The sequence below is a fragment of the Lactuca serriola genome, chromosome 8 (assembly GCF_051521515.1).
Source record: "Lactuca serriola cultivar US96UC23 chromosome 8, Lser_US96UC23_V15, whole genome shotgun sequence".
Classification (NCBI taxonomy): domain Eukaryota; kingdom Viridiplantae; phylum Streptophyta; class Magnoliopsida; order Asterales; family Asteraceae; genus Lactuca; species Lactuca serriola.
Genome location: NC_136415.1, coordinates 156,044,137 through 156,116,225, shown reverse-complemented (window position 1 = coordinate 156,116,225; position 72,089 = coordinate 156,044,137). Strand labels below are relative to the sequence as shown.

Below are 72,089 nucleotides of genomic sequence, written 5' to 3'. Positions count from 1 at the left end.
ATGGAGCTTGGTATAGATCATTTATTGAGCATGGCGATCGTTATAGTGAGTTGTATGTTCGCCAGAGATAGTTGTTTGCAGATTCCTTCGGCAAAGTTTCAATGAGTTGCAACTTCTCAGGAGAGTGCCATCGCTAATTGTCGGTGTGTGTGTGTGTGTGTGTGAGAGAGAGAGAGAGAGTGGTTGCTGGAGATGGTGACTGGGAAAGAGAGGGGAAGATAGTAGACGGTTGCAGGGTTTCGACTTTTGAGTGAGAGGGGCGGAGGTTTAGTGGTGGCGGGATGAGGGAGGCGATATTTTAGAGGATATTGGCGCCGGAGATGGTGACCGGAGGTGGAAGAGTAGTTCAAAAAAAAAGGGAGGTGGAAGAATTCGGCTTATTTGTGTCTGTAACATACTCTAAATGAGATGAGGGTATTCTTGTCCATATATTAGTGTTTCAATGGACGAATAAAAATCCTTTCTAAACAAAAGCATTTTGCCACTTGTCCATTCCAAAACACTCATTTCATGCAAAGTTAAATTCCAGATTTACCCTTCTACTCCTTTAAATTAAATCCGGACTATTCAATACTCTTAACTCAATCTTGATTTTGTTCCTGATTTTCAGCAATTTCTTCGATTTACTTCACGGTAGAATCACATTCATGTATAAAAGTCTCGCTATATCAGCTATTGATTACCGAGATTTATGCGTTTATTGTCGAGGCTAATTTTAAGTTCGATAAGCAATAACTATTGGAGGAAGAATAAGGTCGATTACCACTATCATTGTCACCACAGCATTAAGGCATTGCCATCGATCTCCACTATTGGGTTTAAGACTTTGGTTGCTTGTGGTATCGATGTTGATTCTTCTACTAAAAAGGTAACATAATATCTCTTTGTTTTAAGTTACAACTATTTCATAAGACACGCCAATTGTTCGATGATTTGACCAAATGAAAACTTTGATGTGTATGTTATCACAAAATGTTATCTTTGCCTCCTTTGGTGTTTGGTTTTAACCTAGAATACCATAGTAGTTTGGGATGGCAATTAATTTTGTATTTAAGTTTGGTTTATTTGTCTTTTTACAGGAAGAGAAGGTTTGGCCATTACCGATGTTTCAACTTTTAAGAGTGTGATGTAAGTGATAGTATTATTATTATTATATATGTGATAAAAAAAACAATGAATTCATGGTGATTGGTCCTTTTTAATCCCTTACTTACTTGAAATTTACATCCACTGACATTAATCTATCGTATTTATTGTGTTAATTATAGTGGTTGTTTTAGTCGAGATCTCCTCCATGATTTTCCAATGATCGCACTATTAAAGAATATGACAAACGACATGGTTCTTGATATTACGGATGGTAAGTATTCTATCTTTTGGGTGACACAACTCCTTCCATGTATTCTTATCTCCTTTTTCTATAAAAAAAATTAAGAAAGTATGTGATGATAAAATTGGATTTCTGGTTTTCTTATTTGTGGCTTTTCTTATTTATGTAATTATTATTATTAAACTATTTGGACATGTGTTATATTACTCACATTCATTTTTAATGAAATTAAGGTTTAGTAACTTGTGAGTTGTAATTATCTAAAGTTAAAATTATATGTGGTGGATACAATGTAATTAAGTGGCTATAAATTTGTATCATATTAACCTGGGTCATCATTTTTCTAAGATCGAATACTTAATGGTTTTTAAACTTGAGTGACCAAATTAGAGAAAATAACAAAGTTGTCTGTCTTTCTTTTTTTTTCTTTTTTTTTCATTTTGATGGATCAAGCTTCCAACCCACTATGTCATCTATAAATTCAATGTTTCCCATATGGACATCTAATGCATTTCATTTAACAGATGGTTTCCCTGTTGATACACACAATCTACATGGGACCATTGGCTTTTCTTTAAGAAATAAAAAGGTATTGAAGTATACCAACTTAAATCTGCTATATGGGTTGTTTTTTATTGTGTATTTGAGATTGTGAAACCTTTTAGGTTTCATTGCCAATTTAGTTAACAGCGGAAATAATTTTTAAATACCAGTCTACTTTCACTTATAGCATTGTACTATGTAATAGTCACAATTTTGACATATTTGATCATATTCTCTAAAAATTACCATTTATAAGTTTGCTTTTAGCATTATAATATTTATAAGTCACAATTACGACATAATTAGCCAAGTTCTGGAAAATTGATATTTTTTAAATTCATTTATAGCATTGTACTATTTAAAAGTCATAATTTTGATGTGTTTGGTCAGATTCTTCAAAAATGATAATTTTAAGTTCATTAATAGCATCCTACTACGTAAAAGTCAAAATGTTGAGATATTTGGTCAGGTTCTTTTTAATTTGTAAATTTGCTTATTTAAGTATTGTACTTTGAAAGTACATTGCTATAATGCAAGAAATGTTCTCTATGTGTTAGTCATTTCAATCAAGTAAAACAGGAGAAACAAAAGTGTTTTCATTGTTTTAAACACGGCATTACAGGTACAAAAGAACTTAGCTGGACACTTTTGATCATTTTGACAAGAAAAAACATCATAAATGGTCTCTGTGGTTTCTCAAAATCTGAAGTTTAGTCCCCGTGGTTTAAAAACGTAATAGATGGTCCCTGTTTTTTCAAAACTTTTGACAATTGGTCCTTATTGCTAACACCGTTAACTTTTGTCCGTTAACTGAAGGGAATTTTCGTCATTTCACTACCACAGAGACCATTTATGATGTTTTCACTTATTTAAAAAAATAAAATAATATACAAATGGGCCCCTCTCTCTCTCCTTATCAACAAGGCTAGTCTTCCCTCACTTGTACTGCTCTCCTTGTATGATACAAAGAGATAAAACATCTGTCTTCTGTGGGTTTTAAGATTCACTCTTAAGTTATTGGATTTCGACTTTCATCAAACATCAACAAAAGAACAATAATTTGCCTTCTTCAATTTACAATTTGATTAGGGTTTTTCGTTTTCTTCTTCATCGATCCTTTCTTTCTCTCCTGAGCTTTTGTTCTGTAGGGTTTTTCTTGAGCAAGAGTGGTGAAAGATTACATGGGCCAAATGAGATAGAACAATAGTAGCAATAATATGGGCACACAATCTACTAGACTACTACTCTCTTATACGGGTCGGGTGGAGGATCGGTTCTTTCCCTAGATACCACAAATACTTCTTTGTATAGGAGAGGACGAGGCAGTACTATCGAAAGTGGAGGTACCCAGAAATTTCGTAGTTACCCTTCTGTAATGAGCTATCATAACGAAGATAAATCTCTTAAAGCTAAGATCATTTCCCACCCTCACAATTCCAACCTTCTTCAAGCGTATATGGATTGTAAAAAGGTGACCTAAATTCATATAATTCTCAAACTCAGAATAATTACAGGTTATATACACAATATTACGAGGAATGACAATTGGCTAATTTACCTGATAGAAGTTGCAGAGAGATTCTTCAGGTTGCAAGATATGCTTGGGTTCGATAAGGCCAACAATATTGCCGACTGGCTGCTCGTGAAATCAAAACCCGTTATTCAAGATCCACTCCCCCAGCAATTAGACCGCACTTGCAATCTCATTAGTCTATCAAACAACGGATCTTCTGCATCAGAATATGAAGTTATGTCTGGAACTGATGATCAATCCATGGAGAAAATTAGGGAAGATGGGGTGCTTGTAGTAGGTAATGTAAAATCGACTTCCTCTAGCTGTAACAAAGAGAAGAAAAAGCTTGATAGAGGAGTTAGGAAAAGTGTGTATATTCATCACTCTCTTGTTAAAGAAACTAGGGAACAAGCAATAGCAGGGGTAAGGAAGAGGTCAATTGAAAAGAGAAATAACAAGATTGGAAGGAGTGATGTTGGTGGTTCTGGCTCTGATAAGGTGATGAATCAAAATGTAAATCGATTAGGGTCTTGGATTCCCTTTGGAGAAAAAACAACTGATCAAGCCCTTGCTGGTGATAACTCGTTAGCGATTAGAGAGAGAGAGAGAGAGAGAGAGAAGGGCCCATTTGTATATTATTTTATTTTTTTAATAAGTGAAAACATCATAAATGGTCCCTATGGTAGTGAAATGACGAAAATCCCTTCAGTTAACGGACAAAAGTTAACGGTGTTAGCAATAAGGACCAATCGTCAAAAGTTTTGAAAACACAAGGACCATCTATGACGTTTTTAAACCATGGGGACTAAACTTTAGATTTTGAGAAACCACAGGGACCATTTATGATGTTTTTTCTTTTGACAATTTAAGTATATTTTGATCATTTTGCTCAAAATGACCATTTTGCTCATTTCAATTAGTTAAAACATAAAAAAAACTTAGTATTTTCATCATTTTAAACTTTGCATTACATGAACAAAAAAACACAATAGGATCGTTTTGGTCATTTTGACCATAAGTCTATTTTTGTCATTTTGGTATAATGCTAATTTTTTTCATTTCAATTGGGTATAAAAGGTTAGTATTCGAGTCATTTTTTAACTTGTCATTACAAATACAAAAGAACACATTTTAACCGATTTGATCATTTTGACCATTTAAGTTTGGTTTTTTTGTTTGGTCAAAATGGTAATTTTGGTCGTTTTTCTCAATTTCAAAACAGAAAAAAAAAATATTTTGGTCATGTAAATTGGCATTACAAATAAAAAATCAATATAAAAGTCTAAACAAAATTTATTATTAGTTTAATAAAATTTTATAAATCTCTTATCCGTGGTTTCCACGGGTTGTAACCTAGTAAGATATTATAGTTATTTTCTTCATTTTTTTATACATTGGACAATGCCAAAAAATCCCTTAAGTTTTCAGGTTTTTATTGGTTTTGCCGAGCGTTGAATTTATGTTCGTTTTTGCCACTAACTTCTGATTTCTTTTTCAGATTTGTCATTTTTACATGTTAAGTCGGTTACTTGTACATGTGGCAGTCACGTGGACGCTGAGTATGATACTTCTGTTGGCGTGTCGTTGTTGGGCCTAAAATTATGGTTTATACTTTGCTTTTCTAGGAAAATATATTTTTATGTCTAGGACAGTAAACAGCTCGGTGTTTACGGCTATATATGTTTTTACGGTTGTGTATACGGTCGTACACGGGTTTACGACCATACACCCGTGTACGGCCAACTATCCCCTATATATAGGGTGAAGCGTAGAGATGAATGTACAGCCAAGAGGAGCTTAAGTGTGTATTCTAAGGTGTGATGGATAAAGAAAATGAATCTTGTGTAAGGAACTTCATTCATACCATCAATACATTCAAGATTCATCTGATTCTTCTTCTTCATCTCTTCTATTTTGATCTGGCATCAACCAATTGATTGGGATTCCGCACCATCAAATGAATCTGATTGATACACAAGCAGATTGGGGACATACAAGTGGTATCAGAGCTTAGATTGTTTCAATCAATTTTTTCAGATATGGAGCATATTTGATCTTATTTTTGAAGGATTTTTGTGTTTTAGGATAGATCTCTGAAAATTAGGGGGGTTTGTTCTTTGCATTTTTTATAAAAACGAGTTTTGGATCGAGTTTTGGAGCAAAAAGGGGCAAAAATCACTGTTTTTTTATCGTATCTGCGAAGTGTTCTCGGCCTTTGAAGGGTGTACGGCTAGGGTTTCTCGGAGTGTACGGCCCGAAGTTCACGGCCCATAGGCATGTATGGCCAAGAGTTTGTGGCCCAACACGTGTTCGCCCCATTTTCGTTTAGCGTTTAGCAGCCTCCTTCTCGTTCAGCAACAACCTCTTGCTCGTTCAACGTCCATTAAAAAAGAGGGATTTTTGTAGCGGCCAAGATTCGAACCCTGGTCTCTCGCCCCATCCCTTCACGCACCTTACAAGTTGAACTACCAAGCCATACACTTCATTACTTCGAAACTTAATTCATAAGGAGTCCTTTCTCGGTTCCTAATTTCGCATTTTAACACTTTCAGCCCAAAAAAATCAATTTCTTTTATTTTTAAATTTCATTTTCAAACCAAAATTTTAGTTTTTAATTTTTAACTTTTAATTTTGACTTTTGACCTAAAATTTTGACTTTGACTTCCAAGTTTGACCTTTGACTTTCTCGTTTAACTTTCAAAATTTCAAATTTAGCTTTCCGGTTTGACTTTTAAGTTTGACCTTTTAAATTTGACTTTTAAAGTTGATTTTTGAGTTTTTAGTCAAAGGGCATTTTTGGAAAACAATGAGTTTCTCAAACATTCCGGTCAATGAAGTTTCATGCTCTCAAACTTGCATTAAGACTATCAAGTTTTTACGTAATCAAATCGAGTTGATTAAAGGTGAAAATGAGGATCTAAAATATGAGAGATATACTATTAGGAATGAACAAAAACCATTAAAAGAAAAATTAGAGGCCAAAACTAAGGACTTTAGGAAATTGCAAGAAGATTACAGCAACAAGTGTGTAAACTATGATCACATTAAAAGCAAACTTGCTGTTGTAACTGCAGAACTTGACACATTAAAAACCCGTTTTCAAAATGCTGATTTTAACTTCAAAAAATTTGATGTGTCAAGTGAAAGGGTTGCAACTATTATTGAAAAACAAATGAAATGGAAGGACCAGAAGCAAGTAGGTATAGGATATGAGAGTGTCCCTCCTCCATTTAATCACAACTATATTTCTACTCCTATGACTAAGGAAGAGATTGATAGAGAACCATATATGGTATATGGTAAACCAGTTGTTAAACAGTCGACAGAAAATAGTGCTAGGAAATTAGATACTAACGTTTCTACTTCCCATACAGATACATCTTTAAGCCAAGGAAAGCAGGCGTCTTGAGAGAATTGTGCTAATAATAATTCTGTTTTGAAAAATGATGTTTCTGTTTCAGATAATATTGTTTCTAAAACTGATGATTTGATTGGTGATGATTCTGTGTCTAATTTTAATGCTTCAAAAGTTGCTTGCAGTGATGTGTCTAATAATTCTAATGTTTCTGTTACTAGCACACCCACTGCACCTACACCTGTCACACAACCTGAATCATGCACTTGCTCATGTGGAAAGAGAAAGGGAGTTGCTAAGAATAATAAATCTGAAAAAGGCAAAGGCACGCCACCATGGGCAGGAAGAAACAACTTCCTAGTGAAGAAAAAGACATGTTTTCACTGTGGAACACCTGGACACATTGCCCGAAACTGTCCAAATCGCGCATATGTTTCCTACTACACACAAGGCTGGCAGAACGGACCAAGAGGGAGATACTTTAAAAGAAACCCATCAAGGTCACGTTCAGACAATGGCGACTGGAACGCGCAAAAGGCGAAAAATCAAAATCCCAAGGACAAGAAGGGAAAGTCGGCCAAAAAACCAAATCCAAGAGATGCTCCAGTGAAGCCAAGACCTAATAGGTCAAAGCCATCTCAACGGCCAACATCAAGCTCAAAAGCAAGTACCGAGCCACCTATCATATCGAAAAAGAAATGGGTTAAACTCAACTACAAATGGGTTCCGAAGGCTCAATCCTCCAAATCACCTAATGACTCTAATATTTCTACATATTCTGTTTGTGATAAACAGGATATGTCATGGGAGAGAGTACCGTGCAAGGATGACAAAGGTCAACCCAGTTTCAAAATGGATTGGGTTCCAAAAACCAACTGATCCCGCTCTGTGTCGGAGTAGCTATGGAGGCATATCATCAGACTTCGGTTTGTTGGTAGTGGTTGTTCCAGGCACATGATAGGAGGCATCTCTCAACTGTACAACACTCAGAACATTGTTTGAGAGTATGTGTCCTTTGCGGGAAGGGAAGAAAGGAAGGGATCACTCATGGGTTTTGTGCTTAACGATGTGAGGAATTTTCATATCTGTTCTGAGATTATACGTGTTGTTCTCAGACCTTCTGGATGTAAATTCAATCGGTGACTTATGGTTTGAGTTTTCTTCTCGATACTCCTAAGTTTATCTTAAACTGATTCATTTTAAAGACAATTTTTATATTTTCTTATAGGTTTTCATTAGTAGGTGTCTGTTCAGAAGTGATATGAAGTCTAGCGCTAAAGGGCAATATAAAAGTCGTGTAATGCACTAAAGTCGAATTGTCTAGACTCTATGTTCAATGTGATGGTAGGCACAAAGGATTCAAAAGGACTAGAATTAGATTGACAAATGAAAGGACTAGACATTATGGACTTAGATAGTTTCATCTGGACTGACAATACAATGCTCGGGTAGATTGAGCAGTGAGATAAACATGGGAGCCTGCGAGATACGCTAAAAGTTAATTATCTAAAACTGTGGTTTAACTTTTCCTCGATGTATGGACTCTGTCCTTAATTCTGATATTGACGAGACGGCCGAGGAAATTCCGATAAATCAGGTATGCAAAAGGTTATTTTCTTGCTTTCTTTATGTTACTCATATGTTGCCTCCTCTGCGTGATCGGAAGATCCAACCTGGTCTGCAACATATACAACTCTGTCTCCCTGCATATCCCCCTATGTTATTCTTTCTACCTGTTAGCCTTATGTGTCTCCTTTGCGTGACTGATAATCCGACCTGGTACACAGCATTTGCACCATTCTACTTCTCAATCCCTCTGAACCTGGTCAGTCATATGTTTCACCCTCTGCGAGATCGGAAGATTCGACCTAGGTGTACAACATACGCACTCTAAATCTGTCTTCTCCCATAATAATTAGCTGCTCACCTAAAGTAAGGAGTATCTCGGATGTTTTTGATTGTTGGGTATATCAGGAAGCGGGAAACATGTCTAGTACATCTAAAATCAATCAATTATTGGGTTGTCTGTAGATCTCGCTACCTAATTTAAGTGGACAACAATATCCTTGGTCGTCGTCGGCTAAATGTCCATTTAAGAATATAGATCTCACTGTCTTGTCACTTATAACTTGTCCAATTTGTCAACATCCTTTGTGTTTAAGTGGATCACAATACCGGTGATTGACCAGATCTAAACATGCAGGTGTGTGCAGATAAACGATATTGGATTGCCTGACAACTTTGATCCCAAAATAGTCTTAAATTTAGCTTCGGTTTTTCATTTTATTAAATTTGTTCATAGTTTTTCTCTATGCACAAATTTAGGAGGAGAATTAAAAATTAAAAATCAAAAATCAAACAAAAATAAAAAAAAAAATTAAAAATCCAAAAATAGTGTTATTTCTATTTTATTTCATGTTTAGAAAAATCTAAAATCCAAAAATATTTTTGTTTATGTTTTATTTTTTTCAGAAAATATGAAAAATCCAATAATATTGTGTGCTAACTTTATTTTGACTTTTGTTTTTATCTTTTAGTTTTGTTTTGTCTTAAAAAGTGAATTCAGATATAGATGAGACTCATGGAGACTGTATTGAGATTTTCTGAGCCAAGGCTTTGTCCTTGAGCATCGAAGAATTCTCATTTGAAGGAGACAGAAATGAAGATAATTCTTTAAACATTCAATCCTTCAACCCCAGAAGCAAGGTGAAGTTGCAATTGAAGATTATGTGACGGATTACATTGAAGTCTCCTCAATAAGTCTGCTGCTATCTATGAACCTGTTGAAGTGATCCAGAAGATTAGCTCTCTCTATTATTCTCTCTGAAGGTTCTCAAGCTGAAAGTGTTATCTTTCAAGAATCTTACCAAAAAGCCTCCTCACCCAATGTGCGTTCATAGTCAAATTCTGAATAAAATCCTAATTGCTCGAGATGAAGTCATTTATTGAAGATTCATATGTTCATCTTGAAGTCGTGAAGATATCGAAGATTAAAGCTGAAGCCAAACTCCAAATGAAGATTGACAAGAAAAGCCAGCTATCTTTTTAGGGGGAGTTTGATGGGTCAATTAGAAAAGAAAGCTATAAACCAAAGGGGAGATTTTTGGGTCTAAAATTATGGTTTATACTTTGTTTTTCTAGGAAAATGTATTTTTCTGTCTAGGACCGTAAACACCTCAGCGTTTACGGCTATATATGAGTTTACGGTTGGTTATACGGCCGTACACGGGTTTACGACCGTAAACCCATGTACAGCCAACTATCCCCTATATATACGGTGAGGAGTAGAGATAAGTGTACGGCCAAGAGGAGCTTAAGTGTGTGTATTCTAAGGTATGGTAGATAGAGAAAGTTAATCTTGTGTAAGGAACGTCATTCATATTATCAATACATTCAAGATTCATCTGATTCTTCTTCGTCTTCTCTTTTATTTTGATCTGGCATCATCCAATTGATTGGGATTTCACACCATCAAAAGGATCTGATTGATACACAAGTAGATTAGGGACTTACAGTCATACACACATATGTTGACTGTGTTTACATGGAAGGGTTCAAAAAACTCAACAGGAGGGAAATGAGGTGGGTAGGAATCGAATTTGTCACCTTCAACTCAAAAATGCAACCGTTTACCAATGAGCTATATTGATTTTTGTGATTTATCACCTAAACATAATGTATATCACTGAAAAAATTTAAATAAATTTTTTATTTTGATTTTAATTATTATTATTATTATTATTATTATTATTATTATTATTAAAAATAATTATTTTTTTGAATTATGAATATAAATATTTTTTTCCAAATTTTCGGTATAAATATATATATTTTTTCATATCACCATAAGTATATTTTTTATTTTCAATATAAATCGTTAAATACATGCATTTTTTATTTTCAATATAACTTTTTTTTGAACAGTGAGGTTAGTGGTTAGTAATTAATATCACAAAATTGTTCATGTCACGGTTAGAACTCGAGACCTCCAATCTAAGAGGCGAAGCTTCTACCAAATGGGCTAGTCTCACGTTGGCCAATATATATATATATATATATATATATATATATATATATATATATATATATATATATATATATATATATATATATAATTACTTTTTCAAATATAAAGACCTATATTTAGGTATTTACATGTATAAAATATAAAAATACTATATAAAATAAGTTTACAAATGTATATACGTTTTACATGTGTTAAAAATGTTTTTATATGTATAAAAACGTTTTTATAAATATAAATAACATCATAATACATATATAAACATATAAATATGTTTTTTATAAATAAAAAATTAAATATATACTAATGTGTGGAAATTCACAACAATATATGTATGTAATTCCCACACATTGTAAATATATACAAAAAACAACTAAGAACGGTCTCTCACAAATCCATTGTAGCTAAAAGTATAATTTGTAATGCGTAGGGTACAATTATCCTCCGTAGCTAAAAGTATAATTTGTAATGCGTAGTGTACAATTACCCTCCATATTTAGAATGCACATATTACTGTTCAAATATAGGTTGCGCTTTCACTAAGGTGTATATTAATTGTTTTGAATTTAACTTAGCCCACACGTTTTATTATAACAACTTAAATCCCTTTTTCTTTCTTTTAACCTTTTACCCTTACAATTTAATTAACTTGCAACTTGCAAATGAAACATTTATCTTTTTTCTTTTTTGCTATCTACCCTTATAATGCATATGTTCTTACAATCCATATGTTTTTACGGTCTTCACAATAGATACATTTTTCTTACTTACCATTTGGGGCTCTTTAACTTTTTATTTTTATTTTTTATCCTAAAAAAATATATTTTTGTAAATACATGTTGCAAGGTCGGTATATATAATGCTACTAACCTTATATATTTTTCTACCAACAAATGCAACGGTACCTACCTTTTATCAATACAATTGTTAAATTCAATTAAAAAACAGATTCGACCTGTCGCAACGCATGATTGACAAAAAACTATATATAAATTATAATTTACAATGCCTCTCAAAAGATTTTATAAAATCACTGTGGATAAAAGTGTTGCTTAAAATGCACAATATACAACTTCTTTTTATAGTTATGGCCCTATATTTTTATGGATTATTCAAAATGATCGAACTTACAAAAATAGTCTTTAAACTCTTCTCAATTTTATTTATAACTAGATTATGACCCCGCGTAAAACGCGGGTGAACATATAAAAATGTACATTTAAATGTATAAAAAAGTTGGCACTATAAAAAAAAATAAAGTAACATAAACAGACTTAGCATTACTACTAACATTTAAATGTTTGAAAAAAAAACAAAGAAACACTTGAATATCTATAATAGCTGAAGGACCTCTTTGTAAACATAACTTTTTTTATTAGTTAGACAATTTTCCTCATAATATATGAGTATCTTCAATCCCTTTTCACTTGTAACGCAAGAAACAAAAAATATATAACTGAAAATGAGTGAAGACAAGCTTATGCAAGTATAATCCAACATTTGATAATTATTGTCATTGACTTTTGTTAGTGGCCATAACAAAATAAACTACTATAGGGAATTGCCTCCGCTGAAAACATAATGAGATTCTTTCATTAGACGGAGTTAAATTCATGCAAGGTATATAAGTAGTCTCCATAAAGAATCTATCAAATATGATTCAGGCTTCAATGACGTTTCTTCCAAGCCTAACAATCTATAATCTAGTACAATTGCATAGTCCTTTGGTTTGGTCGATATTACAAAGTAATATGACCGGAACACGTATTTTTAGTGTAAGTTTATGGTTGGAAATTGTAGATGCCTTAAAATCATTCAACACAACTGAAGAGTAAATTGATTCCTCAAAAAAACCTGGTAACTATGTATTACGTTAAGAATTTGAACTCATATGTTTTCCCTTCATCTTTCATCAATCCTAAAATGTAGTCATTGTTAGCATCAAATTCTTCGTTTGTAGGGACCAAAATAGCTTTATCTTGAAAATATGATTGATCATCAAGATGATTTTCAAAGGATAGATAAATGATGGATACAATTGAATGAATATGGTCACCTATAGAGCGAACAATCAACGTCTTCTGAAAATTCAATTTCAGCTTCACCATCATTAGGGCCACCAATATTACCATCATCAGTTTTAACAATCCACTCATTAAATGCTTTTGTCTCATCCAAATCTTAGTTATACAACCAAAATAAATCTCATGTTTACGGTTAAACGTAAAATTGTACATCACGCCGTAATTTGGATGAATATGATGCATGCACAGTATCCGAACAATTGCCTCTTTGTATTGCTGGAAGAATTTGTCTAAATCAATCTCCATATAAAATGGTCTTACCTCCAAATGATACTTAAAGATAAATACCTACAGAGCAATGATATCCTCTTTGTTGACCATATTTGATGTAAAAACTTCATTGTGGTTGAATTGTTCGTCAGAGTTCACTAATACTTTTGTATTGGCACGCGATATCCCTCTAGACAATGCCACATAAAGTTGGCCATGCGTGAAACCGATTCGGGGAGATAAATACCTACATTTGGAATTGTTTCTCTGTAAGCTTTATTGATTGCCATCGCGAAACATAATTTGATTAGAAATTGTTTTCTTATCAGCTTGAATGGTAACATGTCATCTTCATGCGGCCATAGGGGAAACCTTGGACCAAATCTCTAGATAGTTTATTTTGACTATTAGTGATGCAACGATACCAAATAGTTTCTTTTGATGATAAGTTTCAGACGACTATTTAGGGGCTTAAGGTTTACAGGGAGGGTGTGATGCAATAAATATTAGCAAATTGGTTAAAAAAATGAGACTTATTTATGAATGCAAATTCTCATATGTTCTTAGCAAGAACATGCTATACCTTAAAGAACATGTAATATATTGTTCTTGTATCATCTCTTATTCATATATAAGTATACATTAATCCTAAAAAAATAGTTATTTTGTCAAAATATTTGTTTAAAAACTAAAATAATATGTGAAATTTATTTTAAAACGGGTAGATGCTAACACTCTTTTTCGTAATACGATTTTCATATATGAAAAACATAAACCATGATTACTTTTATAATTTGAAAATTTAAAACATGATTACTTTTATATATCAGACAAAATTTTCGTATAACAAAACTTTAGAACATAATTAATCGTTTAAAGATAATAATGAAATATTGAAATAAAGAATCAATTAATTGGTTGTTATCTTATTTTTATTTTTATAAGGTGATAATCACGTTATGTCTTATTTATAAACTTATATTATAATATAACTTATATATATATATATAATAAATTAATATATTGTTATCATTCTACTTTTTTTTTGCAAATTTCAATACTAAAAACAAATTTTCCCTATTATTGACCTACTACTTAACAATTAAATTTATATATTACATAAATGGTTCACATGTGAACAAAAATACACAAATGGTCCATATTTGAAATGTTTTTCTTACATAAATGGTTTATTACGCGAAAGAAAATGAAAATGTATTTTCCATTAATAAAATGTTTTCAAAAAAATCATATTAATTAGCTCTAATGTAGAAAAAAAATTTGTCTAGATTAGCCAAAAAGAAAACGAAAAAGTCATTTTTTGAAACTACGATGCTATTAATGAACTTTTTTGCAAAGTTTAATGCTATTAATGTTTTTTTTTTCAGAAAACAATCGTTTAAATGAGCTTCAATATAAAAAAAAATATAACTTTCCATATCAACTAAAAATAATCCTAAAAAGTCATTTTTTAAGAGTATGATGCTATATATAAACTTTTTTTTTCAAAGTTTAATATTAAAAGCAATTTTTTTTCCAAAAAAGGTCCTAATATAAGGTTAAAAGAACATATTGTAAAATATTTATCGATCTACATGAGCAAGAATTAAACGTTTCCATCAATACCCAATAAGGTATATAAATCATGCCTTCTTCTTTAATGAATTCCAACGCCCCACAATGTGGAATCCCTTCAGTCGCAGCATTCCATAACTCAAACCACATCCGATAATCAATATGAAGAGAAGCTGCAATAAAAAATAATAATTTTCACCATCTTATACAAATATTAGAGATTATTGGTGTATTAGATAGTGTAATAACTTGTAATTAAATATAATTTTCAAATAAAACTTAGTATGAGAAACTAACCAATGTGATCAAGGGTCAAAGAAGGCATTATAACTAAAACATAAACAAAGAACTATTAGCGATGAAACATGAAACTTTAAAGAGAAACATACAAATTTAAACCCTGAAGGATAACAAAAATCGACAAGTATATTTTTAAAGTAATTTAAACCAATATATTTTTAAAGTAATTTAAACCGGGACGCAAGTTTATCTCAATATTGTTCCCTTAAGCATTTTATCGAACAGGTAGTAGACTGGTAGACCAAACAAAATTTCCAAGTATCCAAATCAAGGTCTCAAATCCTAACACATCAAAAAAAAAAACAAATTTGTGATTTTAACAACCAAAAGCAAAGGATATGACATACATTGTGTATAAGTCTATCGTTTATAATTTGATTGCTCATCTTATTGAGCAATTCGTCAAATGTATGAAAAAAATGGGGAATCTCATAGAAAGATCCGATTCAAATTTCTAAATAACACAACTGTGACAATTAATTTTCAAACCACAAAATTTGACATCCTCATAACATAAAAATCAAAAGATATTTTACTTACGTTCACAAGAACCCAGATGAATTCGACCATTTCTGTTGTTTGTCAACTCCAATTTCGACCTACAAGAAATCTAAAAAAAATCAAGCAACTTGAGTAACAATCATTTTAATGTTGTCACAACTTTAGCATAAATATTGATAAAAAGTACAAAAATTAGTTATCAAGAAATAAACATATATGAGATGACTAAAAAGTTAAGTGGAATTTGAGTTACTTGTTTTCTTACCTTTATCTGATGTATTTATAATTTCAGTCGTTCGACTACAAATCTAAATCGTTAAGTAAAAATCAAAACAACATGTTTTCATCCATTTTCTTCTCCACTACAAAACTTAGGATAGATATATTATGTAAAGAATTGAGGGAGGCGGGGTATTTTTGTATTTTATTTTTTGTGAGATTTAATTGTCATTAATAGAATTTCTAATTTAATTCATTTTATTTTTGGTGATATTTAATTGTCATTAATAGAATTCCTAATTTAATTAATTTTATTTTTGGTGAGATTTAAGTGTCATTAATGGAATTCTAATTTAAAACGTAATATACGTTTTATAAAATCTATTGACAAAAATAAATTGGTTGACAAAGATGATGTCATCAAATAATCCAAATGTGGAAAATATATTATTGAAATGCAATCAATCGTCATGATTTCTTAAGTTTAGAATTAAAGGTTCTCTTGTAATAATATTTAGAGATGCGCATTATACTACTTCTTTTTACAGTTATGGCCCATATATTCTTATGGATTATTTAAAAACATCAAACTTACAAAAATAATCACTAAATTCTTCTCAACTTTCATAAATTTCCCAACGCTCATTTCTTTTAAACATTTACTTTTTTTTGAAATTGTAATATATACAAAAAAAACACACACATAAAAACCTGCGGCAAAGCGCGGGCTAAAATACTAGTTAGTATATATTAACCAACACATTACCTACACGTCTACTAAATTACCTATACATAAAAATACATTTATTCACTCATATTTTATGACATATATCACCGACACTTTATTAATACATGCCACATAACTTGACATGTCATCTATGTAATCCATGTTATTGACCACGTCAGTATCTATGTCATCAGTCATTTCATCAACCAAGTCATCAGTTATTGAAAAAAATTATAGTACTTTTTATCAACACTTATTTGTAGTTTTAGCCACACATGTATGTGTAGATATAGTTTACCATATACCCACACATAAGTGATATGTAGGTAATGATCTATATCTAAGTCAACACATAGTGACACTTAAATTATTCGTTGGTAATGACAACTACCAACACATAACAATCTTCTACCCAACACATAGTGACACTTAAATTTCTTGTATTAATCTAAAACTAAAAATAAATAACTAAGGGTAATTAAGTAATTAGATAAATAACTTCCATAAATACTCTCTATAATCATGGTAAGTAATTGGTTCTCCCCTTATATAACTATTCCACTATACGACACCATCGGCAACGATTTCCATCTCCTGTATGTTTTTCAACACCGGATCAGTTTCCACCGAGCTTCCATCTTTGTCCAACACCATCAGCCACCACTATTTTTATAGTCGCCACCACAATAAAACATGTTTCAATTTCACAATCTTAGAAAAAAAACAATCTTCTTGTTGTCGATGTTCGATTCCTCATAGTGGAACCATGCCCTAAGAAATCATAAGTGGAACGATGCCTTCTTATGCACCTTTCAGGTTTAATTGACTAATCACTTTTTACCATTAAATTTTTTTTTTAACTTTTGTGTGTTCTTGAGTACATTTTATATTTATATATATATATATATATATATATATATATATATATATATATATATATATATATATATATATATATATATATATATATATATATATTGTATCGAGGCTTTCTTTTTTTAAATGATATTTGTTAATCTTAAGCCAAATACAATAATGAGTTCTATCAATTAGGTATAGGATATTGAACCTTGAGATTAACTTATTTTGAATTATCTAGTGGTCGTCATCTTTTTTTTAATAAAGGGAATACAAAAAGGATACTAGATCATAGTAAAATAAAATTAGGTTTTGAAACTATAATCATTAGATATAGGTCCACATAAAGAATCAGTCAACTTAAATAAAAAAATCATGTCTGATCTCTTGGTCATTACATGCTTTTTCCTATATTTATAGATTTCATTGTTAATTACTAGTAACAAATTTAAATGTATCACTCATGGGAAGTTTCTTCTTTCTACCATTTATTAATCCCTTTTTTTCTTTAAAAACAATTATACATATGGTTGTGTATAATATGTAGGTGTGTGTTGAACAATATAATTTGAGCATAAAGAGAACATTTGCTTAACTACAATAGGAATATTTTCATGTCTAGAATTTGATTTGACAACATCATTCTTACAGAATGTGTGTGCCTAAAAGTTGATTTTATGGCAGCATTCTCCCAGAATAATTAGGCTCATTCTCATGAATAAAATTCTTTAATTTTAAAAAAAATATACTTGATCCTAGCTGAATTGTGTATTAGATTAAAATTATGAAAGAATAGAAGTTGATGATAATTTTTAGGGAAAATGTATTTTCTTAACTACTAATACTAACATCATGCATTTGTTATTTCTTCATAATACCTTGAAGAAAGAATCAAAGACTGATTATACAAGAGAAATACTTGGAATCAAGTTCAATAACAAGTCGGTTATTTGGACCATTGAAGATGATCAAATATATTTGTTTATTAATTGTATATTTAAGAATGCTATTTTTAAGAATTTTATTCATTTTTTATAACATTTTGTTAGAATATTTATAATTATATTAAAATTTATAAGGTTATTAATCTGTAAAAATATGTATGGATTTTTATTAAAGTTCGGTTGTCTATGAATATATAAGATTGTTGTTATTATTCAACTGCATGTTTAAGAATTTTATTATTCTTCAATAATATGCTAATAGAATAATATTCTGACATAACGTTCTCACATAATATTATTCTAATAAAATAATATTATTCTAATAAAATAACATTATAACAAAATTAAAATTGAATTGATTAAAAAAATTAGAATTCAAAATTAAGATAATCAAATAATCCTTAAAATTCAAAAATTTCCTTTTTAAACTTATGTTTCCTAATCTGAAAGTAATTCAAATGTACAATTTCACCCTTCTTTTAATTAAATGGTATTATTCTATTTTTTAAAAATTTAATAATATGGATAAATCACTTTATTAAAATAATTAAAATGATTGGTCAACATTCATCCCTACATCCACATAATATATACCATCCACACTATAATCTAGCCCCATATATATATATATATATATATATATATATATATATATATATATATATATATATATATATATATAGGGTTAGGTTATTTTGTTTTCACTATCTATTGTGTGCCCGTATGACTGATTCTGGACCAATCATTTTAGTTATTTTAAGAAAGTAATTAATGCATATTACATGTTAAAGATATAATAGGTATTAATTACATCTTCAGCATTTAATATGCATTAATTACTTTCTTAAAATAACTAAAATGATTGGTCCAGAATCAATCATACGGGCACACAATAGATAGTGAAAACATTTGAACCTATATATATATATATATATATATATATATATATATATATATATATATATATAGAGAGAGAGAGAGAGAGGTTCAAATGTTTCAAACAATTATTGTGTGCATAAATGCACTAATCACAAATTATCAAAACATTACATAATTTTTTTAAATCAATAAACGTAATTTGATAAATGGCTTATAAATCAATTAATTAAATTTAATATACAATCCTATAATCGTGGTAACTTTGTTTGATATTGATCTTATATTTACGTTAATATATTTATTCAACTTTACGCCTTTAATTTCCTTTTAAATTTGTGAAATTAGTTTTAGAAACAACAAACCATCGACGCGTTCATTATTTCGTCGTTGCCTCTTCTTCCTCCACCCCCTCCAGTGTCGGTTCGATAACCCATTGTCGAAATAGCTCCAAAGCCATCGTCGTACACTAACATCTTGGCCATGGTACGTTTTGAACTCAATTTTCGATTTTTCAGTCGAATTTCTTTTAAGAATAACATGTTAATCGATTTCCGATTCTTCACTTTTGATGTTTCTGAATATGATGTTTGATGTGTTAATTTGCAATTATTATTAGATGAATCTTATGGCAATGATATTTGGTGCATAATTATGTGCTTGAAAATGGTTCTTATTTTGAGGAAGTGATAAAAAGTCACACATATTTCCAGATGAATATATATCTTATCTTTTTGGTATTAAGTGATTGTGGTAATTGGGTATTAACTTGTTGGTTCAATCATAGTCTAGTTGTTTGTTGTATGTGGGTCCCCAATAATTTCAACTGTCTTTTGCAATATTCATTAGTGATCTTTGTGTAACGTCCCAAAAATACGAGCCAAAAATTTCATTTTTAAAACATATACTTAGCAAAACATTGGAAATAAAACGTTCATCGATCATATCATTTCATAAAAGATATCGCATGTCGGGAAAACATTTTATAAAACATAATAATGTCAGAGTACAAATCCCCAAGAAGATCTCATAGTGCGGAATGCAAGGCATGTGTGTGATGTGCCGCTACCGCGCCAGCTCCTTCCCCTTCGAAGAAGAGGTACCTGAAACCAAAACTGAAAATTGTAAGCACGAAGCTTAGTGAGTTCCCCCATCATACCACATACCATACAATCACATATCATACATACTACCGGGCAATTCTAGGGTGCCCGACCAACCCGGTACGGCCATTCTGGGGTGCCGACCTACCCGTGTCAAGCCGTTTTGGGGTGCTGACTACCCATGTCAAGCCATTCTGGGGTGCTGACTACCCATCGGTCCTAACAACCGATCCTCGGGGACTATTTCACCCCTACTGCTACTATCACATATATCATAACATAACATACTATCAGACATATCTGGGGCGTCCGATCTACCCTTCGGTCCTAACGACCGAACTTGGGGATAAATCCCCTCCTACTACCACTATCACATATAACATATCATGCCAGCATATAAACATATCTTCACATACTGTCAGACATATCTGGGGTGTCTGACTGATATGTGTATTTTTATATATATTTTTATGCACTTTATCTTAATATTTTGGCCTTATTTATTCTATTTTAGAACTAAAGAGTACTCATAATACTTTGAATTATGTTTTGCAGCTATTTGTTGTCGATAAAGCACAAAAGAAAAGACTGAAGCGGAAACCGGGCTTAGAAGCTAAAAGAAAGAAAAGAATGCTGAGGTAGCGAGTACGCCCCGCGTACACCTTTGCACCGGATAGACTTGATCGCGTGATTATATTGAGTACGCGCTGCGTAATCCTAAGTACGCCCAGCGTACTTAGGTCGGCCACAAAGATTATAAATGTCGATTTTTAGCTAACCAGGAGAGGGGGATTCGACTTCTAACCTAATTTAGTCGACAATTAACTTCTGTTAAGCCGTTTTGAGGGTCTAGAAGGCGGTCGGAAGGCCATTAAGCTAACGGGAGCGGAGATCGGAAGGATTGGAGAGCGGATACATGTCGGTTATCATATGGATTGCTGACGTGACCATGTTTAGCATTCCATTGTGGTACTTTTCTGTATTTAGTTCCTGATTTAGGTGTAAAAACCTTTTACTTTGTGTTTATGATTGAATGAAGCTTTGATTATTAGACTAATTGCTATATTAAATAGTTTATTTGTGTTTAATTTATCTTGCCAAGCTTGTTAAGAGATCCTTACGTATTAATGATAATTATTTGCTGTTAATTATTAAGTAAATTAAGTGGTATGAACATCTGCTTGATTTGCTTGTCTCTTATGATTTTTGATGACCATCGAGATTATAAGACTAGAAATAATGAATGTGAAACTAGGATTAATTTGAGAATAAGTAAGTTAATGTGTGAGCCTTGTTTGATGACCATCAACAAGAGGTTAATTAAATGTCTAAATTGATTAACTATATTTACAAGTCTTGCTTGATACGAACTGAACACTAGGAAGCATGTTAGTTTAATCAACTGATCACTGTTTGAATTGACTTGTTTGCTAAAGGATTAGTTATAGTGAACGTGAATCTAATCATTTTAGGAATCGGTGAACATGAATAAATGAATTTGTGTATGCAATTGTCTATGTTTTCAAGGTGTAATTTATCTAAACCAAAGTACCTGAAGAGATTTGCTTTCCTGTTAGTTTATTGAGAGTAGTTAATTAATTGTTAGCTTGATATTTATTTCTTTATTCTTTTCGTGTAACCTGTAACTTATAATCAAATATATTAAATTAATCCATCGTTCCCTGTGATCGACACCCGACTTACCTAAGCTATACTGTAATCTGACTAGGTACACTGCCTATAAGTGCATAGATAGTCTAAGTTTGTTAGGTTATAAACATTAAAATTAGTGGGTACTTTTGTGCACATCACTGACCTACCCTTCGGTCCTAAATACCGAACTGTACTACTATCACATATAACATATCATGCCAGCATATAACATATCAGGTAGTAGCAAACCTAGATGATATCACAAAGACAATCATCTAACATACAACTCCTACTGGTGGGCCGGCATTGTGGCCGTAGACCCACCGCTACTGGAAGGTAACTCACCTCAAAGTAGCTGCTGATCTGTGTGGGAACTGACTGTCTTCTATTGCTGCTGCCCCGGAAATCCTCCGACTATAATTCCCAAAAACACTCAGTCAAATACTGCTAACCGACCTCAGGGTAAAATGACCATTTACCCCTAACCAAAACAAGAGTCAAAGTCAAAGTGAACTTCCAGTTGACCCGACTCCCCGAGTCCCTATCCATTCGATTGACCATAATCCCGTCTCTACTCGTCGAGTTAGGTATTGACTCGACGAGTTTTCCTTCTAAACCAAGGTCTAATAGTCCTTCATCCTACTCTCCGAGTTGTATTAACAACTCGTCGAGTTCATCTTCATCCGAAGAACATTCTATGCTGAGAGTCGTCGAGTTGTATGAACAACTCGCCGAGTCTATTCTTGGGGCAAGAAGATTGCCTTGAACTCGCCAAGTCAGGGCATTGACTCGCCGAGTTCCTTCATGAGTGAGTCTGGCTTCCGACCCACTGAGTCACACCCCATGACTCACTACTCCACCTAGCAAACACGAAAAGGGGGAAAACTCGGGGACTCGCGACTCGACTCGCCAAGTCCGATGAACGACTCGCCGAGTCTGTCACATGCAAATACTATATACTCGATTTTGCTTGAATCCAGCTCATGCCATTCATAGATTTGGGTTTCTAGGGCTTGATTAACACGTAAAGTTTCCAACTTTACGTGTAAATAAACACCAATGAAGGTTTTAGGGCTCAAAATGCACTAAAAGAGTAGATCTAGGGCTTTCATGCAATATGGCTCCATAAAGGCAGTAGATCCGAGCTCCTGGAGCTCAATCATGCCGAGATCTAAAGGTTAATCAACTTATTACAAACCCTAATTCATACTCAAGCTTGGAAATGGCTCAAGAAGGACTTTAATGGAGCTTCAAAGGGACTATAAGCATGAAAACAGAGGGAAACCGAGTTATACCTCAAGGAAATCACTGAGATAACACCATGATGTCTGGCCTCCTTCTTCTCTTCTTGATCTACATCCCTTTCCTCTCAAAATCTTCAAGAAAACACACCAAAACACTTCAATCTCACAAGGAACAAGGTTTGGACGGTATAAGGAGCTCTGAGGGTGAAAGGGGGCGAGCTTGGGGCGCATAATATGGCTTAAATAGGGTGCAAACCCTTGAAATTTATGGTTTCATCAGACAGCGGGGACTCGCCGAGTCGCCAACTTAAACGCGTTCCAAATCCCGTCTCTACTCGGCGAGTCGGGCCTACAACTCGCTGAGTCAAAGGCTAAAAATGCAAAACACTTAGATAAATTTTACATACCTGGAACCAGGTGCTACACTTTGCCTGATTTAGCAAATGTTCATATAATGTTGACATTGTGAATAGTGTTTGGGTTCTTACAAACTCTTTTTTTTATAATCTTATTATTTTTTTATGGATGTGATGGGTGATGGTTGTGGAATGATATATTTTTATGAAATTTAATGTGTTTTGCATTCTCAAAATTTGGAATTAGCTAATCGGATTCTGTTTTGAAATATGTTTTTTATTACTTATTTACTTGATTTTGATGATTTTTATATAATTTTGTGTTTTTCACAATGGAAAAACAATTAACCTTTCCATAATTATTAAATTCCAGAAAATGAATACAATCAACATGCTTGTGAATGATTTGACTAGTTGTGTAAGTGGTAGAGATGAAATTTCCAAGCAAATATTTCAGGAAAGCATCATGAGACAAGTGATGAGTTGAAAAACTCTTTGATCGTTTAGATCTTACACGGGTTAATCAGAATAATACAAACGAAATAACAAACAAGAGAATGAATCAATAATAAGCTGAATGATTCAATAGATTCACGCCTCAGCAGAGCTCGACGAAGAACTTCCGCTGTAGAGGCTTTTAGGGTTACAATCGATAAAACAATAATGATCGTTATAAATGATCGACTAAACAGCTACGTAGAAAGATGCATGCAAGCATCTATAAATACTAAACCCTAATAAATAAATCACGGATGGACAGGCCCAATCCGGATACAAAATTGGGCTAAGAACCGAGCCTAAGACGCAACACATAATGGACCCAACAATCTCCCCCTTTGCGTCAATTGGGGTGAGACTCTACTTTGGCTTACTGGATCCTGCTGCATTAACCTTCTTCGTGGTTTCGAACAGGCAAGGAATGATGGCAAGAATAGTTCGTCGGAAACGAATATACCAGTGGATCATGTCATTGAAGTATTTCTTATCATTTTCAGAATTTTGCTTACACCGATTGATGATCCCCAGAACATGCTCCAGACACGTAGTGGTGTAAAGATATTTATCAGCTAAAGCGAACAGACATTTCTGGCCTTCATTCATGGTGAACATAACCGAGTTTCGCTTCGGATCAATCCTACCCATCTGCATTTTATTAAGATCACTTGCAGAACCGACTGGGGAGATGGTGGGATTCTTCCTAAGTACATTAGCAATTTCCTGATCCATCTTTGCAACCTCCATGATATAACAAACCAACATCCTCTTGAAGTGATCTATGATCGGCCCATATTTAGCTTCATTGGTGAGAAGGATGTTATGCAGGATGATCCAATCATGAGGATTTAGGTTAGGAAGATCAGCGAGAGTAATGGCATGTTCGGCTTTATCTGACCCCCTCAACACTTTGAATCTGACGTTCGTGAAGTTACCCTCCCGAAAGGGTTTGAGGACCCAAACATTGACAATCTTTTGTGCACTCCACATCTGATACTGAGGCTAAGCAAACCTCAGATAGAAATCAATAAGTTCCCTATCAACCTTCGGGTGAGGATGAGGGACTTCAGCTATGTGGGGAAATGCATGAAAGATAAATGCTTTTCGGGTCAAGGGCATGTCGAATTAAGAATCAACAGAATTTGCCCTATCCAACGAGATCACAGGTTCAAGCAAGAGGATGCTAGGGGATTCGATAGCTTCTTTGATAAGCTTCTCAAGAGTCCATGGAGGGAATAGGGTTTTTCGACTTTCAAGGAGATCATGAGCCTCCTTCATCTTCCTTTCATTTGCTTCAGCCTCCCTAGCAATCCGAGCATTCATGTCTGGTTCCTTGTCCCTGGCCTGTTTCTTTAAAATATCAGCAATGGTTTCTTTGTCTTCGTCTCCATCACTGTCAGCGAGAACCTTTTTGCCTTTTTCTTGAGCACCCAAACTTGATGCATGACCAGTTGTTGGTGGTTCGGTTGCTTTAGTTGGAACTGATGAAGAAATTGGAGGCGGTTGAGACTGAGCTATGGAAACAGGAGGATATTGAGATTGATTACTGCCCTTTGAAGCTCCTTCTCCTCCTTGTTTTAGATGGACCACTTGCTCAGGAAGCCCCTCAATTTTGCTAAGCATGGCAAGGGCAGGAGCAAGTTTCTCAGCAAGAGTTCGCCTCACTGAGTAGTTGAGAATCGGGTCATGTGCTTCAATGATGTTCGAGAGGGCTCCGTGGACATCCGAAACACAACTCCTAACCACAGCACGCTCGGATCGAAGAAAATCAACCTCCTTCTCAGTTTGGGAGAGTTGAAGACTCTTGATTTTTAGCGCAGTTGTTTTGCGTGCAAGCGCATCCATCAAAGAATTTTTCGTGGCAAGGTCTTCTTGGAGCTTGGTTAGGCAATCCTCAATGGTTGTCTAGAAGGATTTGTTGTCTGCTTCTAGGGTATGACGAAGACTGGTGAAGTGGTGTTGTTCTGTTTCAGAGGAAGTAGCCAGCTTCTCAACAACCGAATTAACCTTTGCTGCATTAGATTCGGCTGCCCCCTGTAAAGACTCCAAAAAGAGAGTAGCATCTCGAAATAGTTTTTCAACTTTTTCGGTCGCAGCAGCACAAGCCTTTGTTGATGCATCAATAGCAACAGTAGCAGAGTTGATGGAGGCTTCGTGTGCCTTGGTGAAAGTATCGACCATCCCCTGAATGGCAACTTCCGTGATATGGGATCGAGAGGAGGAGGAAGAAGCGACGAGATTATCAATCTTCTCGTGAAGTTCCTTGATGTGCTTTTTGGTGACAGGGGCATCATCATCATCATCGCTATGAACTTGGTAGGGACTGTAGTAAACTGAATCGAAGGTCATATCTTCCCCTCCTAGAAATGTCTCGGTTTCGGCTGAGTTATTGGGAGATAAAGGCGATGTTGGGGGTTGGGTTGTGGGAGTAGGTTCGGGTGTGAAAGTGGGTTTGGTTGTAGGTGTGTGTTTGGGTGCTGAAGTACGATCCCCCGTATCAGATATGTTGGTTCGAACTCCAGTGGTTGTTGTTTTTGTGGCTTCAGAGAAGATGGGAGGTGGTATAGGAATAGAAGTGGGTGGAATATGAGTGGAGGAAGTTATGGGGGTAATGGAAATAGGGATAGTGATAGGTGGAGAAGAGATAGGTTCGGTTGTGACTGGTACCTCAGGTGAAGGAAAACGGGGAAGAGAGTCGCCTCGAATCGACCCCTCTGAGTATGAACTTTCATCCTCTGATTCGCTTGAGGAAGAAGCAAGAATAAGTTTTCGTTTAGGCTGAGTTTTCGCCTTCTTCGGTGGAGGTGATTGGGCTGCCTTTGTAGATTTTCTCTTCTTAGGAGTAGCGCCTTTCGCCCCTTTTACCACTTTCTTTCCTTTCCCTTTCTCTGGTTTCTTGCCTCTGGGAGCAGGTTTGTCTGCGTCGTTGATGGATTGAACCATCTCTGCAGTCAGCTCTCTTGGACCCGAAGGAAGAAACTCCTTGTAGGTCTTGATGATGTGGCTCTCCGCTGATACACAAGCATACATGGACTCAGGAATTGAGCCAAAAAAGATGAACTTGGAGGGATCAGTGACGATGATCTTTGTAGTGTGGAACACGCCAATCGAGGAGAGTGGAGAAGTGGCCACAGTGAGGACATGATACTTGTCCATTGCCCATTTGGTGACGATCATCCAGAACCTTGCATAGGAGATTTCGGTGTGTCAAGAGGTAGAGGCGAGGCTTTGAATCAACTGCTACAAGAGAACCGAGCCATAGTCGAGGTTGATCCCATGTACAACCCATAAAGAATTGTCATGAACAAACGACTGGCCCCATCAGAACCTGCACTCCTCTCAGATAACCCTTTGAAAAAAATCGTGAAGAAGCCGTTCCATTGAGGAGGAAGGCACGAATTCATGAACTTCGTGACAGTAGTAAGGCTTTCAATGTAACCCATGTTGTAAAACATGGAGAATAGTTGACCCACAGTGATCGAATCAGGGTTAACCCTCGATTCTCCAGGTTCAAACCCTAGAAGCCAGCAAAATCGCTGCTTTGAGATGGAGGTTTTGGTGTCAAGGATGTCGAAGTAGATGCGATCTACATATTTGTCATAGTGAGTTGTGGAGAAAATTTGGGATAGACATTCCATGGGCACAATTTCAACCTTGGTGAGTGCGAGAACCAGTGGAGAGTATTTGAGACACTCCACTATGGGATACATGAAGGCATCATAGGAGATTGGGGTGAGATCGATGACCAAGCTTTGCTGAGGTCTGATTGGGAGAATGTTGGATGTTTCATGAACAGAGGAGGAATCCGCCATTGTTGAATGCTTTGAAGAAGAAGATGAACAGTGGGAGAAAAATCGCCTTTGTTTGCTCTCAGAAATTTGGGTTGCAGTAAAAAGGTAAAACAACTAGGGTTTAACCCATTATACGGGGTATGGAGGTGAGATAAAAATTCGCCCCCAAATCCTCTTGAAACACGAAACGGTTCCTGATTTGATTGAAATGTGACAGTTGGCAACCCCGATGATTACGCATGAGAGAGAAAATCATTTCAGTTTAGCACGCCTTCCCATCAAATCCCCTTTTTGAATTCTGGAAACCTTTAATCTTCTGGCTGAGTCATCATCTTATCTTTTAAATGAGCTGTCATCATTAAATAAAATCAAAGACTTAGAAAAACTACAACATTCCCTTGTTGAGTATATCCTTAAGAACCAAAGCTACATAAAGGAAAATAGCTTGTAGAGAACCGAACCAGACTTTTGGAAAATCAAAAAGATCTTCGTGCATAGAGTGTCAAAGATAAAGAAATAAAGCAACATCTAGGTGGGAATTTGTGATGTCAATATAGACACGAAACTGTGGATCCCAGGCACGAATCGCTTCCTTCAAAGTCAAGAGAGACTTTAAAGTGTCTGTGTGATTTCCCGTTGAATTACGATCAAGCACTTGTTAAGAAATGTTGAAAGGCATCTTTTGATGAGGCTTAGAAGGGTGGCTTTCGCTTCAGTTCAGAATTCCGGATCTTGACATAAGACCGAAACCGAACGAAGTACCTGTGAGACCGATGTGGTCTGTTGAACAGGTAGGTTTGGACTATATTCAGTGAGTTGTTGGAAACGTTTTATGTGAAATCTCAAAAAAGATTTAAAACTGGATTCTATGGGAAGAAATGTTATGGTATGTAACAATTTCATAAGAATCACATAAAAAGAAAAACAGAGATTTCATGGTACATCCACTGGGGTGGTTTCGTTAATTCATTGGTGAAAGCTAGAGCAAATTTAATTGTTCACCGTCAATTCATAGTAGGTATTGAATTTTGGGTTTCACTTAGCACGTAGTGACACGAAGCTAAGAACATAAACACAGAGATTGTGTAACCATAAACCTCAGTTGTTATTTTTGAGAGTCTCAAGGGTTACATTTATGAACTGGAATGTGATCGAGAAAAGTGTTTGAGGTGTTGTAAAGAAACCAAAGTACCTCTGCTATAAAAAGAATGACCAAGCAGAAAACTCTTAACTCATATAAGAAAAGAGTAAGGTAACTCATGATTAGAATAAATTTTGCAGCCTAATAGGGAAGACGAGGTTTGTATATACCCAGTCAATAAGGCTTTATTCAAAATCTGTTGAGGCTTTGGACAACATGCAACAGCATGCTTCTAGGGACTCTTAGCTAGTATAAAGTGTGAGAATGATACCTGCCCCATCGATATTCCAGAAACTATTAACATAAACAGAAGTAGAGACAAAAGAAAGACAATATTTTTGGAATTTTGATATTTTTGTAAAGAGAAAAACAAAACAAACCAAACAAAAGAAATTTTGAACCGAACCAAAAATGGCCCGAACGCTCGGTTCATTTCGGTTCCTTAAAAAAAATGTTTTTGGATTTTTGAAAAACAATTGTACAAAAGTATACAACCAAAGACATCACCTTTTTGAGATAAGCGAAAACAAGTGTAGTGGGACCGAGCCCGAAATAGACCGAGAGTTCGGTTCATTTCGGTCCTCGTGTGAACCGCGCCCGAAATAGACCGAGCGTTCGGTTCAGTTCGCTTCCAACTTTTAGTTTTGAGAAGGTGCTTTTGTTACTGACTTCGATTCCATCATACCTAGGCCTTGTAGGATTTTATTGAAATTTGCTTCAGGAAGGGCTTTGGTGAAGATGTCAGCTAGTTTATCAGTGGTTCGAACAAAGTGAATTTCGACGTTTCCATCTTCCACATGATCCTTAATAAAGTGATACCTCAGTGTTATATGCTTGGTCATGGAATGTTGCACTGGGTTATGACAGATCCTAATTGCACTTTCTGAGTCGCAATATAGTGGGATCTTTTTCATATTGAGTGCATAATCCCGGAGTTGGCTTTGGATCTAAATCACTTGTGATGTGCAGGAGGCGGCTGCAATGTACTCTGCTTCGGCTATAGATAGAGAAACACATGTTTGTTTCTTCGATTGCCAGCTAACCAACTTCCCGTCTAGGAATTGGCAGCCTCCTGTGGTGCTTTTTCGGTCTAGACCACAGCCTCCTAAGTCTGCATCTGAGTAGGCTTGAACGAAGAAACCTGAGTTTGAGGGATACCAAAGACCGAGAGAGGTGGTTTGCTTCAAATACTGGAATATATTCTTCACTGCTAGCATGTGTGGTTCACGAGGATTTGCTTGAAACCGGGCACAATAGCATACTGAAAACATTATATCGGGCCTGCTAGCTGTAAGGTACATCAGGGAACCAATCATTTGGCAATATAGTGTTATGTCGACTGCCGGTTTTTCCAAAGATTGTGTGAGCTTGGTGCCGAACGCCATAGGGACTTTGACCTTTGAGTCTCCCATCATGCCGAATTTGGCAAGGAGAGTCTTTGTGTATGCTTCCTGGTGTAGCAGTGATTCAAGATTTAGCAGTGATTTGGATGCTTTTCATTTACAAAACCAGGAGGTTGCTCCACGTACACAATTTCTTCAAGTTCCCCATTCAGAAAGGCACACTTCACATCTATCTGGTAGACCTCAAAGTTCTTGTGTGCAGCATAGGCAAGAAATATTTGAACGGATTCCAACCTAGAAACCGGAGCGAATGTCTCTTCATAATCGATTCCTTCTTCCTGGCAATATCCTTTCACCACTAGTCGAGCCTTATTCCGGATCACATTTCCCTCCTTGTCCATTTTGTTTCTGAACACCCATTTGAGACCGACAACCGAGGCATCTTTTGGTGTTGGAATAAGTCTCCAGACCTTATTTCTTTCGAACTCATTGAGCTCGTCTTGCATTGCCTGAACCCAATCAGAATGATCGAGAGCAATATTGACGGTCTTCGGCTCTATTTTGGAGATTAGAATTAAACATGCAAAATTCTACTTTGGAGAATAAAGCAGTTTGCTTCGCCTTCAGTTGTGATCGAGTTAGAACCTTTTCTGATGCATCACCCACAATTTGAGATACAGGATGATCTCTGGTCCATTTGGTAAGAGGAGGATAATTTGGATCATAAGAGGGATCCAATTCAGCATTTACCATTTCTTCCATCTCTGATTGAATATCATCATCATACTGCATATTGGAATTCTCCCCCTCGACAGATGCTGAATCATTTGGATGTGAACCATAAATTCTTTCTTCGATTGGACTTTCGGGCTGTTCCGGACTTTCGGTTGCTACAAGACTTTCGGGTCCAGCCGGGCTTTTGGTTCTGGCTGGGCTTTTGGGCTGTTCCGGACTTTCGGTTGCTACAGGACTTTCAGGTGCATCCGGGCTTTCGGTTCTTGCTGGGATTTCGGTTCCGTCAAAGATTAGATTCTCCCCATGGCCATCAGCATTATCGTCAATTGAAAATGATGAACCCTCCCCCTGGATATGTGAGTCATGTCGATCTAAAGAGAAATGATTCTCCCCCTCGACTGAAGTATTGCTCTGAGGAGGTTCGTTTCTAACCGGTTCCTCTTCTGACATTTGTTTGGCTGCGTCTTCGATAATCTTCTTAAGGTGATCCACCTTGTTGTCTGCTGCCATGGCTTCATAATGAATAGCTTTCTCAGGTTCATCAAATAAATCCATGAACTGGTCAAACAAATTGGCGATTGAGGCTGTGACCTGACCGGTTTGAGAGAAAATTTCTCCAATTGCCCCTTCGGTAGACTTCAACTTCTTGACGTAATTGTCATCGAACGTTACATAATAGGTTTCTTCAATTCGTTTAGAACGCTTATTCAGAACCCTGTACGCCTTTGAGGTAAGAGAATATCCCAGAAAGATGCCTTCATCGGCTTTTACATCAAATTTGTTGCGATGCTCTTTGGAGTTGAAAATGAAACACCTCGAGCCGGACACATGAAAGAACTTGACATTCGGCTTCCTGTTGTTAAGAATCTCATAGGGGGTGAGATAGAAACGCTTGTTGAGATAAGACCTATTTTGAGTGAAACAAGCTGCAGCAATGGCGTCTGCCCATAAATATAGAGGAAGGGAGGCAAAACTCAGCATGGTTCGGGCCGCCTCACACAGGGATTAGTTTCGCCTTTCGACAATTCCATTCTGTTGAGGTGTATAAGGGGCTGAGAAATTGTGACTGGTTCCTTTTTCTGCTAAGAAATCTTCGAATTCTTTGTTCTTGAATTCCAGTCCATTGTCGCTCCTGATGTTTCGAACGACTTTTCTCAGTTGTACTTCGATCTGCTTGATAAAGATCTTCAGCTTGGGAGTCGCCTCAGATTTGTGCTTTAGAAAGAACACCCACGTAAACCGTGAGAAGTCATCGACAATAACAAGGATGTACTTGTTACCGCCAATGCTCTTGATTGATGATAGACCACATAAGTCGATGTGAAGCAACTCAAGTGGTTCAACAACTTTGGTGTTTATGGTTGTTGGGTGACTTTGGCGACTTTGTTTCCCCATTTCACAAGCAGCACATAAGTGTTCTCGATCAAACTTAAGCAGTGGAAGACCCCGAACATGATTACCGATGACTAGCTTGTTGATATCTTTGAAGTTGAGGTGAGAGAGCCTTCGGTGCCACAACCAACTTTCGCCTGAATGGGCTTTAGACAATAGACACATGGCTGGATTCCCTTTGATTGGGTTAAGATTCAGAGGGAACATTTCACATTTTCGTTCTAACTTGAGAATAACCTTGTTGGATTTCTTCTCTATTATCTCTGAACCTTTGTCATCGAACGAGACTTTGAGACCTGTACCTCCCACCAGTTGAGACACACTGATGAGGTTATGCTGCAACCCCTCTACATAAGCCACCTTCCTGATTGTAAAATCTCCATTGGTTATCATCCCATAACCCTTTTATCGTTCCATAGGAGTTGTTACCAAACTTGATGTTACCACCGTTTTGAAGGGACCGAAGCTCCTTTAGCTCTTCCTTCCTTCCTGTTATGTGACGTGAGAAACCACTGTCTATGTACCATTCTTCGTCGAACTGCTCGTCACTTATAACCTACAAAAATTAAGCAGATTTAGGAACCCAAAGTTTATTGGGTCCTCGTGAGCCATTCACAGAAACAGGAATAGTAAGAGAAGCATCAACAAGATAAGTTCGTTTTATTAATATTGTTTTATCTTTCCACTTAATAGTGAACACTTTGATTTTATTGGAGTTAGATTCAAGTGTTTTGGATTTAGGTTCAGGAGTTTGGGCTTTAGCTTGCTTTCGGTCTTCATTTGCTGAGGAAATCTTACTTTTTCCTTTCAAATCCTTTGTCGATTGTGAGCTTGGTGTAGGACGAGAATTAGGCTTAGAAGAAGAATGAGAACAAGAAGAATTAGAGGAATAGAAATTAGAATGAGAATCTTTCCAGACTTGAGGTTCGAAATGACCCTTCTGGTTGTGATCATTTGAGGGACCGAACCTGGACCTTCGGTTGCTATTTGTTGATGGACCGAAGCTGGGTCTTCTGTTGTAAAAGCTTGAAGGACTGAGCCCTGGTCTTTGTATATTGTTGTTTGGTGGACCGAAATCAGGCTTTCGGTAGTTTATACTTTCAGGACCGAACCTATCCTTTCGGTCTTGTTCTTTCTGTGGTCCGAAAGTCTTCTTTTGGTTCTTTTGATCCAATGGACTGAAGCTCCTTTTATCCTTATTCTCTTCTCCTTTTGGCTTGGATTTTCTATCATAGTGAGTATAGTGAGGATTTTGAGAGCGCCAAAATTGCTTTCGCTCTGAGAGATTTTTCTTGTATCTCAGATTCCTCTGCTGCTTTTGACTGTTCAACTGTTTCGGTTGTCTGTGAATATTTGCCTTCTGTTTCGGCTTCTGAACAACAGGTTCACTTTCCATGGAAGAGGTTTTGCTTGTTGAGGAGACGTGTTCCACTGGAACCTTTTTTGTGCCACTGGTACTGGGCACGTCAAAGCTGGTAGGTTTATTAATTGGTTCTGCCACATATCTACCTTTGACCTTTCATGATGTTCGCTTCGACAAACCAACTGTTTCATTTGCGTTGTCGATCGGTGCAGTCCAGAAAAACTCATCACAACCATCTGCGTTATCTTCATTCACCAACACAGTGAGTTCGGCTGTCTGATGTTCGGTTACTCCTGTGACCTTATAAACCTGATTGGGAGTGGTTCTTACCTTTTGGTATACAACGACCTTTTCTTTAAGAATTAGGGACTTATTTTTGGACAGACGAGCGAATTCCACAGAATTTTCATGTAACACCCCAAAGTTTGGAAAGTCAAGAAAAGAAAGAAGACCTCAATTTTTAGGGGAGACTCGGCGAGTCCATGGAGGGACTCGGCGAGTCCGAGCGGGATCCGGGTCGAGGTGTAAGCGACCGACTCGGCGAGTCGGCCAAGGAGACTCGACAAGTTGGGTATGAACAAGGAAAACCCTAAATCCGGGACTTGGAGCCTATTTAAGCATCTCATTCTCTTTCCTAGGGTTCCTTTACTGCCTCTCTACCCCCAGAACACCAAACCCTAGCCGCCATATCCGTTTTTGAGCTAGATCTTGCCTTGAAGAGTGCACTAAAGCTTGGAGGAGGAAGAAAGACCTTGGAGGTGCAAAAAGGGACTGTAGATCCGGGATTGAGGAGTCATTTCAGACCAATTGGAGGTAATAAGCTGTTGCTTGGACTCCCTTTTTCACCTAGATCTATTCTTATGTGTGAGTTGGACATTTTTGGCATGATATGTAACCATTTCGTGTTGGAGGTTCAGATCTGAGGTTGCTACCTCAGATCCATGTTTGTTTTGGTCTTGAATCCCCTAAAGTATCAGCCCTTGGTATGTTGAAGAAGTATGTTTGCCATAAACCCTAGTTTGAATGTGTTTTGAGCCTAGATTTCTTAATCTACACGTAAAGTTTGCCACTTTACGTGGGGGATAGGCCTTAGAAGTATGGATCTATGAGTTGGAAGCTCTGTTTGGATCGAAAAGCCACTGCATGGATTGAGGACTGGATAGACTCGGCGAGTCCTTCGAGTGGACTCGGTGAGTAGCTTGAAGATGAGGAGGAACTCGACGAGTGGGATGAACAGCTCGTCGAGTCGGATGAAGTTAGGCATGGACTCGGCGAGTTGGAAGAGCAACTCGGCGAGTTGGTTGAAGATTGTCTTGGACTCGGCGAGTCTGTTCTTGGACTCGGCGAGTCAGATCGCGAAACCCTAAACCCTTCGGGTTGAGACTCGAATCAGTGAGTTGGGTGGTGACTCAGCGAGTTGGACCGGACAGGACTTGGAACTAGTTGGACTCGGCGAGTCATGGACTGACTCGGCGAGTCGAGTCACGAATAGAAAGACCTTGAGCATCTGAACTCGGCGAGTTATTAGGTGGACTCGGCGAGTAGGGTTGACCTGGAAGGTTGACTTTGACCAGGATTTTGACCTTGATTAGAGTTGACCTAGTTGACTTTTGGAGGTCAGTTGGACTAAGTGTTATGTGGTCATTGGTAGCCCGAGGAGCTAGTGGAGCAGCAGTTCGGAGTCAGAGGTCAAGTAGCAGTCAGAAGGATTAGCAGCATCAGTTCAGCAGACTCAGGTGAGTTTCCTTCCAGTAGGAACGGGTCTACGGCCACAATGCCGGCTCGTTTAGTTAGCAGTAGTTCCGGACTTTAGTCCGATGCAGTAGTTAGAGTGTTTGATGTCTTTGTGATTCAAGCATGTTTTGTGTTATGTGTTCCGGACTCTGTTCCGATGCAGTATGCAGTGTATGTATTCATGCTAGTTGATATGTTTATGCTATGTTATGTTCAGTTAGTCCCGGACTTCGGTCCAATGCAGGGGACAAGGTCCCAATCAGTTCCGGACTCCGGTCCGATGCAGTTTCCGGACTTCGGTCCGATGCAGAGGGCAAGGCCCTGGTTAGTTCCGGACTCCGGTCCGATGCAGTTTCCGGACTTCGGTCCGATGCAGAAGGCAAGGCCCTGGTTAGTTCCGGACTCCGGTCCGATGCAGTTTCCGGACTTCGGTTCGATGCAGGGGCAAGGCCCCAGTTAGTCCGGACCTCGGTCCGATGCTATGGGCAAGGCCCAGTATATGCTTTATATGTTATTGCATGGTATGTGGTAGATTGGGGGAGCCCACTAAGCTTCGTGCTTACGGTTTTCAGTTTTGGTTTCAGGTACTCAGTTTTTCAAAGGAGGAGCTCGGGAAGGTTGCATTGCACACACCATAGACAGTTAGCCTGGGAATGTTTGACTATGATAATGATATTATGTTTTGAACTAATACTCGAGAAACTATGTTATGACTTGTGATACAGTTTTTATAAATATGTTTTTAGTAATGTTTTTAAAGAAATTTTTGGGTCGTTTCATTTCAGAAATCAAGTTTTTGTGGTTTTCAGGTTCGCTCCTAATAAACTCTGAACAGTCAACCTCATCCTCTACAGAGATTTCACTCATGTCATCGTCCTCATTAAGTTCAGATGCATTTTCAACATCAATTTTATTTTCGGAACTTAATTTGGTACTCAATGAGTCAAATTTTTGTATAGTTTCGGCTTTGAGTTTCAACCTATCATTTTCATCCAAAAGGTTCTTAAGCATGTCCTTATGGTCTTTGGACTTTATAAACGATTCAATTTTGTCCAGACCAAACATATAAGTGGGATTTACATCATCAGAAGATACAACACTTTCACAGTTGTATGCTTCGGCATCGATTTCATCCTCCTTTAGCTCAAGGAAGGGCAAAATCATGCGATGTATTTTCTGGCCTATTTCACAGTCTAAATGCAGTTGTGTAATGTTAGTATAAAGTCTTTTGCAATTAAACAAAAAACATTTCTTTGTTTTAACAACTTAAGATTGTCTCTTTGCAAATAGATATTTTCATCCCTAGACTTAACCAGCTCCAACTCCTTCTGCTCAATCCACATTCTTCGCTCCTCACTCTTGGATGACACCCTGCTTATTTGGTCAGTCATATTAGAATTCGTGACTCGTGTTTGAGTTAAACAACTATCTAGATTTGAAATTCTTGAATTCAAGTTATTTAATTCTTTTTCATACGATGTTTGTGGAATTTTAAACGAAACAAAAATGGATTGTACCTTCTTGATCAGTTCATCAAGTTCACTGATCTGCACACTGAGAGGCTTTACTGTAAAGCACACATCCTCTCGCTCCTTAGCCACTTCGTTTCCACCATCAGTGTTGTATCCCCTCATCTAAGATACAACTGTCACCATCAAGCATCTTCCACTAGCATCACCACTCTTTGCCACATAAGCCTTTCCATGAGTAGGCCTTCTCACTTCATCATCTTCTGAGTCGGTTGACCACACTTGTACACCACCAAACTCATCATCATCTACCGAACCCTGCACAATTAGAGCATTCATAGAGGGATTAGTAGCAGCTTTCTTCCTTTTAATCTCCTCCAGTCTTTTCAAGAGACTTGCTTCTTCATCCTTCTCCTCATCTTTCTCTGCCATTTTCTTCAACACACAATCTTTTGCGTAGTGATTTTTCCTTCCACAGTAAAAACAGCTGACACCAAAGTCAGCTTCACCCTTCGCTTCTTTCTTTGGTTCTTCAACCTTCGGCTCCTCTTTTGCTTTTTCAGAGCTGTAGCTTCCCTGCCAATTACGGTTCTTGTTGGTAGGGAACTTCTTCTTGATGAACCTCCTGGGATTTGACACCATCATTGCATAATCTTCAGATGTCAGATCATAGTCTCCCAGATTCAGATCTTCTTCATCCTCTGCTGCGCTCTTACCTTTAGACAGAAGGGCTAAAGACCCCAAGTTTGAAACCACGCTCTTCTCTTGCAGCACAATCTTTTCCTGGGATTTCAGAATCCCCACAAGTTTCGCCAAAGAATATGATTTGAACTGCTCATGTGCTTTAATCATTGACACAACTGCCCTCCATTCAGCTCTTAGGCCATTTAAGAAAGTGACCTTCTGTTCGACGAGCTTTCTTTCTATGTCATGTTTGATCATCTTACTGAGAAGATGATTGAACCGATCGAACGTTTGTGTAACAACCTCCTCTGGCTTCTGCTTGAACTCTCCAAATTCTGAGAGAAGTAGGGTCTGAATCGAATGCTCCAGATCTTCATCTGTGGAGTACAGCTCTCGCAGCCGATCCCAGATTTCCTTTGATGTACCACATGAACTTACTAACCGAAACGTGTCAGATTGAAGGGCGAATCGAATTAGTCTTAACGCCTTAATGTTGCATTGGAACTTCTCCTTTTCGTCCTGAGCGACGTCCTTTACATCTTTTAATAGATTATTGTACTCCTTATGAGTTTTAATGATTCTTGAAGTGCTTGAATGAGCGAGGGGGCCAACTGTGATTGCTTCCCATATCAGATACCTGTTATCTTCCGATCCAATAACGTAATCTTCAAAATGGTGCGTCCATACTTCATAGTCTTGAGTGTAGATGATTGGGATATTGGTTGTTGATCCGATGCTGTTAGAGATGTTGATGGGGTTAGATTGAGAATCGTCCATGCTTGATCGTTTAACCTGTTATAAGATCAGACTTTGTAATACGTAAAATTAGGGCAAGATTAATAATTAATGAGATACGTCAATTATGGAGTGACGGCTCAATAAATATCAATGAATGCGGAATGAACCCTAATAACTTCTTTGACAGAAAAGATGTGTATGAATTACACAGCCTCCTGCTCTGATACCGATTGATGAGTTGAAAAACTCTTTGATCGTTTAGATCTTACACAGGTTAATCAGAATAATGCAAACGAAATAACAAACAAGAGAATGAATCAATAATAAGTTGAATGATTCAATAGATTCACGCCTCAGCAGATCTCGACGAAGAACTTCCGCTGTAGAGGCTTTTAGGGTTACAATCGATAAAACAATAATGATCGTGATGAATGATCGACTAAACAACTACGTAGAAAGATGCATGCAAGCATCTATAAATACTAAACCCTAATAAATAAATCACGGATGGACAGGCCCAATCCGGATACAAAATTGGGCTAAGAACCGAGCCCAAGACACAACACATAATGGACCCAACAACAAGAAATACATTCTATAAGCATTCTTTCAAGAGCATTCTCATATAATGTAATTGTTGTAAGAATGGTTTGCTTAATTTTACTATTTTTTCTATTGTATAAAATTTTCAAGACAGTTAAATTGCAAATTTTTGTTTGTTAAGCTTCATCATCTAGAAATGCGATTGCAAGTTGCAAGTAACATGTTTTTAATTCTTTATAGTGGCAATTAAAAATATAACTAGCAAAATGTATTATATGTATTATGTAAGAATGTATTTTACGTATTTTGGTATAATGTATTCTATGTAATCTGTCAAAATATATGAAGGAATAGGAATTGCAAGTAACATGCTTTTAACCATTTTTAGTTTTTGTTATATTTATGATAGGAATAACTGGAAGAATGGGTTGAAAACCTGGTAGAAATAACTTGAAGAATGAATAAAAGATTAATCACACTCACAGTTTAAGAGTGTTGTTATTTTTTTAATAATTTTATTCATTTTTGTTGATATTCTTTTAAAATACTATAATTTTATTAAAATGTATAAGGCTATTAGTCTGTAAGAAATATGTACGAATTTGTATTTAAATTCGGATGTATAAAAATATATTATAATGTTGTTATTCTTCGACTAGGTATTCAAGAATTTTCTTATTCTTCAATAATATTCCAATAGAATAAATTTTTTATAGAACATCATTCTAACAAAAAAACATTTTAATGGAATAAAATCGATTATGTTTACCAATTACGTTATAATTAAAATTAAATTAATTTAAAAAATTCATATTCCATTGTAATATCACAGACCTTCACATCATGGCCATTGATTATATTCCATCCGTTGGTACAGATTTGTGCTTACGAGCACACAATAGATGCTAGAAACACATGTACATATTTGTCCATATGGGTTAAGGCACTAAGTGAATGCCCTGAAGTTTTTAGATGAATATGGGATAAGAAAATATGTATATGAGTTGAGCATGTACGTATACTTAGAGTATGTATGAGGTATACGTTTAGAAACATGTACCGGAGCATGTATGTATACCAAGAGTAGATATGGTTAGATGTGAAGGGCATTCGTTAATACCCAAGAGATAGTAAAAGACAGAAGATAAGTATATGCAGTATAATCATAAGAGTATGTATGTATGTCTAGACATTATTGTTATTGTGTAGAATACTTATACATTAATAGACATAGAAAAAGATTGATGTGACATCCCCAATTTCGCGGCCAAAAAAGACCGATTTGTTTATGCTTTATTTTAAAATCAGAGTGCTCGTTTAAAGAAAACGGTTGCGGAATTTGTTCCCAAAATAAAATATGATAACCATTTATCAAAACATTTCTCAAAGAGAATGTATTTGCATTATTTAATAAAACCTCAGGATGTCATGTTCCGATACAGACCAAAAGCATAGACAATATAAAATAGACCTTACAATAGTTATTTATAACTACTGATCTATAATCCAAAACCTCTCGTCAAGTCCACCAACTTATACTCTTGTGTCATTACCTGTAATGCAAAGAAAACTGAGTGGGTCAGGCTTGGGAGCCTGGTGAGCATATAGGGTTTTCAACCCACAATAATACAATTATTATATTCAATCATTAAACAAACAACCCAATTACCCATCCCCATTATATTCTTTACTCTTAAGGTTTTACCCTAAGAATCAACTATCCTTTATTCATTCACTCCTAAGGATTGACCTAAGGAATTGGCACGAAGTCCATTGCTGCCAAAGTTTATCTATCAGGTACTAAATCCATAGTTACCAGCGTTCGTCTCTACGATACTAAATCCATAGCTACCAAGGTTTGTCTATACGGTACTAAATCCATAGCTACCAGGGTTTGTCTATACGGTACTAAATCCATAGCTACCAAGGTTTTTCTATACGGTACTAAATCCATAGCTACCAAGGTTTGTCTATACGGTACTAAATCCATAGCTACCAAGGTTTATCTATACGGTACTAAATCCATAGCTACCAAGGTTTGTCTATACGGTACTAAATCCATAGCTACCAAGGTTTGTCTATACGGTACTAAATCCATAGCTACCAAGGTTTGTCTTTCGTCTCATCCTCAAACTCATCCGTCATCACACACCAACTAATTCGTCTACCCACGTTCTACCCAACATATTTGTAGATATAAAATACATATACAGATTAACTCATTTAACACCTATATAAAACATCCATTCCACACTCATCTCAAATAAACAACAATATATAAACACATAACATGTATTTCATAGCAAATACTTCATATCTTTAAGTTAGAAGAAAATAACCACACACTCACACATATAAACAATAATATATATACACATAGCACGTATTCTATAAAATACTTCATATCTATATGTAAGATGAAAGTGACTATACACTCACTTGATCAGAAGATGATCGGACAGCACTACGGCTTGTAGAAGTAGTATTCTTCGGTGAAACCGGGATCACTTCACACACCGGGTTTCTCGCGGGCAGAGCTTCGGCTCGGAAACTCTTTTCTTCTCGGGATCTTCGGTGCTTCGGGACTTGCTTCGGGTCTCGGGGTTGATACCGGGGCTTCGGGGGGTTAAAATAGGGCTTAGAGGGTGTATCGGGAGTGGGAGAGAAGGGATGGAGCAACCATAGTCGGCTGGCCCTTCAAATCTATTTATAGGGCAAATTTGGCCCTTGCCACGTCGTGGGATCCTTTTGCCATGTCGTGGGCTTGATCGTCACTGTATGCGTCATCCCAAGTTGCATCTGGGGGACTCCCGGAGCTGTCAGGAGACTTGCCATGTCGTGGCACTGCTTGCCACGTCGTGGTCTCTGACAGTTTTGGGGTTTCGCGCCTCGAACTTCAGAAATTCATAACTTTCGCTTACGAACTCCGTTTTCGACGTTCTTTATATCGCCGTGAATGTGAGATTATGCTCTACAACTCTCGTTTAGACTCCACTGGCTAATTATGGATTTATTTTTAATATATTATAAGTATATTACTTATATATTATCTTTAGTAGGCCGGGACAGAAAAACTCCGTTCGAAATTCATAACTCCTTCATCTGAACTCCGATTTCGTCCGTCTTTCTGTTGTTGCACTACTATCGATGAGATCTTAAATTCTCATTTAGATCACTAAGGATAGATATCTATCTACCTTAAATTCACTATTTACGTCGCGCTAGGTCGTGTCGGTTCTGTCGCGAAACTTCGACAGGTCATAACTTCTTCGTTATAACTCGGATTTTGGCATTCTTTATATGCACGGAAACCTTGTGAAATATACTACAACTTGGTTAAGATTAATCCTTCTAAATAATCCTCCATCAAAAAGTCATTTTTGATGCTTATCATCTCTAAATTGACTAGCCCTGATCTACGGGCGTTACAATTGAGTACTTAATGAGTTAAGTACTAGATGTGTATTAGAAGATCTCTTCATGAGATAGAGAGATAGAATGTTCATGTGATAAGTATAATGTGATGATTCGCATAATAAAGATATATAGAGATGCTTAGAAAGATGATTCCTTCGGGAATGAGATAGAGTTTTGTTCAGGTGTAAAGAGTATGCTTCATTCGGGAATAAGTGTATGATTCCTTTGGGGAATAAGAGTATGGTTCCTTTAGGAGCAAGATTATATTCTATATCGATAAAGAGATTATGATCCATTTAGGGATGTTGATACATGATTCCTACATGAATAAAGTTTGTTTTTGGTTAGAGAAGATAGAGAAAAGGTACCATGAATAAAACAAGGCAAGAGAGTTCTTTTAAGAGCTTAGATATAATCCGCAAGGGATTAAGAGTAAGGAATCCATGAGGGATTTAAGAGAAGAAGAATGGTTAAGGATCTACGAGGGATCATAAGAGAGAGGAGTAAGTCCGTATAAGTGTACCGATAATGTAGTGGCATGCTATTTCCTATGAAGATATATAAGATTGGAGTATGAGATGTGATCATTGGCTGTAGATGAGAACATAATGTTGAGGCATTAGAGTTTAGATGAGAGAGATAGAGAGTGAGAAGAGTATATGAATGTGTGCTAAGAGTCAGAGATACATGAAAAACAGAGTAAGAATGTGAGAAGATCATGAATAGAATATATAGAAGAGTATATAAAGATGCGATGAGATAGAGTATGGGAAAGATAAAAAGATGAAGTGACATTAGAGTAGAGATAGAGATAGAGTATGTGTAGAGCATTATATGAGCCTATGAAGAGGCTAAGAAAGAGCAAGAGAGGAGAAAGAAAAGATAAAGCGGGAGATAGATGAGATGAGAATGGAAGAGAACAAATTGCAAAGTATGAGAAATAAAAGATAAGAAGAGAAAGAATATCATTGTATGCTATTAGAGAAATAGATTAGATCACAAAGTAAGAGAAAGGAAAGAAAGATAAAGATAAAACATGAAAATATAGACATAGTAGAATGAACATGAAAATATATTAGAATATAACTTACCAGACATGTTTGTGTGTCATGTTTTGCAGGTTCAGCTAGCAGCCGTTGTACGTCAGAAGACCGGAGTATAAGGACCTAGAATAGATTTCATTTTCATTGTTGTTTCAATTTGTATGTAAGATTTTTATTGTAAATTAATGATTAACCTAAGATGTAAAGTATTTAAAATTTTATACAATTTTGCAAGTAGTTAAAACTCTGATAATTCTCTTAGATTAGATGTTAGGAGATATAGGTCGTTACAATTATCATGTAACTAAAGATAATAATTATAAAGTTTAATATCAACTTTTAAATTTAATATATTTTTTATTTTGTAAATAATGATATTAATTCAATTGTTCATAATAACATATATTTTTTATATTTTAGCTACATAATTTTTTTTCGTGCAACGTTTAGGCATTCGTCTCGTCTAATATACTATAAAACCAACATTTTGAATTTACCTATCCACCTGATCCATATAAAGATGAAGTTTTAAACTAATGAACAATGTTTTTAAAAAAAATAATCACTAACTAATGGTACTTTACAAATTATTTACTAATTGATTGTATTCTATAAATTTTAAACGAATAACAAAAAAATGATTCATAAAACTAACCTCACTCAAAATTTTCATTTCATTCCCTCACGCGACCTTCTTTCTCCCATGCGATATTTTCCCTTATCAGGCCTCCATCTTTAGCTTCATATCACTCTGCATTGTCTCAGTCGTTGATTGTTACATACTGTAGTACATGAGGGGATGACATCAAGGGAAATTAAAAGTACTATAAAGTACCATAAAGTACTAACGCAATTAAAAGACTCGAAGAAACCCCATTAAACTTAGTGTAGTACATGAGGGGATGACATCAAGGGCACGAAAACGCAACCATCATGGCTAGGCCGAACATACAACAACGATGAAATGAGAGGTGACGAAGTTGTAGTACGAGGCAATCCTACAACCGGGGAAGTCAAAACTTCACCACCATACTATCGTTGTGGACTATATAAAGTTGCAAGAGCAATACTCTTTCTCTTACTCTTTGATCAATCTTATTAAGGGATTTATTGGTCAATATTGATGGTTGCAATCGTTGAGCATGTATTTATGCAACTAGTAGTTGCAAAAAGCTTAAGGTGCAATCATTTATGTGTTATTTATTTAAAGAAGATTAGTCATAGTTTTTGTTAACAAGTAGTTTTGCTGCAATCAAGTGAAATACCCTTACTTTTTATTGAAAACTAGTTTTCCATATTGATTTTGAGGTTTTTACATATAATTTTTCTCCACCAGCATCCTCATTTCAATGAGTGTTAGAAAGACAAAAGCAGTTTTTAAAAAGTAATTGACAAAACTTTTTAATATATTGGAAAGCATACAAGGGATTTATTCAGGGGCGGAGCTACATGGTTACTCAGGGTGATACGGATAACTCCTCAAATTTTACCATCAATTGAAAAAATTAATGTAGATTTGTCAAAATTCGTCACAATTCCGTCACAAATCCATTAAAAATCCACCACGAATTTGTTGGAAATTCTATCAACTAAGTCCTAATAAGTGTAAATTTAATGTAAATATGTCGATGTAATCTTTAGTGACGTATTTTGTGATGAAAATTGTCGACGAAAATAAGTTTTTTTAGTAGTGCAACCCTTCAAAAATTATACCCCTCATTTTTTTTTTTATATTTTTATTTATTTATTTATTTATTATAAGAAAGAATAAAACAACTATAGTCATAATACTAATACGTAAAACAATCACAAATTTTTTTATCTTATTTGTATACACAAAACAACGGTGATAAATAATGGTGAACATGTAATAACTTGCAAAGAAACATCTATTAAAATATATATATATATATATATATATATATATATATATATATATATATATATATATAATTGTTAGGTAAATATTTTGAAAAATACATAAATATTTTTTCATAATACCATCTAGTAAAGAAAACTCTAGAAATATTGTTATCATCTAGATAACAAAAAGTAAAAAATTAAAGCAAATAAAACTTAGAAGTACCGTTAGAACTTAGAACACTTTAACTATGGGAAAGGGGTGGTTTTGTAAATTGCGATACATAACCTTGTAGCCCATCGACCTGTCTATAAATTCAACAGAGTTAGGTTTTACTCACACACATTCTTTATTCTTTAATCGGTTCTCTGTCAACGCCGCTGTTTTTTCGTATAAGCTGAATTAGGATTCAATCGCCAAACCTAACTGTCTCTTTTTTGTTTCACTAGTCTGTTGGCATTTGCCCCTAATCAAAGTCAGAGTTGTTATGAGCTACCGATTAGTAGGTTAAACTTGTGTTTTCGTTTTTCGATTTTGCTTAATCCGTCATCGGTTTTATAAAAATCTGAAAAGTAAAGATTAGGTTTTTATGGTGTTTGGGAAATGATGCTAAAGGATATCGAATTTTGTTACCATAGGCGCATTTTTGTGCTCTGCTGAACGAAATCTTATTTGCACGTCAGTCTGATCCTAAACTCCATTGTTATGAGATCTTTATCTTGTTTACATTAATTAATTTTACTCTTCAATGAATTTTCGTTAAATTGATTGGTTTGATTGTTGATACCTGTGATGATAATCCAAAGGCTTGTTTCTCAGAGACATTCGCAGTGGCTGCCCAAGAGCTTTCGCCTTCGCCAGGCTTGAGAGCTAATGCTGTCTTTCTCCTTCCTTGGATGTCTGAGGTTTTTTATTTTATTTTTTGAAAAAGATGGGTTTTCTCAATGATGATTTCATAGATGACGAGTCTGATATATCCATTCCATTCATCGTGAAGACGAATCGAGGCATTTGTCTGAGAGATAACCCTTCACTAATTTAAAATTTTCAACGATTTCTTTGATTTTCATTTTATAATTGGTTGAATCTGGCTATAAATACACCAAAATTGAATTATTTCCATGTTCAAAGATGTATTTTAAGTTACGCAGAAGAATGTAATAAACAAAAATCACTCTGGAGTAATGCTTCTTTCTTCGACAATTGCCAATAATCAAGATCCGTAACTGGGAAAACATACAAACAACCCCAGTCCAAAGGCCACGCCAGTAATAATAATAGGATAACTCGAATTCCTCTACCACCACCGAAGCATCATAGCCCTATTGAAAGAGAATACCTATCCCCAATCCACCTTCGTCCTTGGAAGCTATAACTCTATCTCATCTAATCCAATACATACGACGTTCATCCCATCTGCACCCAAAAAGAATCTCGCCCTCATTCCTTCTAAAGCCTTCAAAACCGAAAGAGGAGCAAGAAAAACAGACATCAAGTAACTTCCTAACGAACCCTACATAGACTTCACCAGCATAAGCTGACCTCCAAATGAAAGACACTTAGCGTTCCAATTCGAAAGCTTAGACTGAAATCTATCAATCACAAAAACCCAAGAAGAAGTTCGAGTCATAGCCTGATCCACCAGGATACCAAGATGGGAAAACAGGAGAGTAGAAGCTGCACAACCAATCCTATTTGCCACAACAAGAACTTAGGAAATAGGAATTTCCACACCAATCAATTTACTTTTAGATAAATTGATTTTCAGCCTTGAAGCCAAGTAAAAACACCTAAGAATACGAATAAAGACAATTTGCATTTTCAGGATCCCAGGAGGAGACCAACATAACATCATCAGCATAAAAGGAGATGAGAAATCTCAATTCCCAAAATAGAAATCCCCCGAAAACACCCCCCATTCAATCCCTCATCAAAGCAACATGTAAACTCTCCATAGCCAAAATAAAAAGAAAATGGGATAACGGATCATCCTGTCTCAACCCACGATGATCAGTTGGGGAACCATTAACCAACACAGAAGCCCTAACAGTGGTCAATAACTCCTTAATCCACTAACACCACATAGACCCAAATCCCATAATCGACATGATTTTCCATAAGTAATCCCATGATAACGAATCATACGATTTCTCAAAATCCACCTTAAGAAGCATCATATGATTTCCGGAAGCCTTACTCCAAGCAACCATTTCATTCAGGAGAAATGGACCATCCAGGATCTGTCTGCCTTTGATGAAAACAGATTGCTCAAGGCTAACTACACTATGGATAAACTCCACAAGACGATTAGCTAGAAGTTTACCAATAATTTTGTATTGACAACCTATAAGACTAATGGGTCTAAAATCTTTTAGAGTTTTCAAGTCTCTGACTTTTAGGATCATAGTGAGAAAAGAGGCATTACACCCCTTTTGGAATAACAGAATGATGGAAAAAATGATGAACAAACGCCTCAACATCAGCTGCAACAAGATCTCAGTATCTCTTTAAAAACCCAAAAGTAAAACCATTAGGACCTGGGGCTTTAGTAGAACCACAATCCCAAACTGCCCTTTTTATCTCCTCATAAGTAAAAGGAGACTGCAAAAAAATCAACCTGCAAGGTTAAAGTACTAAAGAGAGCACAATTTGTTGTAGGTCTACACGAAGTACTCTCTTGAAATAAAGACTGAAAATAGTCATGAAACCCCTCTTTGACCTGGACCAGATTCTCCACCCACACGCCATCAATCAAGAGACCACGAATAGCAATTTTGTCTCCTTTTACGGTTAAGAATTCCATGGAAAAATCTGGAGTTCTCATTCCCTTCAATTCTCCCACTGAATTTTAGCCTTTTGAGCAAGATCAACCTATACTAAATGATCAAGATCTGACATTTCCTGCAATAAGGAAACTCTCTGCTCTCTCAAACTAGCAAACCCTTCATCCTCCATGATACTAGTATCGATAGACTCTAATAAATCTTGCATATTCTTCCTTTTAATACCCACCATGTCCTGATGACTAGAATGTCACACCCTGAGTTTAGATTTAAGAAAATGAAGTTTTTTCGTAAAAATAACCCATGGGTTAATCAACTTTGTCCCAACCAACGAGGTAGACCAAGCCTCCCGAACAACATTATCAAACCCCTCCATATCAATCCACGAATGGAATAAACGAAAAGGTGTGGGACCATAATCTACGTGGTGCTCCAACAATAGGATAGGACAGTGATCATGAATATTCTTTTCCAATACAATAGCTGAAAGATGAGGAAAAGAATCCAAAAAACCTTCCGTGACCAAAAATCTATCAAGCTTGCTAAATTTGGAACCCCATTTATCGCTCCAAGTGAAACGGGGACCACCCAAAGGAACATTCACAAGATCAAGAGAGTTAATAAAATCATTAAAAATTCTCCCAGAGGACATACTGAAATTCGATCCTAATTTCTCAGAATCATCTCTAACTTGATTAAAATCACCCATAACAATGCATTCACCCGAGAAATTGGAAATAGTATTATAAATTTCATTCCAAAGAAGTCTTTTATTGTTTAAACCTTAAGTATAATACACAACAATAAAAAGCACTTGAATAACCGAACGAACCCAAACCGCCTCAATAACAACAAAGCCATCAAGAACAAAAACTCGATTGTGGGAAATATAATCTAAATCCCAAATAACAAGAATACCACCAGAAACTCCACGAGAAAGAGAAAATGCACGCGTAAAAGAAGAGTTACCCCAAAAAGATCTCCATAACTAAGTCAACACATTCCAACTTAGTTTCTTGTATTGCCAAAAAATTAACTTTATGTCGATTACACAATTTTCTAATCCAACTCCTCTTATCTAAGGAGCCGCCCCTTGAATATTTATTGAAAGACAATTCTTTTTGGAAATTGCCCCTCAACGTGCCCTTTTAAGATTTTTGTAACACGATCCATGCAACCGTCCATATTATACCCCAACGATTCTCCCATTTCAATAGATTTTTTGTAATTCATTTAAAAATAAATTATTTTTATTAACACCATCTGATACACTTTGGTTATTCCCCAAAAAAGAAAAGCACTGATTTGAAAAACCATAAAGGATGAGAAATATCATCTTCAGAACAATTAATACCCGAAACTCGTCCGAAACCTCCAGAAAAACTCACTGAGTTACTATGGGTTCGAGCCTTAGAAGGAACATCTTCAATAAAAGCATCATTATTACCCCCCTGAATTCTGATTAACTTCACAATTTTTAGCAATAGGAGAATGCAAGATAGGAGGGGAAGTTGTCGAAGCAGCATTAGGAGCTGCTGTAGGGGCTGATGTGGCAATAATGACAGTAGGAGATGCTGTCGGAACAATGGCAGCAGGAGTTGCTGCCGACGGAGATCCTAACTATGAAGGTGGCTACATTCTATCATAATTATCATGACAATTATGTTCAATAGTGTCACAACTGGAAATTTTGTGTCATGTAATCTATACACTCAAGTTAATGTGAATCAAAAACTTAAGAGCATGTGTGACACCTATTATTATGACATCAAAAACTTCAATCAAATACATCATACAAGTACTACAAATAGTCATCAAACAATTGGAAACCCTAGAAGTTCTTGTTTAGGTCCACTTTGGACTAGGACTTCCTTATTGGACCCAAATGGACCAATAAGCTTCCAATTTGACTATCATGGGCTCAGAACCCTAATTGGGCTCTAATTGGACTCACATTAATTTATTTCAACATTTTGGGCCATATTGGGCCTAGAATGAAATGAATTAAAAGCTTTGATCCATGAATAACCTAAACTAGTCCAACAAAAATGTAAAAATCATACCACATTCTTTTAGGTTGAAACACACCCAAACAAACTCTAATATTGGGCTTAGGGGCAAAAAGCCCAAATTTTTCCTTTTCCCTTCAAAACTCTCGGCCCAAGGCCCAAACCCAAGGAGAGATGAAGAGTTGACTTGCCATTGACACCTCATTATTGTCTTTTGGATATCCATGCAACTTATTCCATATCTCCATGCATATCACCTCAAGGGTCTATTTCTCCCTCTCTCTCCCTCACTCTCGGCCATCTCAAACACACACACACCTCACAAACTCTCTCAAGAACACTCAAGAACACTTCCTCCCTCTCCACTCAAAGATCTCGAAATTTAGGAAGCTTCCAAGAGGATATTTCCACAAATTCTTCATCTAAGGTAAGATTATGCTTGGATCTATGACTTAGATTCTTTTTGTAATCAAAATCTTTTCCTAATTCATGCCAAAATCGTGATCTTACATCCTAGAAGCACATCAAACTCGAGATCTTCAAGAAAATGGTGCTAAGGCCAAAAATCACCAAGTTTTCTTCCATCTTTTCTTCAAAAACCGAAATCACACCCTAAGGTGAGCTTCATACCCCCTATTTTCTGTTTTTATGAGTTTTGTGGGGGGGGGGGAATACAAGTGAAAGTGTAGATCTATATGTGTTTTGTATGCCTTGTATGATTTCTATGCTTATATGTGTGTTTTTGTGTGTTATAATGTTGGATCTAGCCATAAAACCCCTAAATATCGAGATATACTTTATGTTAAATGATACTAGCATCAAATATATTTCTACATACAAAGTGTTCCAAGAAAAATAGCTAAATGGCTTAATAACATTTTATTTGGGCTAAAAACTCAATTTTTGGACATAAAATGTTAAAAATATAAAGTTAAAGGGCCCAAAATGACATATCACGAATTCTGATGGATGAGGAGTGTCAAAACAGCTTCAATGAAATATTTTATGGAAATATACTCATTTGGAGGATTAAAAATATAAATTTCAAGCTTAATGGGCTAAAAATGACAATTTCGGCCCAATAGGGCCCATTATGCGAAATTTTCTGTTTTGGAGGGCCAAAACTGTGTTTTTCTGTAAAACAGTGGACTACTAAGGTTCCAAGTACTTTTCAAAGGTTTAAAATGCTTTTCAAATTTAAAAAGGACCAAAGTTGCAAAAATTTTCCAATTTGGGCCAAAATTGTAAAAACTGCGAAAAAGAGGGGTTATAACCGAGAAAACTGCATTTTCAGGGACTTAAACTATTTTCAATGAAAAATATGCTGAAAAATATTAATTTCAATAATTTTTGGTGTTAAAATGTCAAGAAAAATGATTTAAGGACCAAACCGGAAAGTTATTTAATTAGAGGGTTGAAAAAGTAAATTTTACAAACAATGAAGGGCTGGAAACAGAAAACTTTCAAGGCTAATTCAATACATGCAACTTGATCAAATATTGGCACCGCGACTATCGACGAAATACAATACACAACAATACCAAAAATCGTTGTTAAACGAATTGGTTCGGTCTCGAACCAATAAAAATCCGAAACTACTAACGCGACGGTACCTCAATTCATACAAGTAACATTTGGGAATTTAATACATACGTGAGAGTGCACAGACGTCTACGCACCATCTTTGGGCCCCAAAGTGTAAAATCTTGTTTGTTGGGCCTAGCTAGCCCAATGACCTGATCTTAAGGCCCGAAGACTTCTACCTTACGAGTTGTTGGGTCTTACATGATCTAACACAGCGTAAAAGGACTTTCAATGGCTTATATACTATTGGTCCCCAAGGGTCCTATGGTATTGCTAGTAAAGTCGGTATTTCATGCGAGGCGGATCAAGGGCCCCTCGTACCTTTTTTTTTATCCCCAACCGGTTAATGGAGTCATCGGGGTCTTCGTGTCGTCTTTCTCTTCGGATGTGGGATTACTCGAAGTCAGGGCGGTTGGATAATGTGATTAGTACGGACGACGCCTACGGGATCGTTAGTATAGTTATAAACGAGTCGTTTGTGTAACGCGTGTTTATAGCAATTAATAATGCGCAAAAATAATCCGACGTCGTCTGGACTTAATGACTTCGCGCGCTGCAATGGTTTTATTTTTAACTTCATGGAATCCAAGGAATTAGGAAAACATCGGGTTTTCCTAGGGTTTTTTTAGATACACAAGGTTTTCAAAATGTACACAATTTTGACGAGCATTTTCTTACAACTATAGAAACAAACAAGCATACTTATGGATCTTCACAATGTTTTCAAAAGCTCTTTTCAGAAAATATCGGATTTTCTGTTGGTTTTCAAAACGATACAAAACATTGTTTTTCAAATACCGCTTATGAACTCACCAACATTTCACATGTTGACGTTTTTCAAAATATTTGTATTCTCAGGTAACCAGTGAATCAAAGGAAAATGTACTCAGTGATGGCTTGCAGTTTACTTATTAACGAACCGAACAATTTATTTTTGGGAATGTAATGTTTGAACAATGTACTTCATGTAAACTTTATCAGTTGTACTATATTAATGCATGGTGACGAATGTTGTTATGTTTCATATATATATATATATATATATATATATATATATATATATATATATTCAATGTTATGGTATTCAATTAAGTCACGACAGCCCTCGGACGTTTCCGCCGTCTGGTTCGGGGGTGTGACAAATAGGAACTAAAACATAAACAACAAGAGGAGGGGTCGATTGCAAGTTAGATTTTTCAATAGCTAAATTCTGAGAATGCCCTTGAGATGAACTCTTATGCAACTTGGACGTTTTTTTAATTTCTCTTCATTATCTATTTTTTTCCCATAACATCATAAATACCGAAAGGATCGAGCGAGCCATCTTCCTTGTTAACTAATGAATCATTACTACCATCTTGTTCAAATCGGTCAAATGCATCAACACTATCATTATCAATATTATTAAACTCACACACTAAAGAAGGATTCTAATCGGGAGCTTCTTTGATACGAATGAGGAATATTTCGTCATCAATACTAGCTTTGATCACTTAAGAAATCATACCAATAAACGAGTTGAGAATGCATACACAAGATTTATACACGTCTTCTCCAATGTTATCATCAAGATGAGCAATTGAACCCCATTTGGCCAAAATATGTCTAAAAGAATTTTTACTCCAAGCACGTAAGGGTAGACCTTCAACATCAACCCACAAAATACGATCAGATGGCACAAATTATCCCATTTTCTTTTTTTCAGAAATCTAATGGTTAACCGTATCACAAGTCAAAAAAAATTTACATGCATCTTAGGACTTAAATTCAAACATCACCCAAAGGCCACCCACATATCAAATCGTAAAATTATCAAAACCTTCATCATGACACAACATTCCCAAATTAGGAAGAGTACTAAATTCACGAGCCTTAGCTAAACACGCTAACTTTTTGTTGTCAATAACAAAATTCATAGAATCAAGAACAATGACCGAATCTTTTTTTTTCTCAAAAAATATTTCTCACTATGACAACCTCTTACCACATTTTCATATAAAACAGAAAAATTCTCTTGTTTCCTCTCAACCTTAGGAGGTTCCCTATGGAAATTAAGATCTTTCTTAGGAGTACGATGAACAGAAACAAACATCTTGTGATACCCGAACCACATGTCACAAAGATTCTCGATCATATGATCAACATTGACATTGCCCGAAAATCTAACAAAACCAAAATGTTTCCCCATACATGACATCTTTTTGGAGATATATACGTCGCAAACTTTTCCAAAACGAGAACATGTACGCCATAAATCAGAATGAATAATATAATATGGGAATTTCATAATATAAAAGGAATGTGACTCAGACCTTGGGAGTTGCATGAAGTCTTTCATTGGAAATCTTTCCTACATGATTCATGTTTTTCTTCCAACCCTCACCGCACATGGAATTGGGATGTTTAGAAACCATTAGAATGATCAATCTTGATTAGAAATTCCCCACAGCACGTGTAAATCACAAGAATCAGGCACCAGATCACCCCAAAGAAGAAAACAATCAGAGTATCGAACGCAGACGGATGGCCCAAGCCCTGCCGGCGTTTACTCCCACCGGAGAAAAAGGGTTGAACCGGAATACATCGCCGCCGTCAATTGGTGCTTTCCGAAATCGCCGGACGAAAAGGGCTAATTAAGTTGGTCGTGTATACATTTTGTTTTTGTAAAATACATATTTGTAAACATTTTTTCTTATAAAAACGGTTGTTATATATTTATGTACTTAATAAATAGCTACTGTTATAAATAGATATTACGTATACAACTTCTTATATAGAAAATATAATTTTTTTACGTGAAAATATGTTTTTTTATAAATATGATTTTATTAAAAAAAACATATTCAAAACAAAAATTTGAGAAAAAAAAGTTGTAAAAACAACGAAGTTAGGATAAATTCATAATAAAATTCTAAAATTTAGGTAAAAACAGTAAAATTTGGACCAAATTTGTAATACAATTTAAAATCTTAGTAAAAAATATAAATTTTAGACCAAATTTATAATAAATTTTGAAATCTAGGCTAAAAATGTAATTTTAAAAGTTGACTGACATGTTGAACAGATAAAGAGTTAAATTGAATACGATGATTTTGTTGAACGGGTAAAAGAGTTAAATTGAATATGATGGTTTTTGGGGCTTAATTAAAGAACAAAAGAATATAAAAATTAAATCGACTATAAAAGGGATAATGACTTGATATGACTTGATATGGTAAAATACTTTTTGAAATGTACACATTTAGTCATTGTTCTTTTTTATATAAAATAAACTCTTATACTTTATTAATATGTAAGCATTAGGTCCTTTTCACCGGATTATACAGGTTTTGCTGATGTGGAATGATTTATTTTACAAAAAAAAAAAAAAAGAATAAGGACTAAATTTGTTCATTTCAAAAAGTATCTTACCATATCAAGTCATTTTCTTTTTCTTTTATTTTGTTGAAATGAAATACCCAGGTGGGATCCACATTTCCACAACGAGATTTTTCCAACTTTTATTCATCATGAAAAAGAAGGAGAACCCCGATCTCCGACGTTTCCTTTGTGTGTTCCTACACATCACTGGTAGCAAGGAGGAATGATGGCAAAAACAACAAGGTCGAAAGGGGAGGCAGGAGGAAATAGAGACGGTAGTTGGCGATGAGATGCTCTGGTAGCCCCCTCGTCGATTCTTTCTTCTTTTTTTGGCAACATATCTCAAAGATGGAGGCAAAGAGAGACAGATTGGAGAAACACAACAGGTAAAGAGTGTTTGACTGTTGTTGTTCGACCGGAAGAGAGATGAGAAAGAGAAGGGTCGCCACCCTTTTCTTGTTGTTGGAGGATCACCCACCTCCGGTGACTAAGCTAATTAATTGCTATTTAGTGCTACTTGTGCTTCCACATCTGCAAAACCTGTAGAATACAGTGAAAAGGACCTAATGTATACATATTAATAAAGTATAAGGGTTTATTTTACAAAAAAAAAAAGAATAAAGACTAAATGTATACAATTCAAAAAGTATCTTACCCTATCAAGTCATTTTCCCTAAAAAAAAATTCGTATATGACCGGTATACCAAGTATAGCCGGTCATAAGAATTGCATTGTTACAAAAAATAAAGTATAAATACTTATTTAAAAAAAATTAAAAACTAAATATATACATTTTAAAAAGAATAAGCACTAAATATATACATTTTAAAAAATATTTATCCATTTTCCACAAAACTTAATTGGAGTTTTCATTTTTCTAAATAAAACTCTAGAAACATTATTATTATCTATATAACAAAATATAAAAAAATAAATCATATAGAACTTAGAAGTACCGTCAGAACACTTCAACTATCGGCAAAGGGTGGTTTTGTAAATTGCGATAGATAACCTTGTAGCCCATCGACCTGTTTATAAATTCAATGGAGTTAGGTTTTACACACACACATTCTTTATAGCCGCTGTTTTTTCGTATAAGTTGAATTAGGATTCCATTGCCAAATCTCTCTCTCTCTCTCTCTCTCTCTCTCTCTCTCTCTCTCTCTCTCTTTTTTTTTTTTTTTTTTTTTTTTTTTTTTTCACGAGTCTGTTGGCATTTGCCCCTAATCAAAGTCAGAGTTGTTATGAGCTACCGATTAGTAGGTTAAACTTGTGTTTTCGTTTTTCGATTTTGCTTAATCCGTCATCGGTTTTATAAAAATCTGAAAAGTAAAGATTAGGTTTTTATGGTGTTTGGGAAATGATGCTAAATGATATCGAATTTTGTTACCATAGGCGCATTTTTGTGCTCTGCTGAACGAAATCTTATTTGCACGTCAGTCTGATCCTAAACTCCATTGTTATGAGATCTTTATCTTCTTTTCATTAATTAACTTTACTCTTCAATGAATTTTCGTTAAATTGATTGATTGGTTTGATTATTGATACCTGTGATGATAATCCAAAGGCTTGTTTCTCAGAGACATTCGCAGTGGCTGCCCAAGAGCTTTCGCCTTCGCCAGGCTTGAGAGCTAATGCTGTCTTTCTCCTTCCTTGGATGTCTGAGGTTTTTTATTTTATTTTTTGAAAAAGATGGGTTTTCTCAATGATGATTTCATAGATGACGAGTCTGATATATCCATTCCATTCATCGTGAAGACGAATCGAGGCATTTGTCTGAGAGATAACCCTTCATTAATTTAAAATTTTTAACTGTTTCTTTGATTTTCATGTTATAATTGATTGAATCTGGCTATAAATACACCAAAATTGAATTATTTCCATGTTCAAAGATGTATTTTAAGTTACGCAGAAGAATATAATAAACAAAAATCACTCTGGATTAATGCTTCTTTCTTCAACAATACTATGAAGGTTTGGTTGCCAATAATCAAGATCTGTGATTAGTTTCTTAGGCGATTCTCCCTGGTTTCTGCTTCTTTGACCACCCCTAATAGCAGTAGACCCCGATGTCTGTTTCCCACTCGCAAACACACAAGTAAAACAGCTTTTACGTTCTTCTGACTCATCTCCACCTTTAAACGACTTCATACAAATACTTGCATCACCTTCTTCCATCGAACAACAACTAGTATCACTTTCCCCATCTTCATCTTCTTCACTGCTCAGCTTTTTGAAGCTTTGACCATCTTGACCTACAGAGACCGATCTCTTTATCGATAGTTTCTGAAGCTTTCTGACAGTTGAAATTGGGACAACATACACCTTCTGTCCAGGCATTAGCATGGTGTCTGGTTGCACGATTGCCCATGGCTGCTTGAAGACGTTTGGATGGGCGACGCAGCATTTAGGGTTCCGGCGAATGATGTCAGCAACAAGAACTGGTCGATCGTGAAGCTCAGCATGACCACCTGGATGGACTATTTTGACCCTTAGATTCTTGGTACTGTTTGTGTAGAGCCAGCTTCCGATTCCCATAGCTGATTACTCTGTGATCGATTGTTGTTTATATTCTTGTTTTATGGCCTAACTTGGTCTTTGATAGCATCGTGCAAACTATGCTCGTTTTTGAACCATTTTGGTTTTTGAGGTTAACAATGACAAGATTTTGTTGCTATTGCCGTCTATATAAGGTACAAATAGGTACAATCAAGGCTTGTTATGAATAAGAACTAGTATTTACTATTTAGTCTATTAACTATGTTGTTTAATAAGACCAAATTGAAAGGGCCAACAAACCTTTAGTTTGGTGTCTAAACTTAAGTTTTGGAAGATAAATTAATGAATTTTTTATTGTATATTGACCATGTTGTTTTATATTGTAAATTAGCCATATTGTTTCTTGTATGTAATACATTTATGAATTTATATGTGAAAGAGATTTATATGAACCTAATATATTAAAATGATCAACGAAATAGAGAAAATTGCAAAAAAAAAAAAAAAAAAAAATTGTCTCGCATCCTGGTTTTTTAGTTTGGTCATAAATAAGTTTTGTGGTTTGCGAAAAAGTGTCGATAGGGTTCAAAATGTTTATAAAGTGCATGAAGTGTTGTAAGTTTTGGTCCCTAAAAGACATGGAAGGATTGTTTTTTATTTTATTATATTTTATAGTTTTATTTATTTACTTTTAGTATTTATATGATTATAAAAAAAAATCCTTGTGTTAACCATCCTTTCTCTCTCTCTCTCTCTCAACACAAACTCAAGAAACACCATCCCAATCCAATCCACCAATGTTTTAAAAACCGATTTTTTAGTTGAACCGGTATGGTGACCAGTTTTCGGTTCACTGCCGGGTGAACCGGTTTTTATATTTTTTATGTTTTTTTTTATTTTCTTATACATACATACATATATAAATTATAAATTTGATTTTCCAAGTTCAAACATTAAAAATACATATAAAAATAAGTTGTAGATAAATTCAAATACATTAAAATAACACATAATCATAAATTTTAGTGTTTTACATCAATACATATACGTCAAAAAGAAAATAATACCGAAACAACATATAGTTTTATATGAATACAAACACATCAAAAAATTTTATAAAATTTACCATATATTTTTATTTAAAGAAAACTTAATAGATTTGAAAAAAAAATCACCAAAGTTTGTTATGTAAATGATTATTTTTCATGTGGTTTTATTAGGTTTAACCGGTTCAACCGGGTTTTTCTAAAAAACGACCGGTTCAATCCGGTTTAGAAATCAATGTAAAACCGGTGGTAGTTGAACCGCCCGTTCTCCCGGTTCTCGGTCCAACCAGTTCGACCGGCCGGTTCAAACCGGTTTTTAAAACATTGCAATCCACCCGACTTCACCCTTATCACTTTTTTTTTTAAATAGTATTATTATTATTTTTTTTAAATAGTTTTGTCAAACTATCATATTTTTAATCAAATTTTAAACATCACCTATGTGTCTTAGTGAAACTTAAACTAATGACTTCTTTGTTCCCCTTTTGATCATTCTTATCACTTATACTTTTTTGTTCCCCTTTAAATTTCAAACCCCAGTAACATTTCACAAATATACACCTCTAAATCTGATGAAAACAATGAGATAAAAAGAATCATGAGTGCAAAGTAAGATTCTCATTAAGGAAGAGTAACATTTCACATACGTATACACCTCCAAATCAGATGAAAACCATGAGGAAAAAAAAAAGAATCATGAGAGCATAGTAAGATTCTCATTAAGGAAGTGAAAAACAAGCTGAGCAAACAGGGTTGTTAGATAGTTGAACATATCTAAAACCTATGCATTGTTTACAAATTGTGTAAAAGTCAATTGTTTCCAGACCATTTCCAAACAAACAGGGTAAATCGATTGTATGTTAATATTGGTTAACAAATTGTTTCTTGAACAAAATCACACACAATGATTAACATTAAGATCCATGGTTTGGTGTATTGAAACCTAGCTCATGAAGCATTTTTAGATGAAATGGGTCATTGACACTAGGAGGCGGTGTTACCAATTACTTTTTCTAGGATTTGGGGTTCAAAAAAACCTATCTTATCTTGATGTGAAGCGTTTTTAGATGAAAATCGAAACACATATGACACCTTTTTTGCACCCAATTGTGATAGAGTAAAACATACATATTGATTTCAATTCGGTTCCGGTGTGTATTTTTCTTGATTTGTAGGCGGTCCTTTGGTATTTCATCATCGAAGGTGGGTGTTATTCTTAGGCGGAGAGATGGGCTTTAACATAGATAAGGCGAACGCGGTGGGTTTTAGCAGAAATAAGAGGCATCAGACACAATGCTCCAACGTACCCTAACAACAGAAAAGATAATATTCATATATGAATAAGTGTATTGTATTCATATGTTCATATATGAATAAGACGGTGGTAGGGGTAGCGGTGACAGTGGTGGTGGTGGTAGATCTGACAATCTGTGTCTGCGTGTCGTGTATTCGTGTCAGACACGAATTTACACGACACGAATTTGTTGAATACGAACACGACATGGATTGTAAAACGTATTCGGGTTATCCAACACGAACACGAAGAAATTCGTATAACACGTGACACGACACGGATAAACATATTTTTTAATCGTGTTACACGGAAACACGAATAGACATGTTTTTAATGTCATTTCATAAGCTACGATAACAATAACATTTGATCTACATCCGGTGTATTTTGCCCAATGCAGTTATCGTGGTAAAAATTTCAATAGCGGTCACATGCCGCTATTTGAGATTGCGTTTGTCGTAGTGGTATAGCGTAAAGGATTATATCAACCAAACTAACACTTTGATTGTATTAGAGAAATTCAGTATCACAAAACTCTAACAATTGACCTACCTCTATACATGATCAACGCATATATATATATATATATATATATATATATATATATATATATATATATATATATATATATAGATCTAGAATTCCTATTGGATTACAATTCCTAAACAAAGAATTAGGAAACTTTCCATATAACGCGTATCTTGGACAACACTCCAAAACATCGATGGGTCGACCCGCGACATTAAGCCCATGGTCTCAACCCATTCGACCAACAATCACCCCCTGAATGGTTGAGATGGCAACTCGTACACACCGAGTAACGATCTCATTTCACCGAACCTTACTCGCGCTAAGGCTTTTGTTAGGGGATCCGCTACTTGTTCTTTTCCCGCCACGTGTTCAATTTCAACTTGCTCGTTTTCCACATGCTCTCGAATGAAGTGGAAACGAGTGTGAATATGTTTGCTCCTCCCGTGAAACACCGGATTTTTAGACAACGCGATCGCCGACTTGTTGTCTATACGAATCAACACCTTCTGTTTCTCTAATCCGGTCACCTCCGCGAGCAACTCCCTTAGCCAAATTTTTTGGCATGCTGCTGAAGTAGCTGCCATGAACTCGGCTTCACACGAAGATAAAGCAACAATTTCTTGCTTTTGCGAGCACCACGTAATAGGGGATTTACCAAGAAAGAAAATGTGACTAGTAGTACTCCGACCATCATCCATGTCTACATTATGACTACTATCACTATAACCCAAAAGTTTCAACTCGTCACACTTTTCATATTTAATTCCAAGTGAAATTGTACCACGAAGGTAACGGAGAATTTGCTTGATCGCGCGCGCATGAGATTCTCTCGGACTTTGCATATAACGACTTACTACCCCGACCGATTAAGATAAGTATGGACGAGTGTGAAGGAGGTAGCGTAAGCATCCAACTATCCTTCTGTAATTAGTGGCTTCAACTTCTGGTTCATTCTCGGCTTTCGATAATTTTAGTCCCGGTTCCATTGGACATTGAGTGGCATTGCATTCTTCCATCTCGGCTTCTTTTAAAATTTTCATTGCATATCCCTCTTGCTTTATAGTGACACAACCCTTTTCTTGAGAGTACCACGAAGGTAACGGAGAATTTGCTTGATCGCGCGCGCATGAGATTCTCTCGGACTTTGCATATAACGACTTACTACCCCGACCGATTAAGATAAGTATGGACGAGTGTGAAGGAGGTAGCGTAAGCATCCAACTATCCTTCTGTAATTAGTGGCTTCAACTTCTGGTTCATTCTCGGCTTTCGATAATTTTAGTCCCGGTTCCATTGGACATTGAGTGGCATTGCATTCTTCCATCTCGGCTTCTTTTAAAATTTTCATTGCATATCCCTCTTGCTTTATAGTGACACAACCCTTTTCTTGAGAAACCTCAATGCCCAAGTAATAAGTCAACAATCCAAGATCTGACATTTCAAACTTTGACGACATCATGTTTTTGAATTGGCTTGTTATTTCATGACACGTCGTTCCCGTTACGAATAAGTCATCTACGTACACTGCCACAATGATATATTCTCCTTTTGAAGCCTTTTTATAAACCGCCGTTTCTTGCAAACATCGTTTAAAACCCATTCCTCGTAAGATTCCATCAAGTTTAATGTTCCACGCCCTTGGTGCTTGTCTTAGGCCATATAAAGTTTTCGCTAACTTGTAAACTTTTTCTTCTTCTCCTTTTTTCTCAAAACCTTTGGGTTGTTGTACGTACACTTCTTCTTTTAATTCACCATGCAAGAAGGCCGTCTTTACATCCAAGTGATAAATTTTCCATCCCTTCCCGGCCGCGAGAGCGATCAATAAACAAATCGTCTCGAGTCGGGCTACCGGTGCGAAAACTTCATCAAAATCAATCACGTGTTCTTGTACATAGCCTTTTGCTACGAGTCGCGCTTTGTACCTAGAAATAGATCTGTCCGCATTTCTTTTGATTTTATATACCCACTTTAATCCGATGGGTTTAACATTCTTGGGAAGAGACACCAACTTCCAAGTTTTATTCCTTTCAATTGACTCGATCTCGTCTTTCATTGCCTTAAGCCATTCGGCTTTCACAATGGCTTCTTTTAAAGTACTTGGTTCCTCGTCAAACGATAACATTAATTCATTCATGTTAAGCTCATAATCATTGAGGTGAACTGGCAAAACGGAAACACGATTAGAACGACGTACCGGGTTATTCTCGAACTCGTTATTGTCGTCGAACTCGTGATCGCTGCTGTCCGTATCAGGTTCTGTCGAGATTGCGTTGTCCACTGTTGGGCTCGGCGCTACTGATGGGCTTTCATTTAAATGTTGCGGAGATGGGGTGGCATTGGTATTGGGCTGGTGAGTCCCATTATGTGGCTGATTTATCAAAGTGGCCCAAACAATTTTGAATGTTTCAGAATCATTTTCCTTTTCCGCTGCTATTGTTCTCGTACCTTTTTCAATTTCCTTTTTCCATTTCCATGACAACTTTTCATCATAAGTTACATTTCTGCTTATAATAATTTTATTTTCATATGGGTTAAATAAACGAGCACCTCCCGAACCCGGTTCCGTTCCGAAATAAACCAATGGTCTCGATCTATCGTCAAGTTTCTTTAGATGTTTCGAAATAATCCTTCCATACGCAACGCATCCGAACACCTTTAGATCTTCAAGATTCGGTTTTTGACCATAGAGTTTTTCGTAAGGCGTGACTCCTACTAACGCTCTCGTAGGGGTACGATTTATAATATAGGTTGCATGTCGAACGGCTTCTCCCCAAAACTGATTTGGAACTTCTTTTGCTTTCATAAGACATCGTGTCATCTCGATTAGCGTCCGGTTTCGTCGTTCTACTATGCCGTTTTGTTGGGGTGAGTACGGAGCCGTTAACATTCTTGCAACACCTTCTTCGCTCCAAAAACGATTAAAATCGTTTGAAGTAAACTCTCCCCTTCTATCTGTGTGGAACGTCTTTATAGCCTTCCCGGTCCTATGTTCAATGGACTTTTTGAATTTTTTAATTACATCCGCCGCGTCGTTTTTTTGTTTTAACAAAAAAGACCACATGTATCTAGAAAAATCGTCAATTAGCACCAAAATATAAACGTTACCGGCCATTGTGGGAGGATCAATAGGCCCGCAAATATCTCCATGTAACATCTTGAGAATATTTTTAGACTTATAATTGGTTTTCTTCGGGAATGTGTGTTTGTTTTGTTTGCCTATCACGCAAATTTCGCAAACTTCTTCTTGATGTTTCAAAATTGGAACTCCATTAGTCAACTTGTGCATCATATTCACCGCACCAAAGTTGATATGGCCTAGTCGTGCATGCCATAACCAAGACTCGTCATCGATCTTTGCTTGCAAACATTGGGGTTTTCCAACTTTAAGTCGTGTTTTATAAAGACGATTTTCACTACGTGGAACCTTCATTAGCAACCTTCCATTTCGATATTTCATTGTCAAGTAATCACCATGCATTCTAATGTCACAACCGGATAGTGTCGTTTGGCCAAGACTTATGACATTGCTACGAAGAGAGGGAATATAGTAGATATCTTTCATAACTTTTTGCTCACCGTTTTTTCCTTCGAACAAAATTGATCCTTTTCCTTCAATTCGAACACACGAGCCATCTCCAAATCTTACTCTTTCGGTTATCCGTTTATTCAACTCCGAAAAATATGATTACTTCCCGGTCATGTGATTACTTGCCCCATTGTCGAGGTACCACATATCGTCGTCTTCTTGATTTGCCTCTACTTTGGGTGGAATGTATTTGTCTTAATTTAGGAAGATTGTCTCCTCTTTCATCATAAAAAATGTTCCTTCTTCGTGATCGACCTCCTCTCGGGCATCGTTGAGATTTGCTTCATGTTTCCTGTTACGTTCCGGGCATCGCGAAACAAAGTGTCCAAACTTATCACACTGGTAACACTGAATATTTGATAGGTCTCTTTGTTCATGATTTTTGCCTTTTCGTCTTTGATCATCACGATTCTTTGATGAGTCTCTTTGATCGTGGTTTTGGGTGTTATCTCGACCATGGCCACGTCCTCGGCCTCGTCCCCCACGATATGCACCACGTCCTCTCCCACGGCTTGAGTCTGGTTTCGATTTGAGTTATCGGTCTTGGCATAAAGTAGCTTTTCACCGGAATCGGATGCTTTGCCGATTTCTTTAGTCCGTTCCTCGTAAGCTTTCAACCGCCCAACTACATCTTCAAAAGTAATGGTTTTTAAATCCAAAACTTGCTCGAGTGCTGCTACGATGTGAATGAATCGACTAGGAAGACTCGTAAGAAATTTCTTCACCAACTTCTCTTGTGAGATTGTTCCTCCAAGTGTCGCTAAAACAGTCGCAAGTCCCGATAGTTTTGAAGAGAAATCGTCAATAGTGCTCGTATCTTTCATCTTCAAACTTTCGAATTCCGAAGTCAATTTTTGCAAACGTGCTTCCTTCACTCGATCCGCACCCATGTTCCGAGATTTGATTGCATCCCACATCTCCTTAGCAGTGGCGAGATTCCCGATTTGCAAGATTAAATCTTCCGGTATTGATTGAAACATTAATCCCATCACGATATTGTTTCTCTTTGCATCCGTTGAACCCGAATCAACCACGTCCCACACGCCGTGAATGCCGAGTAAAACTTTCATACGCATGTTCCATATCGTGTAGTTTAATGGCGTCAACTGCGGAAATTGAAACGAGATCGAGTGTGCCTCCTTCACGGGCAGATTCGCTCCGTCTCCTGCCATGAATAATCAACAACAAACCACACACCTTCTTCAACAGATGAGCAATAAAATAATGATTCCAATTAAGAAAATGGAAATGGCGACCAATAGGACCAGATGCTTTTTCTTTAATTGGACCACAAGAAAACAATTGTTTTCTTCAAAACATGTTCTTGATCCAGGAAACAATTAATAAATAATTGGGGTATTAAATACTTGGAGGAAAAGCAACAGTTTTGCATAAGAAGAAAAGCTTTTGCCGGCTTGAAAAAATCAATTGATTGGGAGCAAGAGGTTGTGGCTCTGATACCAATTAAAGGATTATATCAACCAAGCTAACACTTTGATTGTATTAGAGAAATTCACTATCACAAAACTCTAACAATTGACCTACCTCTATACATGATCAACGCATACATATATAGATCTAGAATTCATATTGGATTACAATTCCTAAACAAAGAATTAGGAAACTTTCCATATAACGCGTATCTTGGACAACACTCCAAAACACCGATGGGTCGACCCGCGACATTAAGCCCATGGTTTCAACCCATTCGACCAACATAGCGGTGATATAACGGTTTTTTAATATTATTTATACTTTATAATTTTATATTATATTTATATAGAATTTATATAGTTGATGAGTATTAATACTATAAGTCTATATATAATTAACTAGGTGAATGCCCGCGCGTTGCGCAGTGGAATAATTATGTAGTTTAATATGGATATATATATTATGGTAAGAAGAATAGTTAACATTCTTTTTAAGCCTATGGTTAATTGAGAAGTTATGATTTTAAAACAAATAAGATGTTAATATAATGTAATTAATTGATATGGTTTAATCTATTGTGAATAAGGCATATATAAAGGTTGTATGCGATTAAATAGCATGTATATTTTTTTATTTTATAGATAGTTTATAATAATAAATAATGAATAATTTTTACTATTAGTTTAAAATTTTAAATGTAATTTTTATGTACACATTAGTATCTAATGTAATTAATTGATAACTGATTAAATATGATTCTCATTTGTGGCCGTGTATTTATGTTGAACCTCATAAAAAATACATATTTAACAACGATTTTTGTTGGTTTTACTATTGAATAGACAGATGGTGCCGTATTTTAAGTAAATAGAAAAAATCTCATTCTCAATCTAGTTAAAGATAGTGACATATAAGTTAATATAAAAAAAATCATATTCTATAAGTAATGAAAAAGAAAAAAACCGAGCCAAAAAGTTGAACTATAATAAGCTTGATTCCAATTACCAACTGATCAATCAAAGATAATATCATTCAATAAACATCATAAGATATTATCTTATATTCAAATTACAAACATCATTTTTGTAAGAGTAATTCAAAATATATGAAACACCCTGACTTATTTTAAATGAAGTATATTTGTAATATTTTATCTACATAACTAAATTTGTGCACAACATGTGGGATTTGTCTAATATATTATATTATAGTAAAAAAAATTATATTTGAAAAACCACTTTGAGTTATATTGTAGTTTATAACATTAAATTTGTCAGGGGCTGTATTTGACACATAATAACAATTTATAGGGTCTATATGAAACTTTACATGTCTTAATTTTATTTATTTATTTTTTAAATTATTGAAACCTGAAACGGAGGTGGGTAGTCAAACTACAACACATTCTTTCCAACCTACCCTTCAAATACCATATACTCCCCATCGTCGCTCTCCAATTTCATGAAACTTTTCACATTCAATAACATATTCTCTCCAGAGTTGTATGGTTGTGGGCCCGAGAACCCTAAAAAGAATCTGGAGATGGCTGCAGTAAGTTATGGTTACGGATAATTGAAATCGCTAAATAAGATCCGGATGTGGTTTGCTGATGATTTTGATGATTTCGACAGAAGCCGGGTAGTCGTAGGTGTTCCAGGTCTGCATTTAAGAGGAAGCATTGTTGCAGTGTTTGTTAGTCTTATTAAAAAGTAATATTTCAAATTATGTTTGAAAATTAATACTCCACACTTAATTAATATTAATATAATCTAATATAATGTCACATCATGTGAAAGAAAATATAAGTGTTTATATATAGCTCCAACTTGATTCCATTCTTTTAATACTTCTTTTAATCTAATGTAATCTCCTAGCAATAATAAGACCAACTTGATTACATTCTTTTAATACATCTTTAATCTAATGCAAGTCATGAATGTTGGAAATGTTTTTTAATGGCTTACTCGGTGGAAGAAAAAGGGTAAAAGTTGTATGAATTATGGTATTCTCGAAAATTGAATGGAGTGGCTTGAATTTTTAATGTGATTATCATTATCTTATATGAATTATCATTTTCTTAGAATGAAATTATGTGTGATTAATTATTTTGAAGGTGAAAAGGTATGGAGGGTTTCAAATACATAAGGTTTTAGCAAATTTTGATGGGGGTTTCAAATGCATGAGATTCAAGGGAAAATGCATGCTTTATAAGTATGTAAGATAAAATATCATCAAACCTAAAAAGTCATAAAACAACATAACATAATATTCTATTATAGTAATATGGAAACTAGGTAGTGTCAAAGTGTCAAATAGATTTTAATTGCATTGCATGGGTTCAATATCGTATTACTAGGTCTTGGTTGATTTAAGGAGTTATTTCCCAAGTCTTTGCGTCATAGTCGATTTACAAAAAACATTAATGGAGTCCGACCATAGCACCTTCAAGTCTTCATGAGTATAGAAAGAGATGAGAAAGAGAGTTATCGGTAGATGTAGTTACTTTGAATGCTTTTAATTATGTTAGTTGTTCGGACTTTTTAAATGAAATTGTAGTGAGATCTTTAAAACTAGCTTTTCATTGACAAAGTAACAAAATGACCCAAAATGTGAGCAAAAATGGAATAACGTCCGTAGCACCACTATAGCGGTTATTGAAATAGTGGTAAATAGCGGTGAATAACGCCACTAATAGCGATAACGCGAAATGAAAACGCTAAACTGAAAATAGTGGTTCTCGATCTCCGCAAAACGCTATAGCGTGCAATTTATAGCTTAGATTTTGCTTATAACATCTATTATATGTGGTTTTAAGTTCTCGGTTGCGGTTTCATATCTACTGTCATAATTCCTAACATCATTACACAATGCTTCATTTTGCTTTCTTAATTCCATCTTTTGTGACGACGTCTTTGAATATCTCGAATACACTTATCCCAATGAGGTTTGTTTCTTCTCTCTTTCTTTTTCCTGTGGTTTTCATTTTGCCTTCTCCCATCTCATTTAGCATTGTTGGTATTATCATCCATCTAAAATAAAAAAAAAAAACAAGTAGGAATATTAATTAGGGCTATAATCCAACCAAAATTAGCTATTAAAATCCAATTAAACTTGATAAAACTAATTAGTACACTCTGTAGCAAAACATTCAAGAGGACAACCAAAATCTACAATTCTGCATACTCTTCATAATTCCATCTACTGTGACAGAAAAAGAAAAACAAAAAAGGAAAATACATAGCACTAATCTCTTTTAGGACTCACATCAAGAAACCTATATTAGAACCCGAATCACAACAAGAAATCTAGTAATCATCAACTATCTTTAATGTAGTTTGACATAATAATCATGTCATAAGTCAAAAAGGAAAACGAAACACAAAATATATAACAATCGAAGCCATGGAATAATCTTCAAAAAACTAAATAGTGTGCAGATTGAAACAAAAAAACAATGATCTCTTTCAGGCTTCAGCTAGGATCGAAACTCCAAAGTCTTAAACAGAAAAAGGAAAACGAAATTTGAAAAATACCATGGTCATGTTGTTAGAAGCCATAAACTTCGATGAAGTTATGGTGACCGGTGAGAGCAACGGTGAAGAGTTAGGATTGAGATGGTGGAAAAACGACGGTGGCACGGTGACGATTTACTCCGGCGATAGTCGTGAGATGGAGGGCAGGAGGTGCGACAGTGAGGAGTGGGGATTGAGATGTATTGTGCGGGTGCAAAAATACTCATATTTTTTAAAATTAATTCCTACTATCCCTTACATTATAAAAAGTTTCACATTTCATCATGCTTAAATTTGCACATCTCATCTTTTATGATGATGCCCTTTTTATTTTTTATTTTCTATTTATTTTTGACATTTATTATTATTATACATTATTAAAAAATATTTTAATCATTTATTCAATTTCTATTTCTATCTCTGTCTGTTTTATTAAGAACACATAACCACCACCACCACTAGAAATACACAAAACCACCACCGGAAATAAACCATTATCATCATCTTCGACCAGTATCACCGGCAACCACCACTCAACGCTGGCATCATTGTCCACCTCTAGCAACCACCAACATTAACCACATGCAAAGCACCACTATTAACGTGACATCAAATCCAAATCTCTAATAAATCAAATAAAAAAGAAACCTTAAAATCAGACCTTAAACTGAAATTCGAAAATCAGATCGAAATCAAACCTCATAGCTAAAACCTGTAAATATACTCAAACCATTATTTCCTGTATGAAATTGAGAAAAAAAAAGGATCGCAGATTCAACCACCAAGAACACAATAATCATCATCCAATCCACCACCGTCGGTACAACTAGAGTTGGAGCATCCAATCCGCTACAGTCACCTCCAAGCAACCGTCGCCTTCGTAGACTACGGTTTCATCATATTTGTGTCATCATCGGTGTCAGCTAGATCAGAATCAGATGTTGAAGGATTTCCATATTAGAATTTGGTGGGGGTGGACGATGATGGTAGAGGTTCTCCGTGTCGAACGCTCGCCGAAGAGGCTTCAAGGCTGCCGACGATAAGGGCGGCGGTGGTGGTGAAATGTCCAGTGTCGCCAGAAAATGAATGAAAGTGAAATAGAAGAGATGGATGATGTTGATCTTTGGAGAGGATGATGATAGGGTGAGAGAGAGAGAGAGAGGCTCACGAAATCTGGGGAAGGGGAAAGGACTGAGTTTGGATTTTTTTTTATTATTATAAAAATGACAATTAAAAAAATAGAATTACAAAAAGAAATTATTAAGTGCAAAATAGTCATTTAATATGTAATATATAAGGATGGTCCGAGTTAATTTTTAAAAATAGAGATTAAACATGCATTTTTATACTTGTACGAGGGATGATTCGTGTAATTTACTCTAGAAGATAAGATTTCGATTATTGGCCATTTAGGGATTTAGGGTTATGTTTTTAACTTATTATCCACTTTTTGAAAAATGATCACTATTATTTCAGAAATGTAAACTTTAACCCTTACATCTATACGTGTATATATGTGTTTATACGTGTGAACACAAATTTTTGTCGTGTCTTATACGTGTCTAAACAGATAAATCCGTGTTTGACACATGTGAGACACAAAACATGAATTTAAAATACGTGTCGACACGAATAAACATGAAACACGAATTTCTAAAACACATACACGAAACACCCGTGTCGTGTTCATGTCATGTACCAAATTGTCAGGTCTAGGTGGTGGTACGGGTAGCGGTCGTAGTGATGACAGAGATTATAGTGGCAGAGGTGGCAAAGGTGGTCTTTGTGGGTGACACAAATGTTGGTGGCGTTGATGGTGACGAAGATTGTGGTGGAGACAGTGGCTACGGTGGTGGTGGAGGCAATGATGACAATGGTGGTGGTGGGTAACGAAGGTGGTGGTATATATATATATATATATATATATATATATATATATATATATATATATATATATATATATATATATATATATATATATATATACTTAGTACATATCTTTCGTCGTGCAGGTACAAAAGAGTATTTTGCGGCAAAAGTAAATAATTGACTTAGAATGATTTTCTTATTTTTAACTTTTTTGTCAATTGAATTTACCATATATATATATATATATATATATATATATATATATATATATATATATATATATATATATATATATATATATATATATATATATTGTTTTGGTCAAAAATTACACAAGTGAAACTCAACCAAATTAAATGAGAGGCCGTGGTGTTTGAATTGATGTAAGCAAAAAATTATAATCAAGACAACACGAGGGTTTACAAGGAAAGCCATTGATCCTTGCTAGGATCTCCGGCACAAAATCTTAGGAGGTGATAATGATCATCTGTCTTGATGATTGATGATTTTATTGATTAAAAATGTTGATTACAGAGATGTATGTGTAAATGTAAGTAAAAGTATCGTAGATGAGCTAATTGTGTGTATAGTGTGATAGTTACATGTGTTATTTATAGTCTAATGCTAATAACAAGAAGTCCAATAATTCTGGGATCCTCTAAGAATCAGCATATGAACGTTGTTTAACTTGGTATTATGGGCCTTTTGCCTAGATGAGACGATTCTCTGTTGAGAATAAGTCCTTAGTTGACTAATTTTGCACATGTGAGAAAAAGAAAGTAAAATATAGTCGTTGTAAATGTTAGGAAAATATATGATAATAATCAGGAACCTAAAATTTGTTTAAGGATCTTGAATGTGATTTTGGGATCCTAGCCCTAACAATTGACCCCAAATTATTCTTGAGAAATATTTGAGGTTAGTTTATCAATATTTAAAGGTATAATTTAATAAATAGTAAAAAAGAGATAAGGTTATGAAATGTTAACGGATAGGGTAATTTAAACCCTAATGGATAGAATTCTAGCCATTGGAATAGGTCAATTGACCCGCGATTACCATATAAGTAGGACACCCAACCTTTCAGTTTTATCTTACTCTTTTAGCTCTTATTTCCAACGTTAATCAAATATCATTCGAAGGTACTTTTTGTTTTCGTCCCTATTCAATTTCGATCATGGTCAAGAAAGCAACTCGATCTCGTGCAAGCATCATTGCTATACCCAGTGATGATTTCATGGATCAGAAGGTCTTGTCTTATACTTGTACCTTCACCGATGATGACATCGAGATCTTGAAGTCGGCCGAAACTTTTCCTGTCGGTATCGTTTTTAGGGCTTTCAATGCCAGGATTCAGCCTGATTTCGTTTCTTTTACTTGGGTTTGTCTCCCTGAGTATCCTTTCACCCTAGGACTCT

General features: G+C 35.5%; 1 long non-coding RNA gene and 6 other non-coding genes across 7 annotated transcripts; 6 read left to right on the top strand and 1 right to left on the bottom strand.

Annotated features, from left to right (window-relative positions):
* The first annotated feature begins 45,759 nt into the window (after nt 1–45,759).
* LOC145071755 (small nucleolar RNA Z122) lies at nt 45,760–45,859 on the top strand. Its single transcript, XR_013690763.1, has one exon. It is a non-coding gene; the product is annotated as a small nucleolar RNA Z122 (small nucleolar RNA).
* Nucleotides 45,860–45,948: 89 nt separating this feature from the next.
* LOC145071831 (small nucleolar RNA SNORD14) lies at nt 45,949–46,072 on the top strand. Its single transcript, XR_013690796.1, has one exon. It is a non-coding gene; the product is annotated as a small nucleolar RNA SNORD14 (small nucleolar RNA).
* A 31-nt stretch (nt 46,073–46,103) lies between these two features.
* LOC145071782 (small nucleolar RNA SNOR75) lies at nt 46,104–46,188 on the top strand. The gene has a single exon (XR_013690787.1). It is a non-coding gene; the product is annotated as a small nucleolar RNA SNOR75 (small nucleolar RNA).
* A 10,064-nt stretch (nt 46,189–56,252) lies between these two features.
* Nucleotides 56,253–56,352, top strand: LOC145071754 (small nucleolar RNA Z122). The gene has a single exon (XR_013690762.1). It is a non-coding gene; the product is annotated as a small nucleolar RNA Z122 (small nucleolar RNA).
* A 93-nt stretch (nt 56,353–56,445) lies between these two features.
* On the top strand, nt 56,446–56,569 carry LOC145071830 (small nucleolar RNA SNORD14). Its single transcript, XR_013690795.1, has one exon. It is a non-coding gene; the product is annotated as a small nucleolar RNA SNORD14 (small nucleolar RNA).
* A 31-nt stretch (nt 56,570–56,600) lies between these two features.
* LOC145071781 (small nucleolar RNA SNOR75) lies at nt 56,601–56,685 on the top strand. The gene has a single exon (XR_013690786.1). It is a non-coding gene; the product is annotated as a small nucleolar RNA SNOR75 (small nucleolar RNA).
* An 11,348-nt stretch (nt 56,686–68,033) lies between these two features.
* Nucleotides 68,034–69,995, bottom strand: LOC145070718 (uncharacterized). Its single transcript, XR_013690054.1, has 2 exons — nt 68,824–69,995; nt 68,034–68,319 (listed from the first exon to the last, which is right to left on the bottom strand). It is a non-coding gene; the product is annotated as an uncharacterized LOC145070718 (long non-coding RNA).
* Nucleotides 69,996–72,089: the final 2,094 nt, after the last annotated feature.